The sequence below is a fragment of the Hevea brasiliensis genome, chromosome 16 (assembly GCF_030052815.1).
Source record: "Hevea brasiliensis isolate MT/VB/25A 57/8 chromosome 16, ASM3005281v1, whole genome shotgun sequence".
NCBI classification, from domain to species: domain Eukaryota; kingdom Viridiplantae; phylum Streptophyta; class Magnoliopsida; order Malpighiales; family Euphorbiaceae; genus Hevea; species Hevea brasiliensis.
In genome coordinates this window covers 54,147,619-54,219,707 of record NC_079508.1, presented here as the reverse complement: position 1 = coordinate 54,219,707, position 72,089 = coordinate 54,147,619, and the positions used below count along the sequence as shown (strand labels likewise).

Here is a 72,089-nt window from a genome sequence, read left to right as displayed (position 1 = left end):
ATTACATCAAACAATTAACTAATAGGCCTTTTTAGCAAATCATTCAATAGATCGAAGATAATGAAATCAAGAAACAATAGATATTCAAAAAGATATAAATTTAAATTAAGAACCCAATCTCACAAATCATGCAAAAGAACTTGAATCCCTTAAACTGAATTAAAAATTTAGCCATTCATGTTCATGGCTTATAGAAAAATAAAGAAAAATAAAGAAGAAATCTAAAAAGAGAATGGAGAATGAAAGTCTTCTATGGTGTTCAAAGGTCTGGTCGATGTGTGTGTATGCTGCTGCCCAAAGATGCCTTTATAATTAAAAACCTAATCCCAAAGATAAGAACCAAACTAGGAAAAGTTTTGAAATTTAAAAGAAAAATTTGCAGCCTGCACTCACGTCTCTGCAATCAAAGCCATTTTTCAGCCACTTTCCTTTTGAATCTATCTCTGTCGTCTTCATGAAAGTTGTAGCCCTATTTCTTAGTTTCCAACAAGTACTCATTTGTTCAAATCTGAGATCCACAGACCAAGTTATGGGCCAAAATCCGAGACTGGTTCTGACAGAGTATCTAGCCCATAATGACAACTTCATTGCCATTTTTGATAATTAAAACAGCATCATCTCACTTTTAACCCTTCATAGAAGTTGTAGAGGTGGCTCTTAAGGTTCAATTGGGCTTGGGCTTGCTTCATTTGGATGTCTAGAACTCCAGATATAAAGTAAATACTGAAACTAGTCGTGACACATCAAGTTTGGGCTTTTGCAATAGATCCATAGCTCATTTTGTCAACTTTGGAGACTGATTTGGGCTTTGGTCCCTCTTTATCATTTGTAGTGTTCTATCTTAGCTTTTCAATGGATTAAACAACACTCAATTTGGAGATCCACAACTTTAGAAACACCTAAAAAATACAGCAAAGGTTAAATGCTGAAAATTTCTCCACTTAATATAATTATTCCAACAACTATATAAAAATATACCTAAATGATAATTATACATTAATCAACTGAATTAGGCATAAAAATACACTAGAAACACTAAATGTGATGAGAGTAAAATTAATAAATTATGCACTTATCAGTAGTGTTGTGAAAAAAAATAAAGAAAAAAAGAAATTGCTGTCACTTTATGTTAAAAAGAAATTTTATTTTGTAATGCCTATGTAATTATTTAGCTAGACAAATTAATTTTATTTTTTGGAATAGTATACAGTGTGGAGTATGTGGCCAATAAACTCTAACCTTTTGACATTTGATTAATGATAACAAAGAATCACAAGGTAGCAAAATGGCAAATTGAAATAATTAGTTTTTAAATATTCTCTTTCAGAATTTACAACTTTTTTCTTGTACAAGCTCACACTTAAAATGCTAATTAAAAGAAAAAGATTAAGGATTAATTTAATAATGGTTTCATATTTCTAATTCCAAATTCTCTGTTCCCATATTTTCATGATTTCATTCCTTTTGTCAGATATGGTCTCTATAAGACAAATCCACCATTATTAGTTACATTGATTTAATTTCCTATTCTTCTTTTGGATTTTTTTTCCTAATATTTATTTGATTTACCCTTTCAAAATCTGTAGCATTTTAATTTCTTAGACAACTTATTTACTTCCACCTTCAAATCATGCACAGATGATGGTTGATTCTTTTCATTCAAATTAATTATTAGAAAAAGAAAAAAAAAGAAGTATCATAATGATTAATGATGCAATTTTCATTAGATTAATTAGGATCACCAACATAAAAATTAGATCTTTTAGAGTTGTGGTCTTGCCTGAACTTTCTGATCATGCAGATAAAGAACTTCTAAAATTTGATGCAAAAGGGCTCTCATGCATGGCCTCGAGCTAGTAAAGTTTATTATTTCTAAAGCTAGCAAACCATTCCATGAGAGTTTTTATTTTTATTTTTTTTTCAAATTTTTAAAATAAAAAGTGCAGATATGATTTAAAGATTAAACTTTAAGAACTTTAGCAGCTCCTAATGTTATTTCCATTGCCAAGAACCAATCTAATGGCTTTTGTTTTGGAGGAAGTTTTACAAGATGGTATTCAAAAGATCCATAAACAATGTTCCAGCAATTAGATTTACAAGATTTAAAGATTATGAAGGTGCAGGAGACTTGTCACACCTTACCCCTCTGTAAGACATAATATGATCCTGTAGTATACCTAATGAATTATTGATTCTGTCTATCGATAACCTATTAAATACACTATAAGGGATTTTAAAATAATTTTCTTACTTTTTGAAAGTGATGAGCTTTTCTAGCAGGTATTAAAAATATTTACTTGAAGTTTAAAGATTTGATAAAATTTTTGTAAATTTTTATTTTTCCACAAATTTTAGAAAAATTTCGGCAGAGTGCCAGCTGTATTTGAGAAAACTGAAAATTTTACCTGTAGAAAACACTTCCAATATAACACTTTTAATGTAACACTTCATCAACTCATAACCACCATTATAACTCAAATCAGCACAATTTCCTCCAAACTCCACAATTCAATCAATATTTTACAACTCAAAATTTCAATTCAATTATTTCTAAAAATAGTAATAATTATTTTTCATACACATTGCATTAAAGAAAAATTAATTTATATTTATCAGTCCAAAAATTATATCAGAAAATCCAAAATAATATTATTACAAATATGTAAAACTGCTCATAACCACTTTATAAATGTACATACAGTCAATTGCATTAAAATAAATATGTACAATCAGAGTATAAAATTATACCCTACAAAAGGTTCAGAAGTAGCTTTGAAATCCTCAGCAGTTCACTCCGCTGCTCTACTAGTCTCTCTATCTGCGACAGAAATAAACAGCCATCGCTGAGTACTTTGACTCAGTGGTGCACAACATACTAAAATAAAATTTTATGCATAAATCAAATCACATTTATTCAAATATGGTACTGAAAATAAAAACGAATACAAAACACAATTTATAATTTTAGTCAAAATAGTCCCATTTCGGAAGTCCTAAAACAGATTTAATAAAAACACACAGTTATATCATGCCATCAGTACAATGTTCATCTCAATAGCCGGAGGCTTATGAGGAATCTCAAGGCTAGCTAGCTCAAACTATGGGTATCCATTCAAATTCTTCCTCTACTGGCACACACCTCAATACTTCAGCCAGAGAGAGAATTCAAAATTCAAAATTAATTCCCCCCACTAGGCATACTAGTGAGGCATTCAAATATATGGTCATGACACTGTGGTTTCAAAACTATCTTAACATTTTACTAACCATTTATTGACAATTCAAACACATACAATTAAATTTCCAACAATTTAGGTTAAAAGCATAATATTCATTTCAGTCACAAATTTGCAGTAAAAATAAATCACAATTTATTTATCAAAACAAATTATGAAAGAGAATTTACAGAAAAATTTTTATGTTGTGTACAAACCTCGTGCGAGTCGCCTCTAGGCCTTGACTCGATGTCTTGGATTCTTTTACGATATTCTTTTCAACTGAAACACACAGTTTTACAGTATTTCAGTATCATAACGTATAATAAATTCAATCATAAATTCACAATTACTTATGTCTAGCTCTAATATGCTTAATTTAACGTTCTTTGAATTTTGCATTTTGGGGTTACTATTTACTATACTATTCAAGTCAATTTGTAGACTTTCATATGCTTAATGGGTATGGAAATTTCAATTTCACCCATATACCACATTTTGGTTGCTTATTTTGTTGATTTTGATTGCCCCTTCAATTTTTAGGTCTCTTAGGCACAATTTCAAATTTTCAGTTTTAATGTCCCATTTTGCACTATTCCATTGGTTATGTTACTAGGGGAATTTAGCTAAGTGTTCTTCATAGAAGTTGTTCCTTATTGTCTTAGCTTTAATCCCCTTTTTGAATCACTCCATTTGGAGTTTTGTAGCCCAAGATATACCCATTTGAATATGGCTGGCCGGATTGGTTTAACCCAGATTTTTGGGCACCTAATTTAGTTCTGGCAGTTTTGGACCACTAACTTTAAGTGGCGAAATGACTGGGTTATGGGCAGAATTTAGGTTGGTGTTCTCATAAAAGTTGTAGTGGTATGTCATACCTTTCCAATGCCACAAAAATCAGGTCATTTGGACCTGTATAGCCCAAGTTATGGACACTGTTCATTTGATCATATTGGTACAGTGGCAGTGCAGTACACCCGGGTTTGACCTAATTTTTCACTATCTAAATGTCATTTTCTAGGCATGGTGCTTGAATGAAAAATGTGTCATTATGTGTCTATTTCCATTCCTAATTGGCCTCACATCAATTGGGTTGGTAAATTTTCAGTTTTAGTCCTTGAAAGAGACCTAGGTCAAGCTGCCAGAATAGTGACCCTAACCAATCCAAATTGCACTTGGTTTCTACCAATTTAAACATACCACAAATGGTCCCAATTAACCATTTCTCACTTCAATTAGGGTCATTTGCACCAATTGACCATTTTCCTCAATTTTCAAGAGGCTTAAGAACCCTAATTACATAATTATGCAATCTAATGCAATTAAAGTTTATAATTAACCTCTATACACTCAATTTAACTTAACTAATACTTCAATTCCATCAAAATCATGAAATTTCAATACCCCTTAATGCTGGCCGAATTTCCCATCTAGTCCCCCATAATTGTTTTCTTTTAATTTTAAGTTAATTTCTAGGTTAAATGAACTAAAAGCATAAGTATTAAACTAGAATTTCAAATTAAACTACTAACCTTAACTTTGATTTTCCAATTCACCAATTCCTTCACTTTCTCTCTTCCCTTTCTTCTTCAAGCTTCTTTTCAAGTTGCCAAAGTAAGGAAATTTAAGAATTTTAGGGGAATTTATAGGGAGTTTTTAGGGTTTGAGAAGCTTAAGATCAAGCTTCAATTGAGGTTTTGCTTGGAGAGAGAGAGAGAGATGAGAGTGGACGGCAACCATGGGATAAAGAAAATGATATTTTGTTTTTTTTTCTTTAATTTCTGTGTATTTAACTTACTTTTTGATTTAGTCAAAAATTAAAGTAATTAGATTTATTTTTGACATCATGTATGATGTCACTAACGTGATGTCAAAATTCAATTTCCTTTCCTTTTTCCATTTCCTTTATTTTTTTTTGTTTCTTTAATTTAATTTTATATTCCAAAATTTTCATTTTTTCATTTTTATTGGATAGTTAGGTCAGGAGTCACTTCTAGGGGTGAATTGACCAATTGGCCCCTCGCCGGTTTGAACCGGTTTGCAAATAATTCGGTATTTCTTCCGTAGTCCTGACCTAATTATTTGACCTGCTTAATAATTCTTTTCTATGATTTTCTCTTTTTCACTATGTTCGCAGTAGTCTTAAGGACTACGGCATTACATTTTCCAGTTCAAAATTCGAGTTAAGACTGACCTCGCAGTCACTTCCCGGGAAGGTCACCCATCGCTATGACTCTCGACTCATTTAACCTTTTATGTTCTGTTTTTCTTATTTATACTTAACTATCTAGCAATCACTAATTATTTGCATTCAAGGCTTATCTAGGTGTCTTAGATGTTGTTCTAATCCCCTTAATTGTCTGGACCGACACCGGTCACTAGAACAGTGAAATATACCAGGCTAGGCATATAGGGGTATTACAATTCTTCCCCCCTTAAATAAATGTCATCTCGAAATTTTTACTTGGCATCAGTCTCTGAACAACTATGGATGCTGTCTCCTCATATCATCCTCTCGTTCCCAAGTAGCTTTTTGGTCCGAATGATGGTTCCACAGCACTTTCACCAACGGTATCTGCTTGTTCCTTAGCTGCTTCACCTCATAACCAGAATCTCTATAGGTTCTTCCTCATATGTGAAGTCTGGATTCATCTCAATCTCTTCTACTGGTAATATATGAGATGAGTCAGATCTGTACCTCCTCAACATAGACACATGGAAGACATTATGTATCTTCTCCAACTCTGGAGATAATGCTAAACAATATGCCAAAGGACCCACTCTTTCCAGAATCTCCGATGAATCGAGGACTTGGTTTCCCCTTTCTACCAAATCTCATAATTTTCTTTCAAGGGGAAACCTTGAGGAATACTTTCTCATCCACTGTATATTCAATATCCCTTCTCTTTAGATCAATATAGAACTTCTGACGGTCTGATGCAGCTTTGAGTCGATCTCTGATTAATCTGATTTTTTCCTCAGTCTGCTGAACAATTTCAGGCCCAATTATCTTTCTTTCACCCACTTCATCCCAACACAGGGGAGTTCTGCACTTATTGCCATACAAAGCTTCATATGGAGGCATCCCAATGCTTGATTGGTAGTTGTTGTTATAAGCAAACTCAATCAGAGGCAAGAGTGTATCCCAACTGCCCTCAAACTCAATCACACAAGCCTGTAGCATGTCCTCCAAGATCTGAATTATCCTCTCAGACTGACCATCTGTCTGTGGATGGAATGCTGTACTGAAGTTCAATCTAGTTCCTAAGGCTCTCTGAAGACTACCCCATAATCTAGAAGTGAACCTAGGATCTCTGTAAGATACAATTGATAATGGCACTCCATGTAGCCTTACAATCTCATCTATGTACAATTTGGCCAATTTCTCTAAGCTATAGTCCATCCAAACTGGCAAAAAATGAGCAGACTTGGTCAGTTTGTCAACTATGACCCATACTGCATTATGACCCTTCTGTATCCTCGGAAGTCCCATCACAAAATCCATAGTTATCTATTCCCATTTCCATTCAGGTACTGGCAATGGATGTAGCAACCCAACTGGTACTTGATGTTTTGCCTTCACTTGCTGACAAGTTAGGTATTTAGAGACAAAATCAGCTACATCTCTGTACATTTTAGTACCACCAGGATGCATAGCAAAAGGAGACTAATGTGCTTCCTTCATAATGATCTGTCTTAAGTCAACGTCATTAGGAATGCACATTCTGCTCTGGTGTAGTAAGAGACTATCATCTCCCACTGAGAACTCAGGTTTCTTGCTTTGCCGAACTTCTTCTAACAGCTTCTGATATTTCTCATCATTCTGTGCATCCATTCTGATCTGATCAATCAACACTGGCTGTACATGCCATGCAACTACTGTCTGCCCCTCATTATTAATTTCTAAGCTGGCATACAATACTCTCAACTCATGTACCATAGACAAAGGAAAAACTCTCAGACTTGCCATAGTCTTGCGACTTAAGGCGTCAGCCGCCACATTTGCTTTCCCTGACTGATAGTCTATCAGATGTCGAAAGGTGTTTTGCGGTCGCCTGGACGAACACTCACCGAAGTGGGAAAGAGTGAGGAGTCGCCACTTTAATTTTGAGGGAAATTAAAGAAAACCATTTGTGAAATGCAAATTAAAATGAAACCACTTCAAATACAGAGATTCTAGGTTCGAGGTCCGTAAACGAGTGGGGAAGGTGTTAGGCACCCCACCTCGTTCCTCAATGAGGGTGAGCAGATTTAACCTTACGTTCTCTATAAATTAGAATCGATAGTTAGAGGGGTTCGAATAGAAATGTTAATCCTTTTGATAAAAAAGAATATTTGATTTTTCACTAATTCGGATTACCCAGATACATAAGTAAATAAGACAACCTTAGTGGATTGGTGTTGTGTTATGGTTTTCGTTTGTGGGATTACTTTGCATATTTATTAGAATTTGATTTGAGAATCGGATAAGAACTCTCATCCGATCTCTTTTAGATTAAAATTTCAATTGGAGATCGGATAAGAACTCTCATCCGATCTCTTTTAGATATTTATGAGAATTTTTTTAGTGAGAATCGGATAAGAACTCTCCTCCGATCTCTTTTAAATATCTATTAAAATTTTTGGTTGAGAATCGGATAAAAACTCTCCTCCGTTCTCCTTTGAATATTTATTTATTAAAATTTTTGGATGAGAATCGGATAAGAACTCTCCTCCGATCTCTTTTGAATATTTATTAAAATTTTGGATTGAGAATCGGATAAAAACTCTCCTCCGATCTCTTTTAAATATTTATTAGATTTTTAGCTTGAGAATCGGATAAGAACTCTCCTCCGATCTCTTTTAAATATTTGTTAAATTTTTAGCTTGAGAATCGGATAAGAACTCTCCTCCGATCTCTTTTAAATATTTGTTAAAATTTTGGATTGAGAATCGGATAAGAATTCTCCTCCGATCTCTTTAAATCTGATTATATCTACACATCATAAGAGCCTAAGACTAAGGGTTCTGGCATTCAAAGATGCCGGGGATCTGAATAAGGCTTCTTTTAACTCATTGGTACCTCGTGACTAGACAGGGGATACCAGACTGCATTTTACCGACCTCCTATGTGATCGCCTTACCAGTACCTTTTGACAGGTGATACCCGATCTGTTCCATTTGCTTATCTGAGATTTAGTTTTATTCCGCCTTATGACGTCTTACCCAATCATCTTCTGTGTTAGTCTAGTGATTCAACTTTACTATTTTCCTGACTTATTATTCAGACCTTTTATTATTTTAAAGAAACTCTTAAGATACAGTTACCTACATTTTATCCAACTACTTATACGCTACTCGGGACTAGAACACTTGCATTTAGAAGTAACAAAGATTGACAAAAAGAATGGACTGATTAACAAAGAAGTAAACTCGAGAATAACCTTCTTCGCGTTTTTTAACGCAATACAACTTGGTGAAGATTACAAACATAAAAACAAAGGAAATACGTAAAATAAAAATGAGCACTTGATAAAGCAGCGATATAAGCACTCACCTGTAGGGAGCCGAATCTATTAAACTAACTACGGAATCACAAAACGTAATAGGAATGCGGGTTGATACCCTGAGGGCTAAGGTTCACCTTAAAATGAAGAATACTTCGCTAAAATACAGTCAGGTCAAAATAATAACTGAGTTTGAATGAAGTTGAGCTTGGACAACGGGAGTGGAAATAAAGATAACAAAGAACTGAAAGTGAGAGTGTCACAGGATAATGAACGAACTGAAAATGGAGAGTTTCAGTATTCAAAAATTCCTTTGCAAGAAAATACTTCAGAAAACTAGTTTCTAAAGTTTTTCTTATGAAAGCTTAAAAATAGCAGAGTAACGAACTGAATTAAGCTTTAGAGTCCTTCCGCTATAGTCACCACCTTTTTCTTCATCCTCCCTTGAACAGTTTTCATGCAGGTATTTATAGGGACCGGGTGCTCCCCATGAAGGGTCAGGATTTATTTTGAGGGAGATGGAAGGTTTGGATTTTGAAGGACATGATCTGACGCTTGGGTATTAAAGAGAATCAGAATGAACGGCTGAGATCCTTTTCAAAAATTTTTGTCCTTTTTCTCTTCTAATCTGACGGCTCAAATTTTATTGTCCGGGGCGATCCGAGGGCTAGGAATAAAAGGCGCCGGTCTTGTCGTCTTCTTCTTTGATCCAAGGGCTCCGGGTTCATCCTTACAAGTAAGATCAATGGTGGAGATTGGGATACATAGCGCTGTCATGACATACTCTGGCACCTGTCAGTAATATGGGCGATTCTAAGGCGTGCGGTGGAGATTTCGTCTGCAACGCTTTAACTACCTTGGCTCTGATTATGACGACATTTAGCGGCAGTTATCTTATACTCTTTGTTTTCCGACCTCCCTTCCCTTACGATCTTTCTAACACGATCCTTTTTCGATCTCTCATGCCGGGCTCCCCTCTTCTGACCTCTCCTACTCCAGTCTTCCCCTTTATCCGGTCTGATTCAGTTAAAGCATTCATTCCTTCGATTCCCGAGGCATCTGCTTCGTTTTTTGCTTGCAATAAATGCTCAGACTTTCCCTAGATATATACCTTCAACGGGAAACCCCGCCCCATTTGGTTTTCTCCTCTTCCTTCTCACAATTCCTGTTCTAACCGCTCCGGCAATAATCCCGGCCATGATAGTTGCTTTTGATCTTTTTCCGATTGTCCTTTTGATTCCTCGACTGAAAATTTACGATCCCGGTGATCGGAGAATTACGATAACTCCATTTGATGACAGTGAGAGAACCGGACTAATTTGCCGACCTGGATCGAGGACCTCGATTGTGTTGATCTCTAATCGTTCGACCGATATAGTCGGTGAACTGATTTCAGGCGAGAAGACTGCTAATATTCCCCTTAACATCGGTGACTGCCCCTTGAAGTTCATTTGGCTCCTCACCACATTGGGCGTCCCGACTAAAGCTCGGTTCTGGTCGATGACAGTGGAGATGACTCTCCATCCTCATGAGAGTCATAATCACCCCATCTGAGCTGTACATCTATCCGCTGTCTATGGCCGGACAAATCTTTTGATTCAGCCACGAGACTAGGTTTTGACATAGGCCTTTATTAGATAGGATGTTCCACCGATCTCTAAAGATCGCCCCTATGATGTAATCAGACCTTTAATGTAATCCGATATCTGGAGATCGCCCCAAATGATGTAATCATACCTTTAATGTAATCCGATCTCTGGAGATCGCCCCAATTGATGTAATCTGACCTTTCGACAATAAAATTTTAGTTTGACAACTATCATTTTTATTATTATTGCATTAATTATTTTCTGATCTCTGATGTGTTTATCCGATCCGGTTCCTAACTAAACAGCCCTTGACCGATCCGTACTTCCAAACATTCGCCTTAATTCATCGATTTCTAACTAGCCGATCTCTCCTTATCATGGAATTTCTAGAATATTCGTGAGACATGTCAGGAAAGGGCTGGCAAATTCCGCTAACCGATGGACCGCTTGGAACAGTGTGAGCATTAAATGCTCAGACGAGTATAAATAGGGGATGGGTCAGCCAGTTGCTCTCTTATGTCATTTTCAGCATCCTGCGAGCGATTCTAAAATTCTCTCGATTTTTCAAGTTCTTCCGACACCGATTAAGCTCCGGTAAGGGTTTTGATCTTTCTTTTAGCTTAAATTTTCTATTTCCTTTGAAAATGAGCGGCGCCGAGGGTCAGAGAGCGGCAAGCCCCCCTTCCATTCAGATCTTGTGGTCGTTTGATGAGGTAGAGGTGGTTGTGCCAAGCGGGTAACCTGAACCTCCTAGGACCTTCGTTTCGGCCCGTGGCCAAGCGGCACCTTCGAGGCAAACACATTCTTCAGGGAGAGAAAACCTTCCCATGGACGAGCTGCCATCAATTCTTCAAGAAGCCGATTTGCAGTCGTTCAGCCAAGAGTATAACATTTGGCTTGATTCATACGAGCTGATTAAGTGTCACGGTGATCTTCGTGCCGATCACTTCTTCGAAGAGAATGATATGATCATGGTATACGAAGAGCAGTTAAAAGTCAGGCTGCGGTTCCCTCTTGACGACTTCTTCAAGGAAGTTCTAAAATTTCACAAAGTGTGCATAGCCCAAGTTCACCCGAACTCATGGCGGATCCTAGTAGCCTTCAGAGGCCTTTGCCGAGCCAAAGGACTCCGTCCTACAGCTAAGGTGTTCGCCGAACTACATAGGCTAACTCGTCGAAAGGACGACGAGTATTGGTTCTTTCAGGCGAAGCCACATTGTAGGCTTTTTACCGATTTTCCCTCCTCCCTGAAGAATTGGAAGAATCGCTTCTTTATTCTGAGGAGCAAGATTCCGAACGGCTTTGAGGGTTTCCCACGCAGCTGGCTACACCAGGGTCCCTTACTTTCGAAGCGGATCACCCTGAATAGGGAAGAAGGCCTAATGGTGATGGAACTGAAAGATCAAGCGGCCCATCAGAAGTACTCTTGTTTAGATGCAGTGATAGCCGAACTGCATCACTAGACAATGGAGTTGATCACTGGCGAAGATCGCGGGCTTCAGCTCTCTGACCTCGGCCTCGGTATTTTCTATATCTTTGATCTTTGGGCCTTAGCGATCTCACTGACCTTTTCTTTGTGCAGGTATGACGAGCGGTGAGGGTTCGAAGGAGAGCTGGAAGCGGAAAAGAGAGGTCTCCCAGAAAGTGCGGGAGATGAAGCGGGCCGAGCTGCTTCAGATGCCCATGCATGATGCTGGGGAAATACAAGGAGGCTCGTCTCAACCCTCGGGATAGCCGATCCCCGACATAGAAGTGGTCCGGTCTGCTCCTCGCTAAGAAGAGCCGCCACCACCCCCTCCAGTTGCTTCGAGTGCGGAAGGGGGTTCTTCCCATCCTACCTTGAGGTCCTCTCCCGCGGCGCTCAAGTACTGATCCACTCCCTGGAGAAGAACCGAACTATTCGGGAGAATCCGGGTTTGGTTAAGGTTTTGGGGGCCTCTATCTGCCTTCGGGAGGATCAGGATAGGCTATCCCCGAATAACCTCGATGACATCTTGACCCAGACTATGAGCCTAAACGTGGAGAGCTTGGTGAACCAACACATTGTCCGAGAAAAGGCTCACCGCTTGAGGCAAGAGGTTGAAAAGGTGGGTCAGGAAACCGCTTCCCTCCGGTCTCAACTTTCATCTGCCCAAAACTACATATCTGAAATTGAGGGGTGGATGAAATTCTACGAGGATAAGCTGGCCGAACAAGCCCATGTTCTTGAAGAGATTCGGGCACTCCGAGCCGCTGATGTCGCTCGCCTCACTGAGGAGCTTAAAGCAAAAGAAGAAGAGGCAGTGACGAGGGAGGCCGGTGCTTATGTGAACGCTCATGGGGATCTCTTGGCCGAGCTCAGGAAGCGATATTCCGAGGAGGACTTCTCTTGGATGGTAGATCTGGCTCCCCAGGACGAAGGTGAGGATAGTGAGGAGGAGGCTGAGGGTGAGAGAGGAAGCGAACAAAATGTAGAACAGGCTGGGGGTGATCCTCCAGCCGAATGACTTGTATATATTTTGGTTTGAAATGAAATGAAATTCCCTTTTTGTTCAATGATTGGATGTGATCGGAAAGTCTGTAAGTTGCATAAGCACTTGATTGTCTGAGCATATTAGAACAACAACTAAAAGTGATTATTAATCTAAGTGTAAGAGGTCGGAAAACACTATAAGCATGAGATCAGCTGGGAACCAACGCTAAACGGGACTTGATTAAATTGGAAATTTGACTTGAACTGTAACATCCTCCCGATAGCAATTCCGCACAGTCTACTGTTCCGGTGACCAGTGTCGGTCCGGACAGCTAGAACTTCTGAAAAAAATATTTAAACTAAAGTGAGGAACCATAATTAACTCAAATATTGATGAGAAAAATTTAGTAAAAATTTTAGAAATAAAATACAACTAAGTCAAATGAGCCGGTGCCCAAGCGATGGGTAGCCCAGAGGGAAGTTGCGGTTCTCGCAACGAGGAGCCCTAGACCAGAGAGAAAATTCATAAAATAATTTTTGGGACTCCAGAGAAGGGTCATTGAGGTTCCTATGGCATTAGAATTCCAAGAAAATATTTAGAAAAATTTTTCAATCGGTACAGACAATTTTGACCCGTTAAGCCAAACGGAGGGCATTTTGGTCATTTCGCCTTCCGAGGTGATTTTTGGCCGACTTGTCCAGTTGAGTAAATAATTAATATGACATAAAATATGAATAAATATTACTAAAAATTAATGTGAAAATGAGTAGAGAAAAGAAGAAAAGAAAATGAAAGAAAAACCTAAATATGACATCACATGATGTCATTTGGAGGGCTTCCACCAATCACAACCTAATAAGCCAAATTAAAAAGAGAAAAAAATGACAAATGAAGACACAAAATTTCTGGTTCTTCTTCTTCATTTGGACGTGAATCTCTCCTCTCCTCCACCATTTTATCAAGCTTTGAACTTGATTTTCTCTTCATCCACTCACTAAAACCCATAAGTCTCTTCATCAAAAATTAATCCCACACCTAGACAAAGCTTTTGGCAGCCTAGAAAAGGAAGGAAAGTGAAGTTTTAGCTTGAAGAAATCTGCCCTACAAGAGGTTAAAGTGAGGTTAGTGCTATCCTTTCACTCTCACTCCTTTAATCCTTGTTAAAGCATCATTTTAAGTTAAGAAATTGTAAGAGTTTGAAGTAAGTTATATGTGTTAGGGCATCTTTAATTTTTGGCAGCCCTAAGGAAGGATGAGGTTGATTGTTTTAATGAATTTAGAATGGATAGAAATGATGTTTAAGGTATGAATATGCATGGATGTTGAATTAGTGTGCTAATTGAGGTTTATGGATAATTTAAATTGGACATTAAGGTTTTGAGAAGTGAAACTTGGATTTAGCTTATGGAATTGTGAAAGAACATTATAAGGGTCAATTAGTGACCATTTTAGGTATGTTGACCATGAATTGGACTGAAAAATAGTATAGCCAAGTGAATGTGTAGGCTGCCTTGTTAGTGCAGCAGACGGACTGAAAATTCAGTCCACTTGCATAGCCATAACTTTGGTTGTGTAGGTCCAATTGATGTTTGGCCAATTGGACATGAAACTAGGCTTATAATGGCACATTTTTGCTGAAGAAACCATACCCAAAAGACCAAAGCAAGTGGACCAAAACTTGGCCCCAATCCGGACACCCTGCAACAGCCCCTGCAGAAATGACCAAATGAATAGTAACTGTTCATTTGGCCATAACTCACTATAGATTTGGTCAATTGACCTGAAATTTTTACATAAACAAGTTAAGACATAGACAAACAACTTTCATGATGAAACCTACCCCAAATTATGACCAGAACCTAACCCAAATGGCAGTCACAGTTACTATTCAAACCTGCAACTCTGTAGATTTTCATTTGAGCAGTAATGTTTGGATGGCTATAACTCTCTCTAGAAAACTCGGATTTAGGCGATTCTTGAACCGATGAAAACCTAAGGCATAGTAGAACATTTCATATGAAGAAAGTTAGACCAAATTATGAACTTAACTTGATCAAATTACTGACCAAAGTTGGACCAAAATCTGCCAAAACCCAAAATTTCAGCAGGAACAGTACACGTGAACAGTAAACTTATTTTGGCCATAACTTGAGCTACAAAACTCCAAATGGAGTGATTCAAAAAAGGAAATTTAACTAGACAAAATAAAGAACAACTTTCATGTTTACCATTTCCTCAAATTCCTGCTGCAATAGTGCCCAATGGAATAGTAAAGTTGAGTTAGCAAAATTGAAAATTTTGCTTCTCTTGGTTTAAGCTTAGAAATGGTATTAATGCTTAATGCCAACAAGTTTTAAATGAAAAATGTGGTATGTTTGAAGTGCCAAAGTCAATGTACATATTTTCTATACAAAAGTCAACATTTTTATTGACCAATGAGGTGAATAGTATCACCAAAACTAAAAATTGGCAATTTTGCCAAAATGACCTAAGCTTTGAGAAAGTGACCAAAACCAACAAGTTTTGAATACAAAATGTGATATGTTGGGAGTATTAAAACCAATGTACATGTTGTTTATGCAAAAGTCAACATTTTAGTTGACTAATGAAATGAATAGTGACACCAAAACTTGAAATTCAAAATTTGAAATTAGAAATGCATCTAGGGGACTTTAAATTGCAATTGGCAATTAATACTAGTAAATGTAAAACTCAAAATGTGGGATCTTGGTGTAATTAGAATTAATATATCCATTAAGTATAAAAAGGTCAACATTTTGGTTGACTAGTATGGTGAATAGTAATCAAAATGATTAGTGAATTAAGATGAAGACCTAGAACCAATTCTAAGCTTAAATGCTTAGAATTGTATGACAAATATGGACTATGCATCATAGTCAAAATTGTTAAAAAGAAATTAGGCCATAAATTTGAAATCCATGAAATATTCATGGATTACTTGAAACATGAAAAATAAGTCACCTAATTGATGTGAATAGATAGTTAGGGCATATATGCCCATCACAAATGGAATTCATAAAATATTAGTAACTCAACTTGAAATATAAAATTTGTAATTACATAAGTAGACTCTTGAATGTATAAATGAGAAAGGAAAAATGTTTTGAATACAATGGTACATGTGAACCATTGTTTAGAATTGGGATCAATATGAATAACATAATGAATGGATAAATAAACCATATTAATGTATGAATGAGACATTAGTTCTCATTATTGTACAATGGTATAAAAGGATAATTGATGTGAATTGTGATCATATAAATGATCAAATGAATGTATGAATTATGATTGAAATTTATCATGAAATAATGAAGTCATAAAGCACAATATATTAATATTTTAAAGTATCAAATGCCCTAGTATACCTAACAAGATTGGTTTAGATAGTTTGGCATGCCAATAGGGTATTATTTTAGCAGTACTGCGAAAGGCTTTATGCCTGTATTCATGTCTTTTATGCCCGTATTCATGGCTTTTATGCCAATTATGTGATATCATGGCTTTTTAGCCATACTGACTGCATACGTGGTTGACGTTCTGCGTCCCACGGTATGACGGCCCGAGGCACCGCGGTGTCCAGTGCCAACGACCCGTTATCCAGTCCAGTCGTCTAGTATAGGTTACTTGGGCAGTCAATTAAAGTATTATTCAATTCAGGCAGCTAAGTTAAGTTAAGTATAATGAAAATCCAGTACAATTAAATTAAGTATTGAATGAATAAGCAAAAGAGATTAGCAAAAGAAACATAACAAAAATATAAATTACAGGACTCATGCACTTGAAATACAATACGGATAGAATAAATTATATACCGCTAGTATTATTGAAAAGTTATAAACTAAGCACTTCCAAAGAGGAACAAACTAGTATATAAGATCGTTGATACTAGAAATACCATACCAAATTAAATTGATTCTTGAGTATCTGAATTATCATTTATTTCTTTCTTTACTTGTATATATTATTTCTTGTTATATTATTGTACCACTAAGCAGAAATGCTTAGGGCGATGGAATTGCTTCCTTGCGCAGGTACTGAAGGTAAAACCAGATGGTATCGATCGAGATTTTTGGAGTCGGATCTGCGAAGTGTCGAAGAGTTCAAGATTGTCACCTCCTCAAAGAATGCATGTAGATAGGGCTCATTTTATACATGTTATGTATATTGTTCATTCCTAGCACATTGTAAATTATTTGTATATCTTGTACAAAATAAACTCATGTAATTAACCTATGAATTATGGAAGCTATTCAAAGTAAGTATTTTAGTATGTGAATTGAATTTGAGTTATAATGAGATTATACTTGTGAATATTGAGATATTGAAAATCTAATGAGATTTCTGAGAAATCTGGATACTGTATTGAGATACATTATGTTTGAAAATTTTTGAGACTATTAAGTTTGAGAAATTGAGTATATATTGAAATTGTCTTTGGCAGATTCAGAAGAACTGTTAGTCCAAATTACAGCCGAAACTTTGTCGGATTATCGTTAAAATTTTTGAAATTTCCAATTTAGTTAGATTTTGATAAAAGTAAAAATAGCCTAAATCTTCAATAAAGTTTTTGAATAAATAAATCAAGGACTGTAATGAAATCAGATAAAATAGAGTGCTCCGGCACACTGAGTGGCATAACTTGCTTGGCTACACTGTAGTCGGGTAAGGGGTGTCACATGAACACTTAAGATCGGAATCATCATTAAACCGGATCGGAACCTTAACTTTATTATTCCCAAACTTTTAAAAAAGAGATCGATAATAAGACTGGTGGCTCGAAGGTCTAGTGTTGGTTCAATCTCGTTTGACAAGAAAGATCGGAAATATAATTGACTGGTCAGGGGACTTGACAATTGGTTTGAGAGATCGGTGAGGCTTTAAATGATATGCGGACTTAGTATTGATTTGATTCCTTTTGAGGAGAGATCGAAAATGTGATTGGCTGGCAGAGGGAGACTCAGTGCAGGGGATCGGCTTCAAAATTTATTAATTTCAGGGATCGGCCAAAATATGGTGTCGACATAAGACAATCATAGTCTTTAATTAATTATAACCATCTCCTCTGTCTTAAATTCAACTCTCTCTGAGTGCCCAGATACTTTAAACTCTTATGATCTGTATAAATATAGCACTTTTCCCCATGCAAATAGTATCTCTAGATCTTAAGAGCAAATACAATAGCTGCAAGCTCCAAGTCATGTGTTGGATAATTCCTCTCATGTGGTTTCAGCTGGCGTGATGCGTATGCAATAACATTCCGATCTTGCATCAGTACACAGCCTAAACCATTGTGAGAAGCATCGCTATAAACTGTATATTCTTTACATGGTATGGGTAAAGTAAGGATTGGAGCTTCTGTTAAACATCCCTTCAGTTCATCAAAACTCTGCTGGCATTTATCCGTCCACTGAGATTTCACATCCTTCCGAAACAGCTTGGTCAGTGGAGAAGCCAACATAGAGAATCCTTTCATAAATCGGTGGTAGTATCCAGCTAAACTCAGAAAACTATGAATTTCTGTGACATTCCTGGGTGGCTTCCAATTAAGGATAGCTTCTATCTTGCTGAGATCTACCTTAATACCTTCTGCTGATACTATGTGCCCCAAGAAGGATATTTCCTTTAGCCAAAACTCACACTTTGACAATTTTGCATAAAGTTGTTTCTCCCTCAAAGTTTGTAGCACAATCCGCAGATATCTATCATGCTCCTTTGCACTCCTCGAATAGACCAATATATCATCAATGAATACCACCACTGTAACACCCTCACTGTAGCAATTCTGTACATTCTACTATTTCAGTGATCGGTGTCGGTCCAGACAGCTAGAATGTCTGAAAAAATATTTAGACTAAAGTGAGGAGCCATAAATAACTCAAATATTAATAAGAAAAATTTAGGAAAAATTTTAGAAATAAAATAAAACCAAGTTAAATAAGTCGGTGCCCTAGCAATTGGTAACCCAGTGGGAAGTTGCAGTTCTCGCAACTAAGAGCCCTTGACCTGGGATAAAATTCATAAAATAATTTTTAGGACTCCAGAGAAGAGTCATTGAGGGTTCTATGGCATTAGAATGCCAAGAAAAGGTTTAGAAAAATTTTTCAATCGGTACAGACAATTTTAGTCTGTTAAGCCAAACGGAGGGCATTTTGGTCATTTCGTCTTCAGAGATGATTTTTGGCTGACTTGTCCAGTTAAGTAAATAATTATTATGATATAAAATATGAATAAATATTACTAAAAATTAAGTTGAAAATGAGTAGAAAAAAAAAGAAAAGAAAATGAATTAAATAGGACTTATGACATCACCATGATGTCATTAAAATGCCCTCCACCAATCACAACTCAACAAGCCATTATAAATCAAATAACAAGGGATAAATTGAGACAAAAATGAAAACACAAATATGCTCCTTCATGCCCAAACCAGTCGGTAACATAGGAAAAGTGAGAGACCAGAGAAAACCTCCATGGAAGCCTTGATCCCAAGCTTGCTTTCCACCCAAAACCACCATAAAACCTCATCCTCCCTTCATAAAAATTTATCCTCACACCTAGAGCAAGACTTGGACAGCAAAAGGAAAGAGAGAAAGTGGAGTTGGCATGCTTGAGAATTTCTTCAATGGAGGTTAGTGCATATTAACCTTTAAATCTTGTTTATTCCTTGAAAGTTAGCTTACATATGAGCAAATGATTAAGAGATTGAAAGAAATCATGTATAAAAGTGAGAGGTAAAATTTGGGCAGCAACCATAAGAGGAGGAATTAATGTGTTTTGTTGAATTAAAACTTGAATACAAGCTTAGATAAGGATATATATATATATATATATATATGATTGATAACCTTCGTTGGTATGAATTTACATGAGAGTTGATTTTGGAAATTGGAGTTAGGGTTTGAGTTAATTTTGTTACCTTGGTGATTTGGCTTGAGATTGATATTGTTGAGGCTGTTTGTTGATCATTTGAAGTGTTATGAGTGGTAAATTGTAGTTGGGAGTAAGGATGATGAAATATTGGAAGTAATGTTTCATATGCAGGAAATTCGGACCTGTGAGTCCAGGGTCTTCTTTGACCTATAACTGAAGTTGTATGACTCCAATTGGTATGAGGCCAATTGAAGATGAAACCTAGGACAAAATATCCCATTTTTCATGAAGAAATCATGCCCAAATTCTGTCCAAATCTTGACCAATTTACTGTCTCAATCCGGAAATCCAAACACTGAACCCAAAAAATTGGCCATAACTTCCTCTAGACAGGTCCAAATGACCTGATTTTTGTGTCATTGGAAAGATTGGTCCAAATGCCCTGAATTTTATGTCATTGGAAAGATTAGACATAGGAATACAACTTTCATTGAGAACACCAAGCCCAGAAATGCCTTTAAACAAATGAAATTGCTGGCCCAAGTGAGATCACCAAACTGACCAAAACCATTCTGCCCAGAATTTCCTGGACTAAAGCTCACTTGACCAGTTTTGGCAAAATGGCCATAACTTGGTCTACAAAAATCTAAATGCAATGAAACTAATGGAAAAAGTTTTATAAGACATAATGGCACAACTTTGATGAAGAAACCCTGCCCAGAAAACTAAACCAAGTTGACCTAAAAATTACCCTAATCCAAGTGACCAATATGCTGTCCCTGGAAAATGACCAAATGAACAGTATTTGTTCAAATGGTTATAACTTAGTGTAGAAAAGTTCAATTGATCTAAAAGTTTACCAGCGGAAAGCTGAGATATAGCACTACAACTTTCATGAAGAACACAAATCCAAATTCTGACCATAACCTAGTCAAATTGCCAACTAAACTTAGGTCACCAAATCTGGCAGAACCAAATTATCCAGAAATTTTGGGTACAGGTCAATCCAGCCAGTTATGGTAAAATGACTATAACTTGAGCTACAAAACTCCAAATGGAGTGATTCAAAAAAGGAAATGTAACTAGACACAATAAGGAACAACTTTCATGAATTTTGTCAAATTCCTATTGTACAAATGACCAATAGAATAGTAAACTTAGTGCTTAAAATCTAAAAATTATGAATAACTAACACTAAGTTTTGAATGGTATTGGCAACCAATACTAACAACTTTAGAATGCAAAATGTGGTATCTTGGTGAATTTAGGTTCAATATATTTATTAGGTATAAAAAAGCCAATAATTTGAGTGAATAGTAAGGTGAATAGTAATACAAAGACACAAAGTATAAGAACTAAATTGGTAGAGGAAATTAAGGCATGAAATTTGGAATCCATGAAATGTTCATAGATTACTTGGAATAGGTAATTGAGATTTATACTCCCAACACCAGTTGAATTTATAATATATTAGCAAAACAACTTGAAGTATGAAATGTTCTTTACATGAATAGATTGTTGAATGTATAAATGAGATAAAAGTGCCATTTGGGATTTGAGTTCCCATCAAGAAAGAAAGAAAAAATGTTTTGAATACAATGCTACATGTGAACTATTGTTTAGAATTATGATCAATATGAATAACATAATGAATGAATAAATGAATCATATTAATGTATGAATGAGATATTAGTTCTCATTATTATATAAAGAAAAAGTACTTTGAGTACAATGGTATAAAAGGATAATTGATGTGAATTGTGATCATATAAATGATCAAATGAATGTATAAATTATAATTGAAATTTATCATGAAATAATGAAGTCATAAAACACAATATATTAATATTTAATGATATTATGTGCCCTTGTATTGCCTAGACATGTGTGTCAGATTGGATAGTTTGGCATGCCAATAAGGTATTGTTATAGCAGTACTGCGAAAGGCTTTATGCCCGTATTCATGGCTTTTATGACAATATTCATGACTTTTATGCTTGATTATGTGTTATCATAGCTTTTTAGCCATATTGACTGCATACGTGGTTGAAGTTCTGCGTCCCATGGTATGACAGCCCGAAGCACCGCGGTGTCCAGTGCCAACGACCCGTTATCCAGTTTAGTCAGCCTGTCATAGGTTACTTGGGCAGTATAATTTATTAAAATAAGTTACGAATATTAGTAATTAAAAATGCTAGAAAGTAAATAAATGAGTATGAAGTTCTGAAATAAATTAGATTAGCACCAAAAATTTATTTCTTAGAATAGTCTGAAATAAATAAAATTAGTTCTAAAAAAAAAAATTTAATATTACGAAATGATTGTAAACAACTTAGAAAGTATCAAGGAAGTGATAAAAAACTAGTAGGAGAATTATAACTTAATAACATTACAAATGTGACATACATAAGAATATAAGTATAAGTTTAAATTTTAGATTAATCGTATCTGGTACATCATTAATGCAAATTTCTGAACTGAGCACCTCCAAAAAAGAACATGGCAGGATAGAGGACAGTTAATATTAGAAACTAAATTAATTATAAATCTAAATTATTCTAACTATGGTTTATTTCTACCTTCATTTGTATATTATTTTCTTGCTATATTATTGTACCACTAAGTAGCAATACTTAGCGCGATAGATTTGTTGCCTCGCGTAGGTACCGAAGTTAAAGCCCAGCGAATACCAAACAGAGATTTTGGAGTTCTGATCTACAGAGTGTCAAAGGTTGTTACCTTTCCAGCAATGCATGTAGATAGGGCTCAAATTAAGCATATCATGTATTTTGTGTATGTTATTTATTTCTTATATTGTAATGTAAATTAGCAAATTGTAATTAATTTGTATATCTTGTAAATTAAGGATTTATGCAATTATTGCAAATCATATAAATTAATGCAAATTTGAGAATTTTGCTATAAGAATGGAGCATGAATGAATTTGTACCAATGAGTACAGATTTGAATTAAATAATGATTTTTGAAATGATGATATGAGTATGGATGAGATTATTATTAGAAAATATTGTTGAATTTTCAAACAGTGAATAGTAAAACACATCAAACGATAATAAAATAGGGGAAACTCTATTAGTTTCTCTGTCGAAAAATAATCGATATTAAATATAACGAGAACAAAATTTGTAAAGAAATAAAGTGAGATAAATTAGGGTGCTCCGACACAGAATGTAGCACACCTCGCTCGGCTAAACTGTAGACGGGTGAGGGGTGTTGCAACCACAAACTGATCGAGGTATGGTATGAAGATAGTGTTCATCAGATCCATAAAAGCAGCTGGAGCATTGGTTAACCCGAATGGCATGACCAAAAACTCATAATGGCCATATCTAGTTCTAAAGGCAGTTTTTGGAATACTCTGCTCTTGCACTTTTAGCTGATAATAACTCGATCTCAGGTCAATTTTGGAGAACACAACTGCACCCTTCAACTGATCAAACAAGTCATCAATGCGGGGCAATGGATATCTGTTCTTTATTGTCACCTTATTTAACTGCTAGTAGTCAATACATAAATAGAGAGTGCCATCTTTCTTCTTAATAAATAACACTGGCACTCCCCAAGGTGACACACTAGGGCGAATAAAGCCCTTATCAAGCAATTCTTGCAACTACACCTTTAACTCTTTCAATTTTGCTGGTGCCATTCTGTATGGTGTTATGGAGATTGGGTCCACACCAGGTATGACATCAATCTCAAACTACACCTCTCTTTCTGGAAGTAATCCTGGCAACTCATCAGGGAACACGTCCGAAAAGTCACATACTGTGGGGATGTCCCTCAATGCTAGACTCCCCACTTGGCTGTCTATCACATATGCCAAGTATGCTTCGCACCCATTTCTGATCGTCTTCCTGGCTAATACAGCCGAAATGATGTTTGATGGCAATAACTGCCTCTCCCCGTGTATTATCACATCACCGTATTGAGGGAGACTAAAAGTGACTATCTTCAGTCTACAGTCAATCATTGCATGATGTGTGGCTAACCAATTAATGCCCAAGATGATATTATAATCTCTGAAGGGTATTTTGATCAAATCTGACAGAAAAACATGTCCTTGGATCGCTAAAGAACAATCTCTATAGATTTTGTTGACCCGGACCTCTTGTCCTAACGGACTAGTTTCTAGCACCTCAAACCCCATTTTAACAAACGGAACAGCAAGAGAGCTGACGATGCTAGCACTAACATATGAGTGGGTAGAACTCGGATCAAATAAGACAAATACTTCTTAATCAGAGATAGAAAATATACCAGCCACAATATCTGAAGTCTCTGCCTCTTCTCGCTGTCTCATCATGTAAACTCTGGCCAGAGCACTCCCTTGTTCTGATTAATTAACGGTACCCTAACTGCCAAAAGTGCTGCCTCTATCTCTGCCTCTTCCTCTGCTAAATGGTTGTGAACCTCTGGTAGCAGAACTCTGGATAGATCCTTCTGCAATGGTAGGAGCTAGCCTAAATCTATGGGCACTGGTGCAGTTCTTGGCTAGATGGCCTTTGCCCCCGTAGTTAAAACAAGCTCCTGTAGCCCAATAGCAAACACCATCATGGGTTTTGCCACATGTCTCACAAGGGCGGGGAGGGTGAGAATTCTTAGACGTCTGCTGACCAGACCAAGGGGGTCCTTGACCAGAAAATCTACCTCTACCAGACCTTCCACCTGTGCCTGATACCCCAAATTTTTTTCTTTTTCCAATATTGCCACTGGAACTTTGATCCACTGCCTTTCCATTTTTCTCTTTTTCTGATTTCTCTATCTTCTCTGTTTTCTCTTTCACTGGTGCCCATTTTGACTCAATTCTTTCTAACTCAAGTGCTTGAGAGATGAGCTCAGAGAAGTTATTATGTCTGAATTCAACCACTTGCATCCTCAGACTGGGTTTCAAGCTGGTTTTGAACCTTTTACATCTTTATCTGTTGGCCTGCATAGTAGCTTAAGTGGGAGAACTCCCTTTCATACTCTGCTACAGACCGATTCCCTTGCTTCAAACTTAAAAATTCTTGTAGCTTTTGGTCCACATATGCATCTGGGACATATTTATGTCTGAACTCTCTGATGAAGTCATCCCAGGTCAATACTGGAGGTTCCACCAAGCTGTGGGGGATGGTCTTCCATTAGTCATACGCATTCCATTGAAGTAGAGACACTGAATACTCAAATTTTAGTTCATTCGGCAGTACAGTTTCATGAATACTCTGTCCATTCTCTCCAGCCACTGCTCTGCCTCTAGAGGGTCTACTGTACCCTTGAATTCTGTAGCCCCATATTTCAATAGCTTGTTATATTATCTGGCTGGAGCCTGAGGTTGCACCACAGGTGATTGAAGTGGAGCTTGAGCAGACATACTTCCAACCATCTGTTGGAACATTGTAGCATCTACTGGGTAAATTGTGTAGGAAACTGCGGCATTTGTGGGGCTGGTGCCACTGAACCACTGACATTTTAGAGAGCTGGGGTTTCCTCTTATGCCTCAGCCTCTACAGATTGCTCAACTGAGCGGTCCCCTTCTTCCATTGCAATTTGGGGTAGGATATCTTCTGAACAAATAACACAAGGAGATTTCTCTCCGTTAGTTCATATTTATAATGTAATGTACTGTATGTATCAAATAAGGACATTGAGTAGCTGTACTTATCACAAAGCAAATACACATTCACAGGTCAAAACATACTTTAAAAACTTGCTCTGATACCACTAAAACATGTCACACCTTACCCCTCTGTAAGGCATAGCATGATCCTGTAGTATACCTAAAGAATTACCAACTCCGTCTACTGATAACCCATTAAATACACTACAATGGATTTTAAAACAATTTTCTTACATTTTAAAAGTGGTGAGGTTTTCTAGCAGGTATTAAAAACATTTACTTAAAGTTTAAAGATTTGATAAAATTTTTGTCCATTTTTATTTTTCTACAAATTTTGGAAAAATTTCGGCAGAGTGCCGGCTGTATTTGAGAAAACCGAAAATTTTACCAGTAGAAAACACTTCATCAACTCACAACTACTATTATAACTCAAATCAGCACAATTTCCTCCAAACTCCACAATTCAATTAATATTTCACAACTCAAAATTTCAATTCAATTATTTTCAAAAATAGTAATAATTAATTTCATACATATTGCATTAAAGAAAAATTAATTTACATTTATCAGTCCAAATTTTGCATTAGAAAATCCAAAATAATATTATTACAAAATCTGTACAATTGCTCATGACCACTTTACAAATATACATATAGTCAATTACATCAAAATAAATATATACAATCAGGGTATAAATTTATACCTGAAAAAAGGTCCAGAAGTAGCTCTGAAATCCTCAGTAGCTCACTTCGCTACTATACTAGTCTCTCTATCTACGACAACAATAAACAGTCATCGCTGAGTGCTATGACTCAGTGGTGCACAACATACTAAAATAAAATTTTATGCATAAATCAAATCACATTTATTCAAATATGGTATTGAAAATGAAAACAAATACAAAATACAATTTATAATTTTAGTCAAAACAGTCTCATTTCGAAAGTCCCAAAACAGATTTCATAAAAATACACAGTTATATTATGCCACTAGTATAATGTTCATCTCAATAGCCGGAGGCTTATGAGGAATCTCAAGGCTAGCTAGCTCAAACTATGGGTACCCATTCAATTTCTTCGTCTACTGGCACACACCTCAACACTTCAGCCAGAGAGGAAATTCAAAATTCAAAACTAATTCCTCCCACTAGGCATGCTAGTGAGACATTCAGATATATGGTCATGACATTATGGTTTCAAAACTATCTTAACATTTTACTAACCATTTATTGACAATTCAAACACATATAATTAAATTTCTAATAATTTAGGTCAAGAGCATAATATTCATTTCAGTCACAAATTTGCAGTAAAAATAAATTACAATTTATTCATCAAAACAAATTATCAAAGAGAATTTACAGAAAAATTTTTATGTTGTGCACAAACCTCGTGCGAGTCGCCTCTAGGCCTTGACTCGATGTCTCGAGTTTTTTTCCGGTATTATTTTCAACTGAAACACACAATTTTATAGTGTTTTAGTATCATAACGTATAATAAATTCACAATTACTTATGTCTAACTCTAATATGCTTAATTTAACGTTCTTTGAATTTTGCATTTCGGAGTTACTATTCACTATACTATTCAAGTCAATTTGTTGACTTTCTTATGCTTAATAGGTATGAGAATTTCAATTTCACCCACATACCACATTTTGGTTGCTTAATTTGTTGATTTTGGTTGCCCCTTTAATTTTTAGGTTTCCTAGGCACAATTTCAAATTTTCAGTTTTGATGTCTTATTTTGCACTGTTCCATTGATCATGTTGCTGTGGGAATTTGGCTAAATGTTGTTCATATAAGTTGTTCCTTATTGTCTTAGATTTAATCCCCTTTTTGAATCACCCCATTTGGAGTTTTGTAGCCCAAGATATGACCATTTGAACATGGCTGGCCGGATTGGTTTAACTCAGATTTCTGGGCACCTAATTTGGTTCTGACAGTTTTAGACCACTAATTTTAAGTGGCAAAATGACTGGGTTATGGGCAGAATTTGGGTTAGTGTTCTTCATGAAAGTTGTAGTGGTATGTCATACCTTTCCAATACCATAAAAATCATGTCATTTGGACCTGTATAGCCCAAGTTATGACTAAATGAACAAACACTGTGTATTTTGTCATTTTGATACAGTGGCAGTGCACTACACCCATGTTTGACCTAATTGTTCACTATCTGTCATTTTCTGGGCATGGCTCTTGAATGAAAAATGTGTCATTATGTGTCTATTTTCATTCTCAATTAGCCTCACACCAATTAGGTTGGTAAATTTTCAGTTTTAGTCCTGAAAAGAGACCTAAGTCAAGCTGCCAAAATAGTGACCCTAACTAATCCGAATTACACTTGGTTTCTACCAATTCAAACATACCACAAATGGTCCCAATTGACTATTTCTCACTTCAATTAGGGTCATTTGCACCAATTGACCATTTCCCTCAATTTTCAAGAGGCTAAAGAACCCTAATTACACAATTATGCAATCTAATGCGATTAAAGTTTATAATTAACCTCTATACACTCAATTCAACTTAACTAATACTTCAATTCCATCAAAATCATGAAATTTCAATACCCCTTAATGCTGGCCGAATTTCCCATCTAGTCCCCCATAATTATTTTTTTTTAATTTTAAGTTAATTTATAGGTTAAATGAACTAAAAGCATAAGTATTAAACTAGAATTTTAAATTAAACTACTAACCTCAACTTTGATTTTCCAATTCACCAATTCCTTCACTTTCTCTCTTCCCTTTCTTCTTCAAGCTTCTTTTCAAGTTGCCAAAGTAAGGAAATTTAAGAATTTTAGGGAAATTTATGGGGAGTTTTTAGGGTCTGAGAAGCTTAAGATCAAGCTTCAATGGAGGTTTTGCTTGGAGAGAGAGAAATGAGAGTGGACGGCAACCATGGGAGAAAGAAGATGACATTTTGTTTTTTTTTTCTTTAATTTTTGTGTATTTAACTTACTTTTTGACTTAGTCAAAAATTAAAGTAATTAGATTTATTTTTGACATCATGTATGATGTCACTAAGGTGATGCCAAAATTCAATTTTCTTTCCTTTTTCCATTTCCTTTATTTTTCCTTGTTTTTTTAATTTAATTCTATATTCCGAAATTTTCATTTTTTTTGTTTTATTAGACAATTAGGTCATGAGTCACCTCTAGGGGTGAATTGACCAATTTGCCCATCACCAGTTTGACCCGGTTTACAAATAATTTGGTATTTCTTCTGATGTCCTGACCTAATTATTTGACCTGCTTAACAATTCTTTTCTGTGATTTTCTCTTTTCCACTATATTCGCAGTAGTTCTAAGGACCGCGGCGTCACATTTTTCGGTTTAAAATTTGGGTTAAGACTGACATCATAGTCACTTCCCGGAAAGGTCACCGGCTCATTTAACCTTTTATGTTCTGTTTTTTTTATTTATACTTAAATATCTAGCAATCACTAATTATTTGTATTCAGGGCTTATCTAGGTGTTTTAGATGTTGTTCTAATCCCATTAATTGTCTGGACCAACACTGGTCACTGGAATAGTAAAATATACCAGGCTAGGCATATAGGGGTGTTACAAGACTCAAACTCAAGCTTCTACCACAAATTCTCCGTTTCAGCAATGTGCTCAAACTAAACTAAAAAAATGAATGCTATTGATGAAAAACAAGCAAGCAACAAGGTTTTACCTAGCAAAAAATAATGTTACAGTAGGAAAATCATATATTGGCAGCCAAACAACAGTTCAATTTCTTCAGTTAAGACCCTTTATCAAACTAATCAAATCAATAATTATCCAATATAAAAAATTCACCACCCAAAGAACCCATAAAATTTTTAGATCCAATGACTTCATATGTCATACCTAGATCATGATTATACTCTAATTCCCCAAAACCAGAGATACCCATACAGCCACAAACCATAAACAAGTACTAGCATGCATCAATAAGGGAATTAGGGGGAAGGGGGCTTGAGTTTCGTAGACAATGATATCTAGGTTATAAAATAGAAGCAATAGAAATTGATGAAGGGAGAAAGAAGTTACCAGGAAGTGATTGTGAACGGTGATGGTAATGACGATGAAAAGTGATGAGAACAGTGGATTTAATCTGAGCAGAAAGGGGTGGCTTTTATGGGAGCAAATGGGTTTCCTTCATTCCCGACTTTTGATTCCCTGGTTAAATTTGGGAATGCTGATTCCCTTATTTGAGGGAATGACATTTTCTAACTTATGGGAATAGGAATGAGAAAAAGGTCTTACCAAACACCAACAAAGGGAAATCTCATTCTCATTCCCATTCTTGGGTTAAAAATCTTCCAACCAAACGGGGCCTAAAATCTAACACAGGTAAATTTACAAAGAGAAGGCTAAAGGCCAAATTACAAAGGAACCCCTAGCTCATTAGCAGACCCACCAATAGAGGCCCAGTATCCTTCACAATAGAACTCTAGTCTTTAGCCCTATTATCAAACATAGATGGGAGAAATCACAACATTGTTCATTGAAAAGGCCATGAACTAGGGATGCAGCTAGAGACTAAGAAGAAGAGAAATTTCCTCAGAGTCATGCATAGCTGAAACAATCAAGCAGAACCAAGAGGAAACACAATAATTCAAACAAACAAACTATCGCCTCCTAAGGCATACTATGCTCTTTAAACTATCTATATGGGAGAAAAGAGAAACAGAGGGCATGGTATTTCACTCTCCTTTGGCCATGAAGCATTGACAACAACATCTAAAATGCTGACTCTTAATTCTCAGGATGCCTTTCTTTGGATCTGCTCCCAAAGTTAATGCATACATCTACCCACATCAAAACCATAAAACAATAGAAATAGATCACTACATCAAATTCCTCTCTGAGAAGCTCTGGATCTGCCATTTCAAAACTCACAAAACTCACAAAACATATCTACACCCATCCTAGAGGTTGGAGAGGGAAAGAAGCCACACTTTAGGTGGGAGAAAGGATTCCCCTTGTTTGGAAGGACAAGGGAACCCATTAAAGAGGAAGCTTTGACTTGTCCGAAGAAAACAAAAGAACATAAAGAGCCCACAATTTGGATATCCTTGGATCTAAAACAATAGCACAAATTCTTCATGCCTAATCACTCTCGATCCATTGGCTAACAAAATGAACCAAGCTTTTTAGCTTAACTTCATCGGCGGTTCCTTAAATGAAGTTTTGTACATCAACCAATTTGTTCAATGCCATCACAAATATTTGATGCTAGATGCATCCTGTGCTTTGAATAAATTTTGGGGGAATATTTTTTCGCTTTTCTTCTTTTAATGTTTGAGCACATATAAAATAGTTTAATAAAAAAATATTTTCCAATTAAAAAAAATTATTATATTTAATAATATATATATATATATATATATATATATATATATATATATATATATTTCATATTTGACTTAGAATCCAATTTAATTTATCCACTTTCTCTAAATTTTAAAGGTAATTTTATCATTATTTTTTAATTTTAATTTATATTAAAAAAATTCATAATTTATTTTGATGCTATCTAAAATTCCTTTAATTAAATTTCATTGACTACTCTAATCAGGCTGATATGAACATACCTAAATAAATAATAGATATACTGTTCTTTGCATGTGAATTTTATTATGTTTAATTCACATAATATGTTCATATAAGTTTTTAGTGAAAGTATCTCACTAAATCTGATGAAAAGGACTTTAGATGATATCAAATTAAAATTTAAATATTTTTATAGTATAAATTAAAGTAAATATATAATAATAAAATAATCTAAAATGAAATTAAGCCCCCGGACTGTCTGCATCAGAGATCATCACCCACTGTCTAAGCAGGGGGCCTTGTCTTATGGAAATGCGTCGCCATGTATCTAAGTGCTAATCCAATTTCTCTGTCACTTTTGGCATTGCAATCACAATCTTCTTCCTTTGTTTTATAAAAAAGACAATGAGAGGAATTTATTTCAAGGGAAAAATAGTGTTAATTTTTTTACATTTTTTTTTACAAAATAAAATTTAATCTGTCTTATTTTAATTTTAATTTTGAATTAAAATACATAATTAAAATATTTATTCAAATATATATATATAACAAAACATAAATTTGATGTGAGAATAAATATTATTTAACTAGCATAATTTTATTTTAAAAACATATAATAAATAATTATATTGAATAAAAAATTATTTTATAAAATTATATTATAAATAGTATATCATACTATTTAACCTAATTATTTTTAATATAATTTTATTTATTTATTATAAATATAATAATAAAAATATAATAATTTTCTTTTATTATTTTTCTTCTTATCAAACATAAAAAGTTATACAAATTACTTTTTTTTTTCTTTTTAATAAAATAAAAAAACTGATAAGGAATTAATAACTTCCATTTCCACTTCAATTTTTTTCTACTTCCCGTTCTTAACTTCTCTTCAGTAAAATAGACGACGGCACTTCATGATAAATGAATTTCACATATCTTATTTTCAAGTGGTTATTTTGCCCTAATTCATTTACCATTTAGAACGAGGGAAATGTAGACAGTTGTGGATCCACTTTATTAAATGAGGTTAATTAATTTTGCTTTTTATTATAATTTTTTAATGTAAATATATATTTTTTATATTAAAAAAAATATAATTTCTTTTAGTTTGATAGTAAATAAACGAAATGAATGAAAAAAAAAATATATTTCTCCATTTCTATTCATTAACTCAAATTCTATTTAGAATTAAATATTATTTATATTAAAATTATTTATATTCCCTTAAAATTATATAATAATAAAATTATAAATTATAATAATTAAATAATTTTATTAAAAAATATATATTTCTTCTTTATTTTAATAAGATATTTCAACGATAAAAGGAAAATTTAATTCCTTTTTTTTTTTTTTTTAAATTCTCCTTATTTTCTCTCGCCATTAACTTTCTAAACAAATGGTCAAGGACTAAACAAAAATTTTACAAACAATAAACTCGCCAACTCCCTAGAACAAATGGGCAGCGAGTGAGTCTGAGTGGGCACTCATCAGCATAGGTGGGGGAGTTCCCATTCTGCGTTGCCAAACAAGAAGGTCGTTGCTGTCCCTTCGCTTTGTCATTTTCCTTTTTCTTATTGTCAAAAGACTCGAAAACCAGACACAAAAATTTTCTGTCAATAATCACTGCCTTGATATTTGTAAAACCAATTGCCATTTTCTTTCCCAAATTTCCCTAAACCGACGGCGCTAAATCCTTTTCACTTCTCCTTCCTGCAATTCATTACCCCTCTTCGATTTTAAGTGACGGTGTTTTTTTTTTTTTCAATTTCAATTTCAATTTCAATTTCAATTTCAAAACAAAGGAATATTCTATTATTGATTTTCATCTCCTTAGTCTTTCTTCTTTTTCATGGCGTGAAGAATGGAGTATAAAAATTATAAAGTACCACTGGAAGGTGTTCGAAGGAGAGAGCTCTGAGGGTGAGTGGCAAAGATTTTTTTCTGTGTCTGTGAGAAGTTCTATCATTTTGTGGTGCTAGGGAGGAGGAAGAAAATCATGGAGAGGAAGAGTGAAAATGGAGCTGGGGCTGACTTGGGTCCCCAGATGAGGAAGAGAAAGAGACTCGAGGGTGAAGAAAATTCAGAAGCAATGGTGCTTGGAAAGGTTGCTGATGTGGGTCTTGATATTGAAGGGGTTCAAGGCTGGTTTGGTGAAGGGAATTCGGATGTTTTCAAGTGGTTAGATGAAGTTGGTGAGGCTAATGGTAGAGAAAATTTGCAGCTTTGGCCTGGTGAAGCTGCATGTGGGAATGGTGGCCAGGTTCTTGGTGGTTATGGCGGAGAATTTGGTACAAATGGAGTCCTGGGTCTTGATGGTAAAGCTTTTAGACTTTGGGATGGTAAAGATAGTGGTGCAGAAATTCAGTTGGGCAAGTCTGGTAGGGATTCTGGTGAAAATAGTGTTATGGTTCTTGGTGGTGAAGGGACTCGAGCCCTATTTGGTGAAGTCAGTGCTGTTAATTCGGGTTTAGGTTCTTCTGGTCAAGAAATTCATGGCTTCGATGGTAAAACTGGGGGTATGGCTCCTAGTGGCGATGAAATCCATGGCCTACTAGGTGGAGTCAGCGGTAGAAATGTTGATATAAACCTTGGTGGTGAGGTCATCAAGGAACTTTTTGGTGAGTGCGAAAATGGGGTTACGGGTTCCAGAAGTGGAGTGATTTCAGGTCTATTTGGTGGTGTCGCTAGTGAAAATAAGGATTTGAGTTTTGATGGTGAAGGGGTTCCATGCTGGTGTGGTGAAGCTGGATGTGCAAGTATTGACGGTAAAGGAATTCAGGGGCTGTTTGGTGAGATTGCGTTTGCCAATGGTGGTGAAGGAATTGAACACAGGTATTGTGAGAAGGTAGACAGAAATGAACCAAGTGGTGTTACAGATGAGGAAAAACTGACGAAGGTTAAACTGGGTAGGCCAAAGGGATCAAAGAATAAGAAGAGAATTGATGGTGTTGAAGCGGTAAAGCAAGGTTCAAGTGAAGTTGGTGTTACTGGAGATGATATCGATCCCTTGAAACGTAAGCGAGGGCGACCAAAGGGTTCAAAAAATAGGAAGAAAAATCAAGGTGAGGAAAAACAGATCATATGTAACAAAACTGTGGTTGGTAGTGATGGTGCTGGCGGTGTTGGGACTGTTTTTCTAAGAGGTTCAGAGAATGAGAAGTTGGCTGATACGGCTGAGGGAAAAATGAAAATGCCTGATGAGGCTACTGGTGGTAGTGTGGGAGGAAATGAAAATACCTGCGCAAAGGATGAGCATAATTGGCCTAAGGGTCTTGATAAAAAGAACAAAATCTTAGGTGCTGGGGAATGTATTGAAGGGTCGGGCAGAGATGAGATTGTGCAGCAAAAGGATATTCAGAACTGGCCTTATAGTTTAAAGAATAAAACAGAAGATGCTGTAAGTGCTAAAAATCCGCGATTACCAGTTGAAATCTGGGGTAATAATGATACTGATGTTGAAACAGTTACCCCTTCAGGGTTGAAGAATAAAAGGACCGCTCTTGAAGACATGAAGGACAAAGAAATGGCTGGTGAAGGTGCTGCTGGACAGGGTGGAAAGGAGATAGTCGCATCAAAGCCTAGGCGTGGCAGACCAAAGGGTTCAAAGAATAATAAGAAGAAGAAAAATCCTCCTGGTGGTAATCCAGAAATGGCTGCTGATGAAAAGATAATTGGACCTATAGTTTTGCCGAGTGCGAGGATTTCTACTTCTGGTGGAGAAGATAGAACAGAGTCTATTGGAGGTCTTGGATCAGTATGTGAGATTTTTAAGCCAACAGATTTCAAGATCAAACATCCAAATTTTGCAGATAATAGTCAAGAATTGCCTGGTGATATTTTGGGAGCCAATGACAATGATGGTAACAAAGATAGACTGGTGGGTGTTTTGAATGGGATGACTGCTCTTTTCAATGTTGAAGTAAGAGCATTATCTGTTGAGGCCATTAGTGGTAACAGAGAGTTGAATGAAAGCATAAAGCCCAAGGGTGGACGTGGCCGACCGAAATGCTTGAAGAACAAGCAAAATGATCTTGGAGGAGATAATAAGGAATTGCTTTGTGATAGTATGCATAGCAACCGTGTTGATGATAATTCAGTTACGCTTTTGAGTTTAGAGAATGTGAGCTCCTTTTTCTCTGATGAAGGAGATAGGTTAATGCCTGCTGAGACCACTGGTTGTAAGGGGGAGGGAAGTCAAGTTGATAGGCCTAAGGGTAGACGGGGCAGACCAAAGAGTTCGGCACATATAATTAAAAGTCTTGTACCTTATAGTTGGGAATTGCCTAATGAAAATGTAGATAGAAATGATAGTGGTGAGAATTTGGTGTCTAATGAGGTCACTGGTGGTATTGAACAGGAAAGCAGAATTATAAAGACGAAGAATAGGCGTGGCCGACCAAAGGGTTCAAAGAATAAGGAGAAAATTCTGTATGGTGGAGAAATTGATGGATGTTTAGGTGGAGATAAGATTAGACATAAAAAAAATAAGAGAGGCCGGCCAAAGGGTTCAAAGAATAAGCAGAAACGTCTTCCAGCTGGTGAAAATGAGGCAGTGAACATTGAAATTGGGGTCTGCAACAATGGCAAGGCCAATTTTTGTCAGACAGGTTTTCAGAATGATAGGAGTACTGTTGTGGATAAGGAAATAGGGAAAATGGCTATTGAAGCTGCTGGTGGTGATGGAGAAAGACAAAAGCCAAAGGGTAAGCGAGGTCGACCAAAAGGTTCAAAGATAAAGAAACCAATTGCTGCTTCTAATGAACAGAGCCAACTACTGCTTCAAATTGAAATGAACGCAGATGAATTAACAGGTAACTCTGGCAACACCTGCAAAAGGCGTCGAGGAAGGCCAAGGAAGTACAGCAAACCAGAAAATTCAGAATCATTTGTGAGTTTCTCCAAATTTATCAAATCTTATTGTGGTTTTAAGCAATTTTAACAAACTTGTTAACATTGACTTATTGGGTGCTTAAAATTTAGAGAACATTTATTGACGCAACCCAATTATGGCCCACAAAAGAATGCATTATGAATAGAACTTGGCAAACTCAGATATGTGGCTGTCTTAGGGTCTTTGAAAAGCATTTCCTTAAATATGTTAATTAGATGGTAGTAAAAATTGGTTTAAAATTAAATTTCATTATGTTTTAGTTATAAGAACTCCAAGATAACTAAACGACTTTTTTCAAACTATTTTTTAAACATCATCTGAAACGGTGCTTTTCCAAAACGGGGCCTTTGTGATTCGTGCGGCAAAACACTGGTCTTTGATTTACCTATCATACTATTAAATTGGATTCTCATGCACTGATTTTTGAAGGATGATATTCTTGGAATTGGTGATGATGTCTGGCTCTAAATTTACATTCCTCAGTCTTCACAGTGGTGCCAAGGCCTAGCTTATAAGTTTTTAACTTACAATCAAAGAGCTTCCAAATAAATATTGAAGAATATGAAAGGAACCAATGGATGTGCCACTCTGATTGTTGAAGAGGGAAGAACCAAATTGGACCACTATGTATGTTTTGCAGTTTGCACTGTTCTTATTGAGTAGACATCATAATGGTCCATTTTGTTTGTTTCCTTAAGAGGAGTGTAGCCTACCTCCATTTTGTATTTCCTTCACCCCTTATTAAAATTTTCTTCTTTTCTATTAAAAAGGAAGCAGAAAAAGGTTAATGGTGCATTCTAACTGCATTTATTCATTAGGACATTACTGAGAGGAAAAAGGTACAGAGGAGTTTGATGTGCCACCAGTGTTGGAGAAGCCAAAATAATGGTGTTGTTATTTGTTCCAACTGCAGAAGAAAACGCTATTGCTATGACTGCCTTGCAAAGTGGTAATGAGATCTTTTTACATGCTTCTTTTGCTCATGAAAATTATGGTAGAAAAAGAATTGACTTTTAGAGTTAGGTTTTTATAAGGGTGAGCCTTGATGCAACAGTGAGTTTGTTTTCAAGCCACTAAAATGACCTCCTTGCAATGCAAATTCAAAGATGTGGACATTTGATCCTCCCTTGAGCCTGTATTGTGAGAAGTCTTGTGCATTGGGGCACGGCTTTTTTGGAGTTGGTTTTGTTGTCATCAAGAAGTTTCTAATTCCTTCAGATTTAAATGTCAGCATTTGGTTCACTTGGTAAAAAAACAATTGACATTTAGTTTCAGAAAGGTTTAACACTGAAATTAAACCACCATTCTATATATATATATATATATATATATATATATATATATATAGCTACTGATTGATATTATTTGCTCTTAGTTTGGAATATGAATTTGATTTCCAAATGAATATTAGGTACCCAGAGAAAACACGGGAGCAGATAGAGATTGCATGTCCATTTTGTCGTGGTAATTGTAATTGCAGATTATGCCTCAAAGAAGTAGTTGTGCTGGTGTGTGCCCGTCGTGCTTTTTTCCTCCTCTTAAATTCCTTTTCTCTCTTTTTCCATAGCCCTGCATCCATGTTTTTATGGTGCCAAACTATGTGTATATATGGTTTTGACAGTCTGGGACTAGCAAAGCAGATGCAAATACCAAATTGCAAAAGCTTCTTTACTTACTAGACAAGACTTTGCCTCTCCTGAAACACATTCAACAGGAGCAGAGCTCTGAATTGGATGTGGAGGCAAGAATTCATGGTATTATAATTTGATGCAATTACTAATCTGTATTTCAGCTCTATTATCAATTCGTTTAACAGAATGTTTAACTGCATATGCGTTGCTCTTTTCCCATAGGTGTTCAATTGACAGAAGAGGATGTAATAAAATCCTTACTCGATGATGATGATCGACTATATTGGTACTATCACGTTCTCACATATCATAGAAGTGGAATTTCAGCTATTTATTAATTGAATTTCATGCATTCTTATTCCTATGATTTTGTTTGACTTTTTTTTTTTTTTAAAAAAAAATGTTGGAAGAATAGAGACCTAAACCAGCAATTTTCTTTAATACCTTGATGCTAGTTGTGACTCCCCTTTCCTGAGTGTGATAGACATGGGTGTTCTGAAAATACTTCTGAGGCTTTAAACTTGCCACTAGTTTAGTTATAAGAATTTATTTATTTTTTGTCACATTGCTTGACAATCTTGTGTTGTTTATTACTTCTATTTACACAGCTGGATATCCTGAATTGCATATCAAAATTCCCTTTTGTTTTGCAAGTATGATCAAGCCAAGCACAAAAGTTGAGTAAAGCTGTTGGTGGATTGTACATGATAATTAATTGAATGGTGTGAAGCAATTTATTATTGAAAAGTGGTTTCAGTTGACTTCATCTATTAATAGCGCTTCCTTGGTTTGGGATTGGATGTTAGGGCAGTGGTCTACAAGTTATTGTTGAATGTCTCTGCTTTCTAGTCTGACATTAGTGGCTGTGCCTTCTGTTTTGGTTCATGTGATTCCCTCCTCTGTTTTGAAAGTTGGGAGTTCATCGATTAATAGTCCTTTCAATACATATTCTAAAAAAAAATGCATGCACAATTCTTCATTAATAATCTGTATGTTTCCTGCGGTACAATTTGTAACTATGAAATTGTTCTTGTTCAACAGCGACAACTGCAATACATCGATTGTCAATTTCCACAGAAGCTGCCCCAATCCTGATTGTTCTTATGATCTCTGTCTCACTTGTTGTCGGGAAATTAGAAAAGGATTTCAGCCTGGAGGTAATGAAGCTGATTCTTCACATCATCAATTTGCTGAAAGAGTACATGGTCAAGATACATATATGGATGATCAGATAACTCCAAATAAGAAAAGATTTGGTTGGGAGACCCAATTGTCCCATCTAGAAAACCAGTGTGTAGCTGATTCTTTGTTTGATTTTTCTGATTGGAGGGCAGAGGCTGATGGAAGGATTCCTTGCCCTCCCAAAGCAAGGGGGGGTTGTGGTACTGAGATTCTTGTATTGAGACGTGTCTTTGAAGCTAATATGATTGACGAGCTGATTACAAGTGCAGAGGAACTTACTAGTAATTATAAGCCACCTGATATTGATTGTTTTCGAGTATGTCATTTGTGCCATCCCTTCATTTCTGCTGACTGCAGATTGAAAGATTTTGAAGTGAGGAAGGCAGCAGATAGGGAGAAAAGTGATGATAACTTTCTGTACTGTCCAAATGCTCTTCGGCTGGGAGACAATGAAATTGAGCATTTTCAAATGCATTGGATGAGAGGGGAACCTGTTATAGTTAGAAATGTGCTTGAAAAGACTTCTGGTTTGAGTTGGGAACCAATGGTCATGTGGAGGGCTTTTAGAGGTGCTCAAAAAATATTAAAAGAGGAAGCACAAAGGGTTAAAGCCATTGATTGCCTGGATTGGTGTGAGGTAGGGTTCACCTTTTGCATGTTGAAGTTGCATTTTGTGTATTTCCGATTACTTATTTTTCTATTAATGAAATTGTTTCCTTGGGCATAATGCTGAGTTTCTTAAGCTTTAGGTCTGCTCTCTGTATTATTTTGCAACATATTACCACATCTTATACACGCATATGAGCATCTGCATGTACAAACACACCATTATACGGATTATCAAACAGATGACAATGAACTTTTCATCCATTAGTGCCATGCACATCATGACGTGTGTGGTAAATAGCATCTTAGATGAAGGGTAGAATAAAGTTGACTGGAAAAAGTTCTACTTTTGAATTGGACAACTTTGTTCTCTTTGAAGATTTTGTTAGGGTTGTACTTGTTCAATGAGACTATACAGCTAAAGGTGTTACTGCTTTATATCTTAGTTGAATAGTGCTTAAGAAAAAACTTTGGGACTGCTGCATATCATGTAAGGCAAAATTTTATCAGATATTCTCCTTTTTCTTGTTCTTGTCATTTCAATAGTTAAGTGCACACAAGGATTTCCAAGTTTTATTTCATTCATGTTTTGTTTTATCATGATACAGTTTATACATAATAATCCTTCTCCCCCCTAAAAGTAAAGTGAATTTTATTATAAGAATGCAGAAGTATACTCCTCAAAATTTATGTTTTGTTTCAGTACCTTTGTCAGATTATCAACAATTCCATTTCATTTTCCTCTAATATGTACATAATTATTGCATTTAGATTTCTTTCATGGCTTGGATGATATTAAAGTCACCCCCAAGGTTCCAAGGTCTCCTCACATTATTCTTGATCCAGTTAGTCGCATTTTGTGTATCAGTTTCCTCAACAAAGAGCTGCTCATAGCCACATACTCAATTCTTTTTCTTAACTGCAGTGCTCGTAATTGCTCTTACCTTAGCCATCAGATTAGAAAAAGAAATGCAGCACATGAAGGCACACAAACAAATGGGCCTTTGAAATTGGACTTCAAAATTTTAGCCAAGAGATTCTGAAAAACATAAAATATATGTCTAATATTATATTATAAATTTTAAAACTGGATATAAATTGTAATTTGGTTGTTTTGGTTTCTAAGGTAAACAAACCAAACAAAAAAATGAAATCCAAATTACACATCTTAAATAAGAACTGAACCAGATTAATTGTAAATTGTAATGCATCAGTTCAGTGGAATAATTTTGGTTGAAAGTAAAAAATGCTTGCTTGCGATAAAATCTTCCCTTCCTACGGCCCTTGTGGACAATACCATTCTTGGTAATAATTTGCACGTTAATGAAGTGGAGCTAGGGATTTTTTTTTCCTCAGTTTATAGTGTCTTAATCACATTGAGGGAGTGATGCACTAGATTGTCCAAACCAGTCAGTGCCACTGCTGTTTTTTGTGTAGTAGGTCCATATTTTCAGCTAGAAATTTGTTTCTCATGCTTCTATCTTGTGGAATGAAATATGCTCTTCATCTTGGCAGGTTGAAATTAATATTTCACAGTTCTTCAAAGGCTACTTAGAGGGTCGAAGGTATAAAAATGGGTGGCCAGAGATGCTGAAGCTGAAGGATTGGCCCCCATCAAATTCATTTGAAGAATGTTTGCCAAGGCACGGTGCTGAATTTATAGCTATGCTTCCGTTTAGTGAGTATACCCATCCAAATACTGGTCTTTTAAATCTAGCTACAAGGCTTCCTGCTGTCTTAAAGCCAGACTTGGGACCCAAAACATACATTGCTTACGGATCTATGGAAGAACTTGGCAGAGGTGATTCAGTGACAAAACTGCATTGTGACATCTCTGATGCGGTATGTTTCTGTATTAAAACTTTTGCTTTATTTTTATGTTACAGGTATTGCAGCTTGTGTCTACTCTTTCCATTTCTGCACCATCTGTTCTTGAAGGATTTTGAGTCCAGGTCACCCATGTGGGTCAACCCAGATCCATGTCTATTTTTAATAAAATAAAAAAAAGGAAATTAAGTAACTTCTGCATGGCAGTTATGTTTCCCTTGCAAAAGATGCAACTTTTGGCCAAAGGTTGCTACATTCCTATACGTGTAAATAAAAATGGCCAAGAGAAGACTTCCTTTGTTTTTTGTAAAATGAAAGAAAAAATATATATTTTTTCCTTCTTCATTTGACAAAGTGATGAAGAAACAGAAAAGGGAAAATATAATAGTAAGCAAGAAGTCAAGGTTAAGTGTATTGGGTGTGCATTGTTACTTGGTTCTTGATCTTTTGGAAACTCTCAATTTCAACCAATTTGTGGAGCAATTTATTTTTGCAATTTAAGTACACATCTAGACTGGGGATTAATCTATGTTAGTTCATTATAAACATGTGATTACATAGTTGCCTAGTGAAATAAGCATGGATCCTAGAGTTTATGGCATGAACATGGTCAGAAACCATGTATTAATTTTTCTTCAGTTCTTCTTCTTGTTCTCCTCAAACAAGCTAATTTTATTCATCAAAGATTTGCTTAAAACTATTATTCTTAATATAAGATGATGTTCTTTATTAGTTTTAGATACCTGAATTGATAACTCATCTTTTAAAGATATCTGTACTTGTTAATTGTTCTTTTGATTCCTATCATTTTTTTTATTAGTTTGGGCCAGTATAATGGAAAGGCTTTCAAAAGAGAGAAGATTTCCTCTCGTTCTTATTGACACTTTATCTAAAGGCTAAAACCATTAGTTTTTGATATGATGAATTTCTTTTTATTGATGATTTTGATGTTCTATATTTTGTTGATTCCCGCTCTTGTAAATAAGTTTTTTACTTTTGCACCTGGGTTGCTCCCCATTGGCATCATCTGATTTTCTTTTATCTTTCAAAATTAAATAATTAAATAAAGAGGTAAATAAAAAAGACTATCCTGGCACAAGTAGAATGAAGTAGATAGACCTGAAGTTTTAATGTTTATCAGAATCTTGCAGTATTTCTACAAGTTTTATGACGTTTGAGTTGTTTTGGATGAAATGGTCGGATTTTTTATTTATATATATTCCACAATCAATGTAAGTCGTTTATTTTCTAATGCTGGGACAGGCATATTTTAGTCATATGAATAGGCTAAACTTAAGGTGGTATTCCGTCTCTGTATGCGTAATTAAGTGTGCAAGGCTGGTTTTGTAGTTAGCATAGGAGGTGGTGCTGATAAGTATCAGATTCCAATAAATTGTCATTTTGTCCCACTAAATGAGTTAACAAGTCTTCTTCATGGCACTCCAGGAGGTGCTCAAACTGAACCTATATTTTATTGTAAAGATGTTCAGATGCTGATTTATATGGTTGATGCAGAATCTAAATTTGGGAATTATTTTGATTTAGTTTTTCATTGTTAAATGAAGAAGTTTAGGTTTCTATTATTTAGGAAATTTATTTGGGAAGTAGTATTTTAATTATTTAAGAATTCTACTGTTTAGAATTTCCTAGTTAGTATTGGTTTAATATTCCTAATTAGATTGATTTAGTATTTGTCTTATTTTGGGATTCCTAATCCTAGTAGTAGTAAGACTAGTTATTAGTCTATAAATGCCTATGTAATTTAGGTATTTTAGTAGAGAGCTTATTATGATTATTATTGACAATTGAGAATTAATAGAAAATTTGAAATTTGTTTCTCTTCCCTTTTGAGTGTTCTACATCAATTTAATATAATTTAAGAGTTTGTTTCTTTTTCGTTTGAGTGTTCTTTGTGGTTCTGCATCAATGATTGGCTTACGTTTCACTGGATGATTACTCCTTGTTAAGGAACCTTTCTTTTGAGTAATAATCATGGTGTCAGTGGCTAATAAGTGAGAGTTTTTTCAACTTTAATATGAGAATTTTTTCGTGCATTCATGGCAGGATGATGCTTCTCATGTTGTCTGGTGTCTTCAATTTGCTTTGTCTTGTAAAGAACGTCATTTGCCTTTGAGACCTCCCCTTTTGGGAGTTAGGAAATTCAGTTCTGTTGTTTTGAACAATCATAGGATTTTATGCAGATTGATATTCTATGTACTAGACTACTAGTACATGTTACTGCCTATTGATTTACATATCTGCTTTAGATTTGTGCATCTAGATTTTCATTGTATTCACAAACTGTAGAAAGAGATGATTCTCCTTAATTTCAATTAATCTGTACATGGGTATATATATACAATTGATTCCTATAATTGTGTTCTACTAATTAGGAAGAAATCCTAAATAAGAAATCCTAAATAGGAATACAGAATACAAAATATACAGAGAAATAATATAGTGATTGATTTTCCATAACACTCTCCCTCAAGTTGGAGCATAGATGTTAATCATGCCCAACTTGTTACAAATGTAGTCAATCCTAGCTCCATTTAGAGCTTTTGTGAAAATATCTCCTAACTGCACTCCGTTTTGATGTGTCCTGTTGAGATGATCTGTTGTTCAATCTTTTCACGAACAAAGTGACAATCAATTTCAATATGTTTGGTGCGCTCATGAAACACTGGATTAGAAGCAATATGGAGGGCAGCTTGATTATCACACCACAATTTCGCAAGTAGGGAGGTCTTAAAACCTGTCTCATTTAGTAATTGAAGTATTCACATTACCTCACATACTGATTGTGCCATGGCTTTGTATTCGTATTCAGCACTAGATTGAGAAACTACACTCTGCTTCTTGCTTCTCCAAGACACCAAATTTCCTTCAACAAAAACGCAATATCCAGTGGTTGAACTCCCGTCAACCTTAGATCCAGTCCAGTCGGCATTTGAAAAACATTCAACATTCAAATGCCCATGATTACCATATGACAAACCTCTTCCTGGAGCGCCCTTCAGATAACACAAGATTTGTCCTAAGGCTTCTCAATGAGCAACAGTTGGGGAAGACATAAACTGACTTACCACACTAACGGCATAAGCAATGGCAAGACGAGTGACTGTAAGGTAGTTTAATTTTCCTACCAATCTCCTGTATCTCTCTGGATCTTTAAAAAACTCACTATCCCCTGCTAACAGTTATAAATTTAGAGTCATTGGTGCACTACAAGGTTTAGCACCTAATTTTCCTGTCTCTGTCAATAAATCGAGGATATATTTTCTTTGAGACAGGAAAATACCCTTCTTACTTCTCATAACTTCAATACCCAAGAAATACTTTAACAATCCCAAGTCTTTGATCTGAAACTGGGTTTGGAGTAAGGTTTTAAGAGATGAAATACCTGCAGAGTCACTCCCAGTGATAACAATGTCATCCACAGACTACCGGGAGAATTAGACCAGTCTCAGATTGCCTATAAAATACTGAGTGATCACACTTACTCTTTTGCATATCAAATTCCTACTATTGCTTCACTGAATCTCCCAAACCAGGCCCTAGGATTTTGTTTCAAGCCGTAAAGAGACTTCTGAAGCCTACAAATTTTACCCAACTCCCCCTGAGCAACAAATCCAGATGGTTGCTCCATATACACCTCCTCCTGAAGATCACCATGAAGGAAAGCATTCTTGATATCGAATTGGTGCAGGGGCCAATCATATGTAGTTGCTAAAGAGATAAATAAGCGAATAGAAGTAAGTTTAGCTACAGGAAAAAAAGTGTCAGAGTAATTAACCCTATATGTCTGAGCATATCCTTTTGTTACAAGGCGTGCTTTTAACCTAGCCACAGAACCATCAGGATTTACCTTTACTGTAAATACACATTTGCAACCAATAGCTTTCTTACTAGTGGGCAAAGGCAACAGTTCCCATATACCATTAGCATCTAAAGCCTCAATTTTCTCTTTCATAGCAGCACACCAGCCAGAATGAGATAGTGCTTCCCCAACAGTATTAGGGATAGGAACAGTCTAAAGAAGTAACAAAACACAGAGAACAAGAAGACAATTGATTATAAGAAATAAAAGAAGAGATAGGGTAAGTACATGAACTTTTACCTTTACGAAGAGTAATGGGTAAGTCTAGATCAGAATCATGATCAGTATGAGGTACAGGATCTCCCAACGAAGTAGCTGGTAGAGGATCTGAGTCGGAAATCTCCAATCTCCTAGAATAAACATGAACAACGGGAGGTCGAGTAGGTTTAGAGACAGAAGGAACAGGTTGTGGGAGAGGACTAGACATTGGTTGGACAATATATATTAAGAGATCATCCTCCTCCCCTTAACTCTCATACATAGTTGATTGAGGAAAAAATGGAATGGACTCAAAAAATGTGACATTTGCAGAAATAAGATAACGATTAAGAGTAGGAGAAAAACATTGGTACCCTTTTTATAGCCGGGAGTACCCAAGAAAGACACATTTGAAAGACTTTGGATCCAATTTAATAACCTGTGGACGAACATCACACACAAAACAGGTACAACAAAAAATACGGGGTTCAACTGGGAACAAAGATTTTGTAGGAAACAAAGCAGTATAAGGAATATCCCCATTAAGGACAGAAGACGACATACGATTGATAAAAAAACATGCCGTAGAAACTGCATCCGCCCAAAATGTTTAGGAATTTTCATCTGAAAAAGAAGAGCACGAGTTACCTCAAGAAGATGCTAATTTTTTCTTTCGGCCACGCCATTTTAGAATGGGATATCCACACAGGAAGACTGATGAAGAATGTCATTTTATGTCATATAAGACTGAAATTGTGCTGAAAAGTATTCTTTGACATTGTCACTTCTTAATATGCGCACAAAAATATTAAATTGAGTTTTGATTTCATTACAAAAGGCACAAAAGATAGAAAATAACTCAGAACGATTCTTCATTAAATATAACTAGGTAACGAGAGTAATCATCAACAAAAGTAACAAAATAACGAAATCTAGTTTTAGAAGTAACAGAACAAAGACCTCAAACATCAGAATGAACTAACTCAAAAGGGGATGAAGCCCGTTTATTGACTCTAGACACAGAAGGCAGACGATGATATTTTGCAAACTGACACAATTTACATTCTAGTACTGATAAAGTCTGAAACTGAGGACACAGCTTCTTCATGGTAGACAAAGAAGGATGGTCTAATCTACAATGAGCTTCAAGAGCTGTTAAGGTACTGGAGCAAACAAGCGACCGCGGTATATGATTTTCCAGAATGTAGAGACCACTTGACTCACGTCCTCTACCAATAATCTGCTTCGTCGTAAGATCCTGAAACAAACACTGGTCAGGAAAAAAGGAAACCGAATAATTTAAGGTACGAGTAAGTTTACTAACAGAAAGTATATTAAAAGAGAATTTTGGTAGACACAAAACAGATGATAAAGAAATTGACAAAGTCGGGTTCGCAGTTCCAGAACCCATGACACAAGAAGTAGAACCATCAGCTAAAGTAACAGTAAAGAAAGTGAGATTAGACTGAAAAACAGATAGAAGACTAAAATTACCTGTCATGTGATCTGTCACACCAGAATCAATAACCTATTTGGATGAGGAAGACATAAGGCATGTAGAGGATTTACCTGACTCAGCGATCGCAGTGACAGAGGAACTGGTAGGCTTTAGAGATGCCTGATACTGGGAAAACTGTGCAAAATCCTCTGCAGATACTAAAATAATTTTCTCAGAGGAAGATACTATAGAATCCTCTGCTGCCATATTTGCCATCTGTGATTGTTGATTTTTCCTCTGAAGTTGCGGACAATTACATTTTGTATGGTCAGGCTCATGGCAATAATAACAAATGACTCCTCTTGAGTCCTCATTAGAACTAGCCTCTTCATTAAGTTGATTACTTCTGTTGCCTGTAATTCCTCATCTACTTCCTCTTCTATTACCCTGTTGTCCATTTGGATTACGGCTAATAAGAGCACTACTGGCAGGCTGTGAAGATTGGATACTCTCTGTACGAAGGATCCGTGTGAACATTTCATGCAAAGAGGAAATCTCAGAACTGGAGAGAATATGAGATTTAGCAGTCTCATACTCTAAAGGAAGGCCTGCAAGAAAACTCATAATAGCCAGTTGCTCCTGTTGGGCCTACTGAACTTTCACATTAGGACTAAAAGGCAACAATCCATTAAGTTCCTCATATACCCGTTTAAAATCCATAAAATAAGACATGAGAGACTTATCCTCTTTCTCAGTACGGTAGAATGCCTTACAAACATCATATATACGAGAGATATTCCCTTCACCAGAATATAGAAAATCTAAAGAATTCATTAATTCCTTAATAAATTCACAGTGATTAATTAAACTAATTACCTCACTGTGAATCGAGTTCCGAAGCTGCAAAAACAACCGAGCATCCTCCCTTTGCCAAGTTTGTAGTGTATCATCCGCAGGTGGACCTTTAGTAAGGTGATCATCCTTATCAATGCTACGCAAATAGACTCTAACAGTCTTACTCCACTGCAGGGTATTCGAACCATTAAGTTTGTGTTCCGTGATCTTAGTCATCACCGGAATCACATTAGAAATAACATTCTTATTGTCTGTCATTTGTTGAAACAAAGAAAACTAACCGAAACGATAATCCAAAGTGCTTACAGCAGCAAAATAACCCAAAATCACAAATCAAGCAAATACCGAAATAGGATCTGAGAGCCAAACCTCAGAAGTCCTTTAATGGTGTACTGGATCAGGCATCAGCACACAGTGGTGGAATGAGGGGGTTGAGGCGACGCTGGCAATGATGATCGAAGTCGAAACGGCCGGTCGGCGGCCAAGGTCTCTTCTGAGCTGGGTAGTGAGAACAAATAGTCACCGTAGATAGATGACCTGCTCTGATACTATGTAGAAAGAAATGGTTTTCCTTAATTTCAATTAATCTGTACATGGGTATATATATACAATTGATTCCTATAATTGTGTTCTACTAATTAGGAAGAAATTCTAAATAGGAATACAGATTACAGAATATACAGAGAAATAATATAGTGATTGACTTTCCATAACACATACCTATAAGATGTAGCGATGATTGGTTAATTGATATGTTTTGATTTTTTCACTTTCATTTTCTTAGCGTGCGGGGTGTGGCCACCATATTTACACCAGAATACTTGTTTCTTTTTTCAGAATGCTTTATCAGGATTCATTCTAAAAGTTTTTCTGCATGTTCGGTGTTTTGTTAATACTTTTTCATGGAATGCTTACTGTATTTAACTTGAGGGAGAAAAAAGTTTCCATATGATATTTGATTGTTACATGTTAGAAATATAACAATCTAAGTGTAAATAGTAATTAAAATTAAATTAAATACGACCACAAATGTGCTCAGTCATGTACGTATGTTCTCAAAAACTAAAGAGGTGGTTGCTTCTTGTAATTCTAAGTTAATGTCTGCTGGTTTTGTTTTCAAACTCATGTTTTAATTAAATTTTCATTTAGGTTAATGTACTCACTCACACGAACGAAGTGAAGATTCCCCCATGGCAAGGTGAGATTATAGACAAATTGCAAAAGCAATATGAGGATGAAGATTTGAATCAGATTTGTGGTGTGATGCAGAAAGCATCAGGTAAATTTGGAAGGAAGCCATTGAAAAGACCTTGCAAAGATGAGAGCATAGATCCTGAATTATCCCAAAAAGGCGAAACAATTGAGAGTGACTCCTCACTGGAACGGCTGTATATACAAGAAATGAAATTGGATGAACAAGAAAGTAAATCCCAAGAATTGGATGGATCAAGTAGCATTCAGTTTTCTCAGAAATGTTCTACTTCCACAGGAACAATAATTGAAAATACAAATGAGCAGTTGGTTGGAAATGTAGATACAATGGTGCCTTGTTGTGATCCACATATGCTTGATTCCAGCTCCTTGTGGTACAATGATTGTGAGAAGATAAATGTTAAGATTAAGAAACAGGATGAAGTGAAAGGATTTTCATCAGAATGTAGTGATCTTGTTAGGGATAACTTGTTACCTGAAAGTATGCATATGGATGCATCCGATGATCACGGAATGGAGGAAATTTTGGGAATGAAGTTGGCAAAGAATAACTGTCATTCTCTCAATCACCAACATGGTAAATGCACCAGCGTTGTTGGTGTAGCGGGGGAAACAAATGATTTGGATTCAGTTGATTTAAATACAACTATGACCAGTAAATATCTTGAGGAAAACCATGCTGCAAAACTTCTAAATGGTGGTGCTGTTTGGGACATTTTTCGTAGGCAGGATGTACCCAAGCTAATTGAGTACCTGAAGAAGCATCAGAAAGAATTTCGTCATATCAGTAATCTTCCTGTGAATTCCGTGTGTATCTTGCCTGCCAATGACAGTAACATTACTGTAAGTTACATTATTTTAAGCTCATGTGCTGTGCTTGTTTCAGGTTGTTCATCCTATTCATGACCAGACCTTTTATCTAAATGAAAGACACAAGAGACAACTGAAGGAGGAGTTCAGTAAGATATTATTTACCTCAATTTAATCATTCTGATTGTATGAACGTTTTGGTAAGATTGTGTAACCATGGGCTCTTCTTCAGATGTTGAACCTTGGACATTTGAGCAACACCTTGGTGAGGCTGTTTTCATCCCAGCAGGGTGTCCGCATCAAGTGAGGAATAGACAGGTTAGATGTTCTAGTATTAGGTATCTAAATTCTGATCAGCTTGCCTATATGTTCTTTCTTCTCGTGATTTGGTTGTCGCTTTGCTTCCGGTTGCACAATAACTAACTGAATGTTAGGTACTTGATTAGGACATGTGATTTTGGTGATTTCATTTGAAATTTGCCTTCTGGTCTCTATCTTTTCTTGCCAGGATAATATTAATATGCAATATCATGGAGTTTCAGTGATAATTTAGTAGTAGATTATGAAATTCAGAAGAACATCTTAATGGAAAAATAAAATGAAATGAGAAGTGTGTGAAGAGTAAACACTTGGGGGATGTAAATGAGGGTTGAAAAACTGATTCTTGATTCATAAAATAAAAGTACATATTTATACACAAATTACCCTACCTATTTAGGAATACAAATCCTGCACTAAATAGGAATATATAAAATATATTGACTTTCCATGACACTCCCTCTTAAGTTGGGGCATAGAATCCGATCAATTCCTGCAAGGGAAATAAGGTTTTCCTTATCACAATGTGAGGCACCCTTCTATTAGTAAAAAAAAATATCCGTAGAGAATTAGAATGATGCTCAGAGCTTCCCAATATCTACATTTATATTTTTCATGTATTGTTTGGTATCAAGTCAAAATCAAAACCAGTGACATTAAAGACTCTCCCATGAGCTGATTAAGATTTCATAAAACTTTTATCTGGATTTACCTGTCATTTCAAGTTGTAACAGTGTCTAGACTACAAGATCAAATCAAAAGCAATATAACAACAAATCACATGAAAGTCAAATTCTTTTTGGCTTATTGGGCAGAGCAAAACTTGTGATCTGCATTTTTATGACATATCTTGTTAGTACTATCTTACCGCCTCTCCTCCTTCCTCTTTTTGTCCTCTCCTCCTTTCAGTCATGCATAAAGGTGGCCCTTGATTTTGTATCCCCTGACAATGTTCAAGAATGCATTCGGTTGACAGAAGAGTTCCGTATGCTTCCAAAAAACCATAGAGCTAAAGAAGATAAACTTGAGGTATGTGATGTACTTTTTTCTGCAGCCTTGATAACCCAAATTTTGACATCCAAATTTATTGTCTTTTGCTATTTATAGAGCATAAGTGATTATCATGATTTAGTAGTTTGTGTCCTTCTATATGCTTAGTTTGGTGCGGAGGGCTGTCTCCATAACTATTCTTACTAAATTCACAACATTATGCAATTGGATCAAAATATCAGCTCTTTCTTTTCATCTTTATATTATTTTTAATCTTTTTTTTTAAATGCTAATTTTTTTCTAATTGAAATTTAATGGCATTCCTCTCTTTATAATATATATCTTTAGTCTCTTTTTCTCCCTCTGAAATCTGGCGGCTCTTCCCTCAAAATCATCATCACAATCTAAGATTTAACCTTTTGGCTTACTGGGCATACATGAACGATGGGCACAATTAAATTCTTGATTGGAAACCATGGTCATGTTATTGGAAGACATCAGCAACAAATGGGCAGAGGGTGCCTAAGTGCATGGTTGTGTTTCTCAAATGATGGGAAGGAGATTGACTTCTTGATTTTTCCCCCCAAAAGCAGTGTATTTCTTTGACAATAACCCAAAAAATGTAAAATCAAAATTCAAAACTTGAACTTTGAATGGTTATTTTCTGGGCTTTGGTTTTCATCTTTACTTGCGTTTTCCCTCTTCCATTCATCTTATGATTTGCTTGGTCAAATTCTTTGAATACCAGTAAGATCCGTAACAGGCATAACATACTGGATTAAGTTTTTGATCTGCTCTTCAAACCATGGTGGGCCTTGGCCTTTGGGCAAGGGGAGGGAAGAGAGAGAGAGAGAGAGAGAGAGAGAGAGAGAGAGAGATAATGATATGGAAAAAGACAGAGAGGAAGAGGGATAAAAGAAATGGCTCCTGGAAAAGAAAGGATAATTGAATAAGGGTTGTCTGGTGAAATAATTCCAATTGTTTTTATGAAGTTGTGGCATTAGTTGTTAGGTTATGGAAATAGCTCTGCCCTCCATTATTCATTGGAATAAGAGTGTAGTTTGTCCTAACATGAATTGGCTTTTTTTGTGTGTTGGGGGGTTAGAAAAAGAAGAGTTATTAGGTGCATCCGGTGCATCTCACCAATGCTTTATGTCTAGCTTCTATCATGCTATGAATGTGTGCAATATTGTTTCCTAACCTGTATTGTATGATTTTCTCTGCTCTCTTACCAATTTATTATCTTGTAATAGATGTTTAGTAGTGCTTTGTATATGGCCCAATAATGTGCCTTTTTTAATTTGTTTACTGTAGTCCAAATCACAATTTCCTTTTTTTTATTTTTTATTTTTAATTTTTTAGGTAAAGAAGATGACACTGTATGCTGTAAAGGTTGCTGTAAGTGAAGTCAATAATCTGATTTCTGGACTCGAGTAAGACCAATTTTACTCTTGATCTCACTACCTTCTGACAATTTCTTTTGTTCCACTGTTCAAATCCATAATTTTTTAAGGTCAATATAATTTGTTGATTTCTTTTTTGCATTATGAAATAAATATGCAGACTGGTTAAAATCTTGCTGGTTGTAAAATTTGATGGGGATTGAACTACCCTGAGGTTTCCTATGAATAAAGCTAGGTTGAACAAATGGTAATCCGGTTGTTCTTTACAATATGACAGATTTATTAGGATACCATATGTGATATGCACTCAATTTGAAAATCAATCTGATAGCTGTGAGCATAACATTGCCAGTGCAAAGTGATATTACTTCAAATTTGGGAAAATGCAGATGAGTATGTACACAACCATAAGAATCATACTAATGTAAAAATGATGCTATTCTGTTCCAAAAGATAGACATCAATCTTATTTAAACATAGTGGAGGTCTGAGGGGTTGGGGAATGGGAGTGAATTCTCTTCATTGGTAGTTCACTTTGCATGAAGATTATATCTTGCAGTAAGTGGTTTTCAACGTTCTGAAGACAGTTTTAACACCTACCATTAACGCAGTTGACTGTTCTCAGGGAAATTTTGGGGAGGGTGGACTCAGTGGATTGAGAAAGAGAGAGAGCCACGTCTGCCCAGGGATGAGAGCTGGGTTGTGGGGTTTATAATAGATTACACCATATTTGTTGACATGTGAGGTTTGATTATAACTAAACTTGTCTCATTTTCTCCATTTCCAATAGAAAGACTGAACGCTCCAAATGAAGATGCCATAGATAAGCAGTAATCTCTTAGTCAAGCAGACAAAACTGTTAGGCATCAGCTAGAGAGCTGAGTTTTCACAACCTATCACAGATGGTAATAATCACCATTAACAATGCCTACAATTTGTTTTGATGTTGGGAGTGCTATACTTTTTCTCTCGCTCTCTCAACTTAGTTTATTAAGGATGTGTTTAAGTTGCAGTGTTAGCACTTATTTTTACTTGTGAAAGTTACTCTATTGTCAAATTATTGTTGGTTCTTTATGCACTACCATTTTTTATTGGAATGAAATAGTGGTGTCTCTTGCAGCTCATCAAATGGAGACAAGCAAGTCCAAGAGCATTTATCTTAATGAAAGGAGACCCATATTTGAAAGTGCTCTGTAAATAGCACCTACTGTGGAAAATGGTGGATATAATGAAAGGAGCTGTGTTCATTGGTTAGGGACAGATAGCATTCTGGCTGACCTACATATTAGTTTCATTTTGCTGTGCAGTGGAGAGTAGTTTTTGCTATAGCGTATCAGGCCTAGATATGACCTCTAATATTGGATGCTACCATGTATAAAATAATAGATTGTACCATTCCATTTAAGCATTAAAATAGCATTTGCATTCTTCTTTTTATCTTACTTCAAGCGTATGATGACTTTTACTTTCCTTAACCCTAATGTCAATATCATAAGATTTTCTGGATTTGTTTGTTGCCCTAGGAATCAAGTGGTTTCAAGTTTTATAGCACTGTTGTATTATTTTAGTTATTTCTCGTGATTTAAATTTATTTCTGGCATTGCGTACTTGTAAATTATAAAATTAAGTATCTTTATTAAATAAAGTTCAAGCACATGAATGTTTATATACTACAGTGTAAAAAACCTAGTTAACGATGTCGTTTATGGATTACATATACTCCATATAAAATAAAACCGAAGCTGAAGGCTGCTACAGTTTGAAAATAAGTTACCATTGCAGTTCTTGAAATTTTATTTTCTTTTGTTCCCACGCTTCTCTTACTTGGCTTGCAGAAGGGCCCCATCCTGTGGGTTTCTCTTCTCTTTGGCGACGGTGGTCAGTGTTAAAGAAGGGTAGGATAATGGCAATTATAACACTTCACGTGCTGGCAAATCTCAATGGAATTCAGCCCAATCCAACCACCACCATTTCAAGAAGGAAAAGATCTCTGCTTATATCAGTCAAATTCTAGCATTAGACTTGCATGGCTCATTTGCAATCTATGGGTAGCCGTCAGGAGACTAGTGTCCTTGCCTGAATAGCTAGATTTTTTTGTTTCTGATTCGTTACACCGTAGTTGAGTGGTTAGACTATTTGGATATTCTTGTTTTCTTACGGCATTCAGGCCTAGAAATGAATGCATGGCGGATTGTCGGGATAAGAATCTTTCCCAATTCCATGCACTTGCGCCTATTTTTGTAGTTTGCTCCATGATGGTCTGCAGCGTACGTGAGTTTTGGCACTATGCCAATCATCTCACCGCCGTAAACTTTGCCGTAAAACGACGTCGTTTCAGACTAAAAATCAAAGCAGTAGATTTTCTCGAAAGCTTACGCCAATGTTGCCTGGCGGCGCTTTACAAGATATTTCTCTCATCTGTGCTGTGTTTTGTGTTCTGAAGTTCTGGATAATATCTCTGTTTTTCTTTCATTTCTATCTACAAAATTTCTCCACCCTCACACAATAATGATAAAATCTTAACATATACTCTCTTAAATTCATCTCTAGATGTCTCTGACCCCTCTAGCAATTTTCCATTTTGACCATTTTTTGAGCCCTTAATTTTCCATTTTTCTGAGCTTCACTACCTCACTCTCTGTTTCTGTTACTTTCCCGCTATAATTTCGACACCATGGCTGCGCTTCTCAGATCGAGAACTTCCAAGGAAACGGCCTCTTTTACAGCCTATCAATTCAGAAGTTTCTTATTCAATTACATGTATGCGGGTGGCATGTCTAGCTCTTACTGCACGCAACCTAGAAAATGGGATGACCACTTCTCCAACTCTCCCTATCACTCCACTTCTTTCAAGCCCGTCTCTCTGCGCGGTGAATTCGATGAGAAGGTTACTCAATTATTGGATAATAGGAGGAGTAAACGTGATTCAAGTAAGGATTTTGGGAGAAATTGGGGCGAGAAATTGAATGGTAGGGATAGTGGGTCCAATTATAGGGATCCACCAGAGGTGTGGCAGCCTCCGGGAGATGGGATTGCAACAGTTGGGGTAAACGAAGCCGCAGTGAATGTAGTTCGTGGAGGTAGAGGTGATTCTGGGTCGAATTCGAAAGATGGGTGCTGGGGTGGATCCAATTTGCGTAATAATTTTCCAACACCAAAAGAGATCTGTAAGGGACTGGATAAATTTGTGATTGGACAAGAACGAGCTAAAAAGGTGATTGTTCTTCTGGTTTGGTTGGTTGCTTAGACTAAATGTATTGGTTTCGTCTCTTAAATGCTTATACAAGTAGCATGGAATTGGTTCCTTCACGATATATGATTGATTTAAACTTGGCAGATTTTGTTTTGGTTATGTGGTTTAACATAGAGGTATTGCAATTCGTTTAGTTATTCACTTAATTAGTTGTTCCTTTTCTTTTTCTTACGTGTATTTTATTTTTAATTATTCGGTTAAAAGTTTTTGGTTATGCTGGATCTTTTTAGCTTAGCAATGGAGATGTACTTCTTTGCTCTAGTGGAAACTTCTGTTATTGCCTTTTAACAGGAATGGCTTAGAACACCATTATGCTTATCAAAAGATTACAGCTTTTTGTTTCTTTTTTGTTACTATTTTTTGTTTTGATGGGAAGAAAGAAAACCTGCCTGTATTTGAACTTTATCATAAGTTATAATGTAGATTGTGCAATACATAGCCACATCTCTGCTTGTGTTAACATTTTTTTGTTTGTCTATTTCCACATCTTCTACATCCTTTATTCTATTTCTTTATAATTTTATGTATTCTTTACAGGTTCTTTCTGTTGCAGTTTACAATCACTATAAGAGAATCTATCATGATTCCATTCAAAAGTGGTCAGTCATATACATTCATTACGTGCACACCTTGTTCTGTTCCTTTTCCTTTTGTCATATATATATAGAGATTATGTAGTTAATCATCAGTTGGGCATGAAGGGGCAGTCTAACATTGCTTAACTATTTGTATGACCAATCTGTTAATAATTCTGATCATCTCATGAAATTTGAATTTGCTGAATGGCATAACAATATGCACATTCTTAATGTTTACTTTTGGTGTCCGATAAATTACCAGTGTTATGTGTTTTGCCTTTGCTTTGTCATGGCTGGCTTAGGAAAAGAGAATAGTGCAGAAGATATGTTGGTTAGTGGTTAAATCCTTATCTTAGGTAGTTCAAAAGAGCAGTGACAAGGAGGGCGGGGGTGGATAGGTGAGTTAGTATGTCTGCACTCCGTAATACTACCTGATCTGCAGAAGTATCATTGTTGTTAAAGGCTTAACAGGCTCTAGGTTTAGCACCTCTATCATGGTCAAATGTCAACCTAAGCGAGGTGTGCGTATTATTCTCTAGACACACTCCTTTTTCCAGGCATAAGGCACCATGAAGGCACACCTCTAATTAAATTTTGGATGCAGCCATTTATTTTTGTATTTACTTGATGTTATTTTTCATCTATATGACATTGATACAAGGTTGAGCATTGGTTTATAGTTTATTGTATTGCACCCAATTAAATTAAAAGAAAAAAAAAAAAGAATGAAAACAAGGACTAAATGGCTACTGGGCCATTTCAATTGAAAATAGCACTCAATAAAATAAAAAAAATTATACCTAAAAAAAAAAAGAAAAGAAAAAATGGAAGATTTTGCCCCAACTAGGCTTTCTACCTCTCTCCATTCTCCTGTATTCTTCATTTAGGCTGTCTGTTTTGTCTTTTCCTTTTTTCCAATATCCGCTCTCTTTTGGTCCTCTTTTTTAACCGATTCAACAATCATCACTTTCTCTCTTCTCTCCTTTACTCTTCCTTTATGTTGTCCTCTGTTTTATTTCCCTTTTATTCACCTATATGTTGACTCTTACTCACAAGAAGATAGGCGCAAGTGTTCTTTTTGTTTCAAATATGGATTCTAATATTTTTGTCTTCCTCTATTTTTTGTTTTTCAGTATGGAATATAGATTCTTGTAATTCTAGCAGTGATATTTCCATAAGACACTACATGGAACACAAGCTTGTTAAATTCAAAAGAAGGGAATTTTAACTGTACATTAGTTGTTCTATTAGTGTGTAATATTAATTTTGAATTTTCTTTCAAATTTTATTTCTTTTTTACCACCTCTAGGTGTGGCAGTGCTGAGACTTCTGTATCCCATTGTGCCTTATGCCTTTAATAACTATGATAAATGTCTGCCTGTTTCTTTCTGATCTGTTTTTAGCTAAACTCAAATGATTGTTCCATTCATTCACCCCTTCTTTTGGGCAGCCCTCCAGCCCTTCCTCATATAAATATAACAAGAGGATATCAGCCAACCCAATTGTGCCCTTTTCATTGTTTCAACCTTGATAGGCTGCAGAAGAGTACTGTTGGATCACGGGCCAATAGTAAATGCTAGGATGTGCATGCACACTCTTTAGTTGCAATATTTCCGCTCATGATGTTCATCAACAGAGTTGTTGAGTTTTGACTTCTAACATGTTTATTGGAACTTGGGAAGTTAGGTCTGCTGGAGATTCAGGGAACAGCAAAGCGGATGCTGTGGATGATGATGGAGTGGAACTTGAGAAAAGTAACATTCTTCTAATGGGACCAACAGGCTCAGGTGATTTATCGTTATTCTTATTGTGACTGTTAAGTATCCTCTTACTTTTTTTTAGTGTTTTCAGAAATTAAAATTTTCCATTTCCCGTAACCCAGAAATCTGGAGGTGTTCTTGTTTTATGTGTTACTTGTGTCCATGCTCTTCTTGATATGCTGTATGGAAAGAGAATATATGCTCTTGATGCTGTCCCTGGATGAATAAATATTGCTGGCTTTTTTTTTTAATTTTTATTTTTTTTAATTTTTTATTATTATCCAACAGAGTTGAAACTAGTTTTGGATTAAGAGTTGCTGTATTACTGTGACTATGTGAAGTTTTGATATTATGATTTTGTTTTAACTGTTACCAAAACAATGATTGTGGATATATGCTCTTGATGCTGTCCCTGGATGAATAAATATTGCTGGCTTTTTTTTTTAATTTTTATTTTTTTTAATTTTTTATTATTATCCAACAGAGTTGAAACTAGTTTTGGATTAAGAGTTGCTGTATTACTGTGACTATGTGAAGTTTTGATATTATGATTTTGTTTTAACTGTTACCAAAACAATGATTGTGGACATTTACAAAGGTTGTGTCCATATAGCACTGCCTTTTTTATTTCTTGTTTATTTGATTTCAATATGTCCTTAAGTGGCCCTGTTTTCATTTTACTATAGATTGTGGCGTGAAAAAGATGATATATGTATACATATATATATATATGTATATTCGATTGAGATGACTCTGTTATTTACTGGTCTCACTTGTTTGTTGTTTTGGATGCCATTTCAAGGACAGGGAAGACATTACTTGCCAAAACCTTGGCGCGGTTTGTTAATGTTCCTTTTGTTATTGCAGATGCAACTACATTGACCCAGGCAAGTTTGTGACAATCATTTATTTACTATGGTGATCTTTTATGATCTGTGCCTCTTATGATTTTATTTCATCTTTATGTGAATTTTATTCAAAGATTGAGTTTCTTTAACTAGAATAATATGCTTTATAACATTTTTTCGTCTGTGCTGTTTGCTCATTTATGTGAAGTTTGGCCACTAATATATGGGCATGGGAGTATTTTATTATGATAAATGATTTTTATATTTTATGAAAATGCTATGCACAGGCAGGATATGTGGGGGAAGATGTGGAGTCCGTATTGGGCAAGCTATTAATGGTAACTTCATGTGACCCTAAGTTTCCCTTGTGTTTCAAGTATTGCTATTTAGGATGTCTTATCATCTTATTGATTGTTTGCTGGATCATTGTATCTTAATTTTAAAATTATTAGCTAAGACTCTATAAACTTTTCTTGTATAGTGCGCATAATAGGCAAAGCTGCTTGCTGTTTCTTTTTTTTTTTTTTTTGAGACTGCTTGCTGTTTCTGTTTTGATCATGCATAAAAATGAAACAGGTTTTCACAGCCTGTCTGCAAAAAGCAGGGGGAATTCTGCGTGAGATAGACCACCCTCCCCTAACCCTTGCCAAGTGTGGTGCATTGGAGCTGCCCTTGCACACCTCACCCCAAAAATATATAAACAGAGAATATTGGAACCATTTGATATACTCCAAACTGTAAAAAATAGACCTAGTCCTAGAAAATGATTGATCATGAGTCATGACCATTGGTTTAAAACCTCTATTAAAGAAGCCAAAATGATTTTATAAAAAAAAAAAGCTAAACTAGTCACATTATTCTTTGCTCTTATTAGTGTTATTTAAATCCGTGATTTTCTAGGTAGCATGTGAAAATTCCTCAATGCTGTTGCACCTTTGTTATGATTACAACAATAACATGACTCTATTGAACTGTGAATAATTGTGTGTACTATGAATTACTGTCACTATTGTGCATAAGTGGTTTTCACGTTTTCTTTCTTTTTCTTATTTCAGGCTGCTGACTATAATGTGGCAGCTGCTCAGCAGGGCATTGTATACATCGATGAAGTTGACAAGATCACAAAAAAGGTTCCTTGCACCATTTACTATCAAGTCCTTTTTTTCCCTTTTGTTCATTAATTCTTCTTCTTTTTCTTTTCTTTTTTTTTTTGGAGAAAAAAACTGTTCACGTTTCATCTTTTCAATTTGCAGGCTGAGAGTGTTAATATTAGCAGAGATGTATCAGGTGAGGGCGTTCAGCAGGCATTATTAAAAATGCTTGAGGGAACGGTACGTCTTGTTTTGCATGAACTGTAGGATCAATTTTATTTAGTGATTATTTATCACTCCAATGGCAGTATGATGTTGTCATGATGCAATTGAAGTAGCCATATGAACTATTTTTTAAAAATGTTTCTTGAGTTAGCAGATTAGACAAAATTTTAACCCATAGTCAGATGAAAAAAAAAATCTGCCTTCTGATTTTTTTTTTTTTTTTTTTTTTTGTGGTACCATTGTATTTATGGATTCATAAATTTACACTCATGATCCATTGCTTGATTTAGGTTGTCAATGTTCCTGAGAAGGGAGCTCGAAAGCATCCAAGAGGTGACAATATTCAGGTAAGATTGCTCATAATATTTGCTTCTGTTTGTTTGATGTGTTATAGTTTTAGGTTGCAATGATGTTTAAATGATAAATGCATTTATTTTTCTATGTTTAAGAGGGTGTGGGGACTTTGGCTATGGGTCTTTACTAAGATTAATGAGCTTTTGCTGTTGCTTGCGTGCATTTTCATACTTGAATTCTTTTTGAGTGTGTTTGGTTCCCAAAATTGCTTAGGGAAGTGACATAGGAATGTAAGTTTTCCCTTGATCAGTTTGCATGGGAAAGCTGCAATCCTAAGAAAGTTACAAGTTGTTGATCTTGTGGGTCCCACCACAACTTTCCCATGTATGCGGATAAGTACTTTCATATCCTAGAGAGTGGGAAAAATTTACATTCATGGGAATGTGAGTTAAAAAAAATAGTGTAGTGTAGACATTATTGCTCTTAATTATTATAATATTTAGATTGAAATACCTTATCAATATTATTATTTACGTGTTTACGTGCTTAGTGTCGCAAGAGTTTTGCGGTCGCCGGACGATTCTCACCGAAGTGGGAAAAGTGAGGAGTCGCCACTTTAATTTTGAGAGAAATTAAAGAAAACCATTTGTAAAAATTAAAATTTACTTTGAAAACAGATATTCTAGGTTCGGGATCCGTATACGGGTGGGAAAGGTGTTAGGCACCCCACCTCGTCCCTCAGCGAGGGTAAGTAGATTTAATGTTGTGCTCTTTATAAATTGATAATTTAGGGGTTAGAATGATGATGTTAATCCTTTGTACAGATAAAAAGAATATTTGATATTTCACTATTTCGGGTTGCCCAAGAACACGAGTAGATGAGATGACCCTTCAGTGAATTGATGTTATGTAATAGATTTTTAGGAGGTTAATATAAATGCTGAAGTTATGATATTTTCGGCAAAAAATTTGTCCTATAAATATGAGTGCCTTGAGGAGGACTCTCCATCGGGCCTCAACCTAATATTTGGGATACTTTGGGAATAACTCTCCCGCCGATCCCTTGGTGTATTAAGCATTTAATTCGAAAGCTCAGGTAAGAACTCTCGCTCATTCTCTTAGTATATTTTAGTTTGAATTTAAGCTAAGAGAATTCGGGTAAAAATTATCTCCTGATCTCTTAATGTATTATGTTAAAATTTAAGCGGAGTATTTCGAGTAAGAACTCTCCCTCGATCTCCACATATTTCATTAAGATTTTGGCCGAGAATTCGGGTAAGAACTCTCCCCGATCTCTATATACTTTATTAAGATTTTGGTTGAGAATTCGGGTAAGGACTCTCCCCCGATCTCTTAATATATTGCGTTAAAAATTAGGTTGAGTTTGGGTAAGAACTCTCCCTCGATCTCTTAATATATTGCGTTAAAAAAATTAGGCTGAGTTCGGGTAAGAACTCTCGCCCGATCTCTTAATATGTTGAGTTAAAAAATTAGGTTGAGTTCGGGTAAGAACTCTCCCCTGATCTCTTAATATGTTGCGTTAGAAAATTAGGCCGAGTTCGGGTAAGAACTCTTCCCCCGATCTCTTAATATGTTGCGTTAAAAAAATTAGGCCGAGTTCGGGTAAGAACTCTCGCCCGATCTCTTAATATGTTGCGTTAAAAAATTAGGTTGAGTTCGGGTAAGAACTCTCCCCTGATCTCTTAATATGTTGCGTTAGAAAATTAGGCCGAGTTCGGGTAAGAACTCTCCCCCGATCTCTTAATATGTTGCGTTAAAAATTAGGTTGAGTTTGGGTAAGAACTCTCTCCTGATCTCTTAATATGTTGCGTTAAAAAATTAGGTTGAGTTTGGGTAAGAACTCTCCCCCGATCTCTTAATATATTTATAAGAATAGCGTTTTATAAGAACTTTGAACTAAGGATTCAGGTAAAGGGTCCTTCTTGACCCCCTTTATATGGGAATGAAGTACCGAAGACACAGGAAACCCCTGTGTAAAACTTTTCCTAGCCTACGGGACCTTATAACTAGATGGCGGACGATAGGCCGAACTCGTTGCCGATCTTCCGCATGATCGCTTTATCAGAACTCTTTGATTTGCGACATTCGATCTCTTTTTAGTCGCTCGCTCGGGATCCGAACTTATCTTGATTCCTGATCTATTGTCTTATCGCCTGGGTTCGTTTCAAGGCCCGATCTCTTAACTTATTTGTTTGACATAATCTTGTTTTCAACCTATTCGACCTTTGCTCATCTATCTTCCTTTATCATTTTTCATTTATTCAGACCAAAAACTGTCATGTTAAAGTACTCCTGCCTATATTCTTTAGAGTATTTACGAGTCGCCGATGACTCGAACATCTACTCTCGAAAGGAATAAAAACTAGGTGACGATAAATGGAGTTTACGAATGAATAAAAAGAAGACACAAGAAATAACTACGGGCCTAGATAACCTGTTCTGAGATTTAGTGTGACTGGTTATAAAAAAAAAAACTTTAAAAGAAAACTAGAGAAAACAAATCAAGGATATTCAACAAAATGACAGTTTAGACGCTTACCTGTAGAAAGTTGAGGAGACAGGCGAGCTGACTCTAGTATCCATAAATCTTGGAGAGGTGAAAGCTGACGACCGAAGGACTTGAGCTTACTCGAGATAATGGGAATAGATCGGAACGAAGTTGAGCTCGGAGTGTAATACACAGATACTAGGGCGGTGGGAATGAGACGGAGTGAAGATGGTTTCACAGGGTAGTGCACAGGTATTGAAAATGAAAATCTCAGGATTTAGAGCTCCTTTTGATGAAATACTTCAGAAAACTGATTTTTAAAGTTTCTCAACACTTTGAAAGCTCCGAATGACAAGTAGCAAGACTGAATTAAAGTCCAAAGTCTTTCCACGATAATCACCACCTTCTCCTCTACAGTATTGCATGCAGGTATTTATAGGGAATGGGTGTTCAAAATGAAGGGTCAAGATCTTATCAAGGGGGAGACGGAAGGCTGAGATTCAAAATAACATAATATGATGTCTGAGAATTAAAGAGAATCAAAATGGAGGGTCGGGATTCAGTTCAGAATATCGTCCTTTCATCCCTTAATCCAACGGTCAAGGGTCTCGCTTTACAAAATGGATCCAAAGGCTGGGAACAAAAGGCGCCGAATCTGTCATCTGCTTTTGATCTGAGGACTCCAGATCCATCCTTAAAATTATAATCAACGGTATAGATTGCGATGTACAGGGTTGTTTTAACCATTTGGCGCCTGACGGCTAGGAGGGCGTCCTTGCAAATGGGATGTGTAGTGAGGATCTGATCAAGCCTGCAATGCTTTAACTAACTCGGATCTAACGGTGGGGGGGAGCTAATTAAAGGCTATGATCGGTAGTTATTCAACTCCCTGAGTTCTCCGATTTTACGGTTTGTTCCTTGCTTTTCCGATCTTCCCATTATGACCGTCCCCTTTTAGGGTCATTATTCGGATGTCTATCTCTTGCATCGGGTCCCTTCTTATTTCTCGATCTCTCTCATTCCTGATCTTTCCTCTCTATCTAACTTGTATTGGTCAAAGCAATAAATTCTTCAGTTACCGATGCGTCTGCTTCGGGTTCTGTATGCAATAAATGCCGGGACCTTATATATATGTTGAGAGATTTTCTTTTGCATATTCACAACTTTCTCCGGTGAACCTTCAATGTTTCATTCTTCAGTTCCTGGCTTTTCCGACAAGAATACTTCCCATGACAACCACTTTAATCTTTTTCTGAATGCCTTCTTTGTTCATTTTCCGAAAATGAGAAACTCCGGTGATCAGAGATTCATGAGGGTGTCGTCCAATGATGGTGAGGGAACTGGATTAATTAACCGATCAAGGTCAAAATTAAGTAACGCACCGATCTCGGATCGGCCCATCAGCATAGCTTGTAGATCGATCTCTGACAAGAGGACCGCTAATTTCAATCTTAATATCGGTGACCACCTCTTGAAGTTCACTTGGTTGAGTAACTCCGGTGATCAGAGATTCATGAGGGTGTCGTCCAATGATGGTGAGGGAACTGGACTAATTAACCGATCAAGGTCAAAACTAACTAACGCACCGATCTCGGATCGGCCCATCGGCATAGCTTGTAGACCGATCTCTGACAAGAGGACCGCTAATTTCAATCTTAATATCGGTGACCACCTCTTGAAGTTCACTTGGTTCCTTACCATCTCGAGGGTCCCGATTGCAGCTCGGTTCTGGTCAATGACATTAACAATGACGCTGCTCAATATCATGAGAGTCATAGTCACCCCACCTGAGCTGTACATCTACCTAGTATTTATTGCTGGCTTTCTGATCAAACACATCTTTTGATTCAGCCACAAATCTAGGCTTTAACATAGGCCAGCATTCTAGGATTCGGAGTAGTCTTAAGTTAGGTAGAATGTAGTGTTGATTTTGAGAGATCGCTCAAATGATGTAATAAGATATTTTGAGATCGACCAAATGATGTAATCTGATCTTTTGAGATCGTCCAAATGATGTAATCTAATCTTTTGGAAATCAAATGAAATTTTACTTGAATGTTTTTGTTTTATTATTGCATTATTTTCCGATCCCTTTTAATTGTGTCCGATCTAATCCGCTAAACGAACTCATAAACCAATCTTCTTTATCCGATCTCCTTTCCGTGCTTCTAGAAATTTCTCGGGGCACTGGTCAGATCTCGCTTATCGATGCAGCATTTAATGCACTAGCGGGTATAAATAGGGTGGGGGTAGCCATTTGCAAATCATGCCACTTTCAGATTTCTCTCATAGACATCAAATTTTCTCTCGTTTTTCAAGTTTTTCCGGCACCAACTAACACTTCGGTAAGAGCTTTAATATTTTTCCGATCAATTTTCCTTTTTATTTTGTGAAAATGAGTGGTACCGAGGGTCAGAGAGCTGCGAGTCCACCTTCCGTCTATATTTTGTGGACCTCGGAAGAAGGCGATGCGATTAGACCAAGCGGACGATCCAGCACAGCCATCATTCTGGTTACTGGTCCGGCTATCAAATCGAAGCGAGGAACATCTTCGAGAAAGGAGAACCTGCCAGTTGATGAACTGCTGTCAGTCCTTAGAGATACTGATCTTCAATCCATAAGTCAAGAATACAATCTGCGGATCGACTTTTTTGAACTGATCAGATGCCATGGCGATCTTCGGGCCGATCACTTCTTTGAAGAAAGCGATCTTATCATAGTGTATGAAGAGCAGCTGAAGTTTGGGCTCCGTTTTCCCTTGGATGGATTTTACAAGGCCGTCCTAAAATTCCACTATGTATCGATAGTTCAAGTGCATCCGAACTCCTGGCAGACTTTAGTAGCCTTCAGAGGTCTCTGCTGAGCTAAGAGGCTAGAGCCCACGGTTAGGTTCTTTGCCAAGCTGCATAGGCTTGCCTGAAGAAAGGATGACGAATTCTGATTTTTTCAGGCAAAGTTGAACTGCAGGCTTTTCACCGATCTCTCTTCTTCGCTGAAGAACTGGAAGGATTGGTTTTTCATCCTTAGGAGCAAGGATCGAAACGGCTTTGAGGGGATCCCACGTAATTGAAATTATTTGGTCCCCCAAGTCCCTAAGAAGCTTACTTTAAATAAAGACGAAGACGCCATGTTGAAATAATAAAAACTCAGGCAGCCACCCATAAATATTCATGCTTAGATGTGGTCATGGCTGAACTAAAATGGTGGATGATGCGGCTGATCTCCTATGAAGATTACGAGCTTCAACTTTCTGACCTCGGTCCTGCTACCGGTACAATCCAGATCTCTAGTCTCTCAATCTTAGTGAACTTACTGATTTCTTCTTTGTGCAGGGTATGGTGGGTGGTGACGCTTCCAAAGAGAGCCACAAGAGAAAGAGGGAGGTCTCCCGAAAGGTACGAGCGATGAAAGAGGCTACTGCCACCGCTGCTCAAACACCTCGACAAGACTTGGTAGAAGTACCGAGCTCCCCTCCTCGACCTCAGGAGCCGCCAGCCTCGGAAATAGAGTTCATCGTCTCTCCACCTCAGCAGATTGAATGTTCGCCTCCTCCGATCTCTTCCAATATAGAAGGAGAGTCTTTTGGCCCTACTGTTAGAACGCTTTCCCGAGGAGCTCAACTCCTTATCCAATCGCTGGAAAGAAACCGCTCTACCCGAGGGAATTCTGGTCTAGCCAAGGTCATGGGCACTTCCATCTGCTTCCAAGAAGATCGGAACTGGTTGACTGAGGAGAGTATTGATGATATTCTAACTCAGACAATGAGTTTGGCTTTGGAGGCTATTGGAAACCAACACTTGACCAGAGAAAAAGCCCATGTCATAAGGAAGGAGATTCTTAAGGCGGTCCGGGATGCATCAACTGCAAAGGCTCAGCTCTCCATTGCTAATGATTACATCGTCAAACTGGAAGATCAGGTGAAGTCTTGCGGAGAGAGGATAACTGAAGTGGAGCGAGAACTTAAAAGTCTCTAGGGCTGGTCGATTTGTCGATCTCGCTCGTTTTTCTGAGTAACTTCGGGCAAAGGAGGAGGAGAGCACTACAAAAGAGGCTGGGCATATGTGAACGCCCATAACGACCTCCTGTCTGAATTAAAGAAGCGTTATCCTGAGGAGGATTTTTCCTGGATGGATAAGCTCATCCTAGCGGCCGAAGAGGACAGCGATGAGGAGCACGAGGGTGAGAAGAGAGGGAGGAATGTAATTGGGGCGCAGGACGGAGAAGAATCCCCTTGCTAATTGACTTGTATATATTTTTTGTTTTTGAAGTGAATTGAAGTCTTTTATGTTCCATTTCTTGATGAGATCGGAAAGCATTCAAACCAAATTGTCTGAGTACTTAATTGATTGAATGCAGTTGAATATTAAACCTGAGAGCAACTATTAATCAAAAGATATCAAATTACTCCAAGAGATCGGAACAACGTTACACGCGAACATGAGATCAGACGGAGCCATGATCAAATATCGAATGAAACTTTAGAATATTAGAATTGCAAAGATTTGACACTGACTTGAACTTTTAAGGTCGGAACTATTATTAGATCAGATAAAAACCTTAACTTCATTTTGAGGAATATCTGGGCAATTCGACCGAGAAGCCCGATCACAACATTAGTCAAATGGAATTTTGTGATATTTGTACATAGAGAGATCGGAGAACAACAACAGGCAAGATTGGATGGTCCGTAGATCCAATATTGACTCGCACTCATCTGATAAATACCAAGGGATTGGAAAGCAATTTAGCTTGAGCGTGAGATCGATTTGTTCTAGGGACGAGCGATCAGTATGTTTGGAAAAGTTACTTGTGATTGGGACATCGATCGAGAACAGATAATAAAGTTTCAATTTTAAAAGAACCTTACCTTCGAAGGTCGGCCAAAATATGGTGTTTACACTTAGTATGACATAGGTTTTATTGCATTAGTATTTATGTATTTATGATATATTTCAATTTAAATAAAATTGGGAATTGTTGAGTGCACCCATGTCTATTAGAAATTAGTGCATCTTGCATTTACAAACACATGGAGTCCAATTGAAAACATGGAAAGTGGATCCCAAATGAAAATGAAATGGTGTACATGGAGTGCACTTGATAATGTCGAAAGTAGACCCCACATACATGTGAGCAGTAGTATATTGAATAATCTCCTGTATTTTTTTAAGTATTATGTGATAAATTTAAAGGATTTTGTGTCCCAACTCTTAGAGGTACCATGGGATACGTTATGAAAGTAGATATAAAGCTAAACAAATTTCAATTATGCATTTAGTCTATTGTTGAGGAGGTCACACCTCCCTCACCCGCACCGCCTCCCCCCCCCCCCCCCAAAAAAAAAAAATAAAATAAAAAGTACCCAATTCAAGCAAAAAGCACAATTTTTTCCCCCAAATAAACAACCCAATATTGAATGAAAAAAAAAAAAAAAAAATATATATATATATATATATATATATATATATATATATATATATATATAAACTAACACAGCATGCAGTGAGGAAAAGGATTGACACGATTAAACCCGTGAAAATAAAATAAGATCTAATCCAAAACCTTAAAAACACTTAATCCAAAGTCCAAGGATAAATAAAGCAAATACAATTGTATGAAGAATAAACTTTATTGAATAATTCTAAAAACTTGTAAATAATGAGAATAGAATGTGTATTTATAGAGTTTTAAATCCTAATCTAAGTAGAACTTAAATAACAAAACCAATTCTAATTTAAAATAAATTCTAGATTTCTAAGTTATATGGAATAGATTCTAAATAAAGAGAAATTAAAATACTAAAATAGAAATAAGAGTTCTAATTAAAATAGAATTGGAGAAAATCAACTTTGAAATTGGTAGTCTTCCACATTCTGCCAATACCAAAACAACTTATACGAAGTTGGCAAAGCTTGAACTAAACACCGCTTCTCAACGTGACTATGGTCCAAGCTTGACGGGACACAGGTCTTCAATAGTGATGTTATACGCACAGCATCATAAACTTCATTGATTTATTTATTTTTTACATTGGTATAAACTAACCAAATACAGTAATGTACACTCTAAGGAAACTTTTATTTCCAATAAAAAAAGGTAATATTGCATTTCTAAAATCACTTGCAGGAATTCAACTTTTCCAAGAAAGTGATTTCGAATATAACAACAATAACAACTAAGCCTTAATTGCAGACTAGTTAGAGTTAACTATAAGATCATTTTTTTGCTATTCAGCTCTATTTGAGACCAATTCTACATCAATTTTCAAAAATTATAAAATTTTCAATATTATTTCACTCCACGTCATTTTAGGTCTCCCCCTTTTCCTCATCACTCCTTCCATCACTAGTTTATTACATTTTCATACTAGAGTATTTAATTCTCTATGTTGGACATGACCTGACCATCTTTATCCATACTCTCATATTATCCTCAATGTGTGTTCCCCAATGTGTGATACTGTGATTCCAAATAAGAATGTTAAATTCTGGCAACCATTCCCTGTAGTCTTCATTTCTTTTATGCCTTTTTTTTCCCCCTTTCTTGACTTATGTTTCTTTACAGATTGATACAAAAGATATACTCTTCATATGTGGAGGTGCATTCATTGACCTGGACAAAACCATTTCAGAAAGGTTTGCCACTGTACAAGCTACAAGCCTTGTCCTCGTGGTGAAAACAATGTGAACCCATCTTTAAAATAAAAAATGACAAGTGGTTTGCATTCATTACAGGCGCCAAGATTCTTCCATTGGGTTTGGTGCGCCTGTACGTGCAAACATGAGGATGGGTAATGTTACTAGTGCCGCTGTGACATCATCATTATTGGAGACTGTAAGTTCACAACAGGCTTCAATCAACAAGTAACAGCTGATAGCTTTTTTCTTTTCTTTTACTCCCCTCCTCTCAGCTTTCTGGTATTCATATACTGTTTGAATTCTTATCTTTGGCAGGTTGAAAGTAGTGATCTTATTTCATATGGTTTGATACCTGAATTTGTTGGAAGATTTCCTGTCCTTGTGAGTTTGTTAGCTCTTACCGAGAATCAGCTTGTGCAGGTAATATATTGAAATGGTTTTCTTTCCATAGATATAATTTCTGCATCTTTTTCCTAGATGTTGCTGTATCCTAGATGATATCCTGGAGCGAATTGAAATTAATCAATAACATAATTTAATTTATTAAAATATACATCATGGTAAGAGAGAGTTTGGTACTCATATTGCACCAATGTTCATATGTTATCCGTACATGGATACAAGTTAGATAGATCATGCCACAAGTGGTCAAAATTTTCTGTTACTAAAGAATTGTATTTGATGGAAATCATCCAATTGATGTACTTGGCACTATTTGTCTATACTCCTAAAAAATTACTGGAGTCTTTAAAAGTCCAAGTTAATATCAATTTTTATCTGGTGCTATTGATGGCTAATAATGTTTTGTAGGTTCTGACAGAGCCCAAAAATGCCCTTGGGAAGCAATACAAGAAGATGTTTCAAATGAATGGTGTAAGTGTCCTTTTGATGCTTCTTTCTTTTCATAGATGTTTTCTGGGAAATGCACATCTATTTCATGGATGCTATGTATCTTTGCCTATTTATCTGAGCTTTTAGGAGTTCGTTCTTCTTTGTCAAATTCTCTTTTTACATGCTTGCTCATAAAATGTGATTATTTTTGGACCCATGTTCACTTTTTCAATTTTTTTCAGGTTAAGTTACAGTTCACAGAAAATGCTTGCAGACTAATTGCTAAAAAAGCAATAATGAAAAATACTGGGGCTCGAGGGTTGCGGTCCATACTAGAAACTATCTTGATTGATGCTATGTATGAGGTATTTTACTTCTTGCCTGTTTTCAGAATATTCCTAATTCTGTGCAAAGACTTGCCTGTAGGATTACAACTACATGGCTATTGTTGAAGGATGAGGTGGTTAGGCAAATGACACAAAACGAACACTACATGTCTCTATGGGATATTTGAGCCGCAACACAAAATTAATACTGCATGTCTATGTGGATCATTTTGAGCCATAATATGCTAAGAAGATATGGACCTGTATTTGTAGAAAGAGATGGGTTTTCAGCTAAAAATTCTTGGAAACCTGGATCTCTTAGTTTGTTACATTTTCCAGCTGTCTAGGATCCTGTTATATGCCAATTTCTTTAGTAGCATATAATCCTAAGGAAGTTGCAGATTAAAACTTAAATCTTGGCATTTGTTTTGGGGGAGGTGGGAGGGTTGAATGTCCATCAGATGGAGTGGACTGATGGTGACTCTCATGGGGACCAAAAACGAGAAGAATCCTGATATATATGAATAGGTCGACTCCCAGGCCCAGCATTTTGTGGACAGTGTACATGCTATTTTAGCTCTGAACCATTGGGAATTGCTTTTTTATTTAGTTGGGTTATCTCACTTTTGACCTGGGAATTGTGCATTTTTTTTTTTCTTCAATATCTTTCCTCTAATTCTTTTCCCAGAACCCTGTAAATTTCATTCTCTGCTAACCTAAGCAGAAGTCTCGGGTTCTTTTTTGTTTTCAGCTTGGTCATGATTTTTACCAGTAACGGGTGCATCTTTTACTTGATAATCTCACATTTTTATTGCTCATTTTATATTTAAAAATGATACCGGGATCACCATTTTCTGATAATATAGCTTCTTATCTTTTAATTTTTGTGTAGATTCCTGATGTTAGAACAGGTGAAGATATTATAGATGCTGTTGTAGTTGATGAAGAGTCAGTGGGTTCGGAGGGACCTGGAACTGGAGCCAAGATCCTCTATGGAAAGGGTGCATTGGATCGTTATCTTTCCAAACACAAATCAGAGGTGCGCTTATATTTCTCACTGAAAGTGCATCTTTTGATAAGTAAAATCTGTCTTGAGGTATGTTCCGCATTGATACTGTCTTAACATATTGATTGTGTTTGTAGACGACTGTGGACGGTTTTGATGGAGAACCAGAGGCTGAAACTGAGCTTTCTTCCATAGTTGCTAGCATGTAATCTGTTAATCTTATTTGTAGCTTTATCCATGTACATAATAACTTCACATTAATTAAATAAATTTAAAGATGCAATTACGATACACATTGTTGATTCCTCGGAACTGTGCAGCACTTGATTCATTTGAGCCCCAGTTGGGGCCACATATTGTAATTGTACATGTATTAAATTTGGCAGCCCGATTGATGAGCTTACTGTTGTTTAGCATCCCTTGTTTTCATTATTTTCTGGGAGAAATGTTATATTGGTCGTGACAAAACTCAGCGACCATGGAAGTTTTCAACAGATGTCTCATTTCTCTTGTCAATTCTCACTACTTTTCAGGCGCTGTAGATTGATTTCTTACGCACATTTGTAAATCGAATGCGGACATAGAATTGGTAGGGGTGGTAAAAGTTTTCGAATTTATTTAATTTTTATATATATTTAAATATTATAATTTTAATAAAATATATAAATATATTATTA

The 72,089-nt window shown here is 36.1% G+C and overlaps 2 protein-coding genes across 6 annotated transcripts; both read left to right on the top strand.

Annotated features, from left to right (window-relative positions):
- The first annotated feature begins 32,264 nt into the window (after positions 1 to 32,264).
- LOC110671140 (uncharacterized) lies at positions 32,265 to 53,495 on the top strand. 4 transcript variants are annotated; one of them, XR_009145040.1, is made up of 14 exons: positions 32,265 to 35,700; positions 36,522 to 36,652; positions 37,115 to 37,211; positions 37,325 to 37,457; positions 37,557 to 37,620; positions 38,376 to 39,153; positions 40,638 to 40,964; positions 48,470 to 49,339; positions 49,419 to 49,491; positions 49,575 to 49,660; positions 50,570 to 50,689; positions 52,013 to 52,083; positions 52,844 to 52,958; positions 53,174 to 53,495. XR_009145040.1 is itself a non-coding variant. In XM_058138836.1 (13 exons), the coding sequence occupies exons 1-13, from the start codon at positions 32,809 to 32,811 to the stop codon at positions 53,214 to 53,216; spliced, it is 5,685 nt and encodes a 1,894-aa protein (XP_057994819.1). In that variant the 5' UTR covers positions 32,265 to 32,808; the 3' UTR covers positions 53,217 to 53,495. The 4 variants fall into 4 exon arrangements, 2 of the variants coding, with proteins under 2 accessions (XP_057994819.1, XP_057994820.1); XM_058138836.1 differs by lacking the exon at positions 52,844 to 52,958; XM_058138837.1 differs by lacking the exons at positions 52,844 to 52,958; positions 53,174 to 53,495 and adding an exon at positions 52,214 to 52,827.
- A 621-nt stretch (positions 53,496 to 54,116) lies between these two features.
- Positions 54,117 to 71,828, top strand: LOC110671139 (CLP protease regulatory subunit CLPX1, mitochondrial). 2 transcript variants are annotated; one of them, XM_058138838.1, is made up of 15 exons: positions 54,376 to 55,267; positions 55,844 to 55,905; positions 57,571 to 57,671; positions 58,452 to 58,535; positions 58,784 to 58,830; positions 59,548 to 59,622; positions 59,746 to 59,823; positions 60,099 to 60,155; positions 69,176 to 69,246; positions 69,346 to 69,445; positions 69,565 to 69,669; positions 70,060 to 70,122; positions 70,323 to 70,445; positions 71,299 to 71,445; positions 71,550 to 71,828. In XM_058138838.1, the coding sequence occupies exons 1-15, from the start codon at positions 54,728 to 54,730 to the stop codon at positions 71,619 to 71,621; spliced, it is 1,725 nt and encodes a 574-aa protein (XP_057994821.1). In that variant the 5' UTR covers positions 54,376 to 54,727; the 3' UTR covers positions 71,622 to 71,828. The 2 variants fall into 2 exon arrangements, with proteins under 2 accessions (XP_057994822.1, XP_057994821.1); XM_058138839.1 differs by lacking the exons at positions 69,176 to 69,246; positions 69,346 to 69,445; positions 69,565 to 69,669; ... (2 more) ...; positions 71,299 to 71,445; positions 71,550 to 71,828 and adding an exon at positions 65,944 to 67,921 and having other exon boundaries at positions 54,117 to 55,267.
- The last annotated feature ends 261 nt before the right edge of the window (positions 71,829 to 72,089 follow it).

Excerpts from the sequence above, each read along its gene's own strand:
- LOC110671140 (XM_058138836.1), top strand. The coding sequence starts at position 32,809 with ATGGAGAGGAAGAGTGAAAATGGAGCTGGGGCTGACTTGGGTCCCCAG. Across the intron at positions 37,621-38,375 it reads GATGATGATCGACTATATTG|CGACAACTGCAATACATCGA; the intron begins GTACTATCACGT and ends CTTGTTCAACAG. Across the intron at positions 49,661-50,569 it reads ATCAAGTGAGGAATAGACAG|TCATGCATAAAGGTGGCCCT; the intron begins GTTAGATGTTCT and ends TCCTCCTTTCAG.
- LOC110671139 (XM_058138838.1), top strand. The coding sequence starts at position 54,728 with ATGGCTGCGCTTCTCAGATCGAGAACTTCCAAGGAAACGGCCTCTTTT. Across the intron at positions 57,672-58,451 it reads AATGGGACCAACAGGCTCAG|GGAAGACATTACTTGCCAAA; the intron begins GTGATTTATCGT and ends TTTCAAGGACAG. Across the intron at positions 60,156-69,175 it reads CAAGAGGTGACAATATTCAG|ATTGATACAAAAGATATACT; the intron begins GTAAGATTGCTC and ends GTTTCTTTACAG.